The sequence below is a fragment of the Abrus precatorius genome, unplaced genomic scaffold, assembly GCF_003935025.1.
Source record: "Abrus precatorius isolate BTA unplaced genomic scaffold, Abrus_2018 Scaffold7, whole genome shotgun sequence".
In the NCBI taxonomy this organism is placed as follows: domain Eukaryota; kingdom Viridiplantae; phylum Streptophyta; class Magnoliopsida; order Fabales; family Fabaceae; genus Abrus; species Abrus precatorius.
Genome location: NW_020874417.1, coordinates 7,303,052 through 7,375,140, shown reverse-complemented (window position 1 = coordinate 7,375,140; position 72,089 = coordinate 7,303,052). Strand labels below are relative to the sequence as shown.

At 28.4% G+C, this 72,089-nt stretch overlaps 4 protein-coding genes and 1 non-coding gene across 7 annotated transcripts; 4 read left to right on the top strand and 1 right to left on the bottom strand.

The window, feature by feature from the left end:
- Positions 1-21,878: 21,878 nt before the first annotated feature.
- Positions 21,879-24,157, top strand: LOC113871398 (homeobox-leucine zipper protein HOX11-like). Its single transcript, XM_027508493.1, has 4 exons — positions 21,879-22,143; positions 22,646-22,956; positions 23,616-23,695; positions 23,818-24,157. Exons 1-4 carry the CDS (start codon positions 21,879-21,881, stop codon positions 24,155-24,157), a joined length of 996 nt encoding a protein of 331 aa, XP_027364294.1.
- A 12,696-nt stretch (positions 24,158-36,853) lies between these two features.
- LOC113873447 (protein trichome birefringence-like) lies at positions 36,854-39,814 on the bottom strand. The gene is made up of 5 exons (XM_027511571.1): positions 38,798-39,814; positions 38,351-38,543; positions 38,072-38,265; positions 37,769-37,927; positions 36,854-37,591 (listed from the first exon to the last, which is right to left on the bottom strand). Exons 1-5 carry the CDS (start codon positions 39,694-39,696, stop codon positions 37,237-37,239), a joined length of 1,800 nt encoding a protein of 599 aa, XP_027367372.1. The 5' UTR covers positions 39,697-39,814; the 3' UTR covers positions 36,854-37,236.
- A 7,754-nt stretch (positions 39,815-47,568) lies between these two features.
- Positions 47,569-47,650, top strand: TRNAS-GCU. Its single transcript has one exon. It is a non-coding gene; the product is annotated as a tRNA-Ser (tRNA).
- An 8,480-nt stretch (positions 47,651-56,130) lies between these two features.
- LOC113870909 (E3 ubiquitin-protein ligase SINAT2-like) lies at positions 56,131-60,805 on the top strand. Its single transcript, XM_027507455.1, has 4 exons — positions 56,131-56,299; positions 57,731-58,042; positions 58,919-59,305; positions 60,244-60,805. Exons 2-4 carry the CDS (start codon positions 57,821-57,823, stop codon positions 60,562-60,564), a joined length of 930 nt encoding a protein of 309 aa, XP_027363256.1. The 5' UTR covers positions 56,131-56,299; positions 57,731-57,820; the 3' UTR covers positions 60,565-60,805.
- A 2,782-nt stretch (positions 60,806-63,587) lies between these two features.
- Positions 63,588-66,853, top strand: LOC113870908 (probable protein kinase At2g41970). Of its 3 annotated transcripts, none has more exons than XM_027507454.1 (7): positions 63,588-63,675; positions 64,539-64,792; positions 65,102-65,228; positions 65,317-65,590; positions 66,043-66,175; positions 66,301-66,387; positions 66,728-66,853. In XM_027507454.1, the coding sequence occupies exons 1-7, from the start codon at positions 63,588-63,590 to the stop codon at positions 66,851-66,853; spliced, it is 1,089 nt and encodes a 362-aa protein (XP_027363255.1). The 3 variants fall into 3 exon arrangements, with proteins under 3 accessions (XP_027363255.1, XP_027363253.1, XP_027363252.1); XM_027507452.1 differs by having other exon boundaries at positions 63,588-63,681; XM_027507451.1 differs by having other exon boundaries at positions 63,588-63,687.
- The last annotated feature ends 5,236 nt before the right edge of the window (positions 66,854-72,089 follow it).

Here is a 72,089-nt window from a genome sequence, read left to right as displayed (position 1 = left end):
TGTTGGTAACAGTCATTGTTATGTCTATTTTGTATGTTTTGATCCATCCAAATATGAAGTCCATGCCATGTCAGAAAGAAGTAGAAAGTAGATTGATAGGGCATGATTGGACACACGGGTGATCGAGTATGTATGAAGGCATCTTAGCTCATGTTTCTATTGTTTGCAGTCAAAAACACTTTGAAACCATCATCATCGTTCCAAACTACATCTTTTTTTATGCCCAAATGTTTCTATAATGAAAACCAATATATTCCAATTTCCCCTGTCATCATTGTTCTTTTGGACAAACTTACATTATTGTCATAACCTTCATAATTATAATCATTATATACTCATCCTTCTGAAAACTCAAGCATGCATGCCCAAAAATTGGTCAAATTGATAACAACAAATTGAATTTCATTTAGCGAGTTGGTAAATTTTGAAATGTTTCAAGAAGAAAAGTAATTTTCTCACTGACCATCTTGTCCCCCAAGGACTTTCGAATGTGACAGAACAACATAAGCATGAAAAATATGAGTGGAATGTTATATTGTCGACCAGCTGGTGCTACTCCTTGTTCTTATGAATGCCACCATTACTAACCCACCAACTAGTCTTTTTCTTTCAGAGACTGTATAAAGCCGGTAGGGTTATATATATACGGGTAAGATTCAAAACTCTCGATTTAAATTTTTTATTTAATTTATATTTAATGAATTATAAGATATAAATTAAATGAAAAATTTAAAAATAATATAAGATATTTTAAACTTTTATTAAAACAATATATTATATTAACAAATACTTATTTAGTATACGATATTAATACATACTACCAGTACACAAACGTTAATACGGTGCTATTATTTTAGTGAAATATGTAATAGTTTAAGCATATTATGAAGTACATTAAATTAAAATTACTTAAAATTTATGTAATAACTTCATATATTATTTTTAATATTTTATTAACATAATTTTTAAAAGTTGAGTTTAAATATATAAAAGTAATAAATTATTATTAAAAAACATTTATTGCATGAAAGTTATGAAAATAAGCCAAGTAATATAAAATAAAAAATGCTACTTTTAATTTCTTAAACTTGAAGTTAACATTTTTTTTAAGAAAATGTTAAATATATGTACTTAATCTGGCTATGATTAATCTATAATGGTTAAAGAAGTCCCACTACATCTTTCAACTGATATATGGTTAGTATTAATCTTTATTATTGATCTTAAATATTAAAATTAATAATTAATTTATAAATTATTATATATATTAAAGTATAAAAATAAATAGATTTATTTTTAATAGAATATTTTTAAAAATACTAAAAATTAAATATAAAGATAAATGTAAATAGTAGTTATACTTTAATAATAACTTAATATCTGCAAATATCAATCTCGGTAGTCCCTTATAATTTGTTTTTCATTGAACTAGCATTGGGCCACCACCTCCTTGCGATGTTTTGATACTGCAATAATTTCCTATAATCACAGAATAAAGTTTTTAAAAAGCTAAATTTGAAAAGGAAATGTTAATGTTACTATTAGGATTGATTTGAAGTGATTAAAAATAATATATTTTAATGAAAATATTTGAAATTAATATTAAAAATGAAAGATAATAAAATTGATTTAAAATAAAGGAAAAAGATATCCTAATTAGCGGGTGATGAATGATGGACATTGGACAATGGCATCAAACAGTGACACCAAAGTGCAAATATTTTAGGGTGAGTTGTCTGGTGCTTTACCAACATAACGCAGCATCCCAGGTTGGAGAAGTTGAAGATTACGATGGTAATGATTATAATCATCATAATTAATGAAAGGAAAAGAGCGTGTCAAACGTTTCATAATGATGTGTCACCAAAGGAACGAACTTTCATACAAAGGATTGCATGCCGAGCTCTCCTCCTATTTTCTCTTAATATATTTCTAAAATTTATCAATATAGTCATATATTATTAATTTATATTTACTATAAATATGTCTAAAAGAGTATTTATTTTGTATATTTAAGATTAAAATATTTCTAAATAGAATTAAAAATAATATTATTTATTCTTTCAAATTCATTTTATAAAAACTTTACAATTATTTTACATTTAATATATTTTTTTATAAAATTATATGAGTATTTTTTTTATTTGTTCATATATTTCTCTTTTATTAAACGATTTTATTAATTTTAATTTTTAAAATTGAATTAAGCCTTTAAGATCATATTAGAATAATAAATACTTATCATATTAAAGAAAAATATGATAACTATTTTTCTAATACAAAATTATTACTTTTAAATATTTAAACTCAATTTCAAATGTTGAAATTAATTAAAAAATTTATCAATAAATATTTTTTACTTCTCAATAATTAATATAATTATAAAATTTAAGTTTAGTCGAGGATAACTTAAAGTGTTAAATTTATTTTTTTTAAATTAATATATAAATTATTTTTATTAATTTGTCTTAATTTAATAATTTAATGAAATATTTTTAATATATATAGATATATTATTCAATTTATTTACATAAAAAATACTTTTACTTACTTATCTACGAAGGCACGCATGTATATCCTTAAGTTGAAGTAAGGAATGTTATTGACAGTAATTATATATAATTTTTAAGAGTGCCTCTAATATTTATGCTAATAGAGTTTTTTAAGCTTAAAAAATTATAATTTAACTACTTTTTTCTCTGTATTTTATAGTTATTTTAATTCAGTTTTTATATGGACAAATTTGTAAAATAGTTTCTATAAAAACTTATATTCATTTTAAAACATAAAAATAAACCAAAAAAACAATTAGATAAATTAAAATAAAATAATATATTTTAAGAAATTAAAAATATATTCAACTCAAAGTAATTTAATATTTAATTTTTTAAATAATTAGAATTTTTATCTTTCTTAACCCTTGTCATCCTCTAGTTACACATATGCATATTTATGTGTATGCATTATTGATCAAATTATGTAAATGTATCAATTATTTCAAATAATAAAAGAAGAATATAATACCATTTTCACGAGTACTTAAGATTAAATTATTAAATTTTTAACATTGTTACTATTGAAATGAAAAATTAGATAAAAATAATGATTTTTACAAAAAAGTAAAATTTACCGTATTTGAATAAATTAGTAAATATAATAAATTAAGCAATTACATCAAACAAAATTTATAAAGCAATAGTTTTTAAGGTTTAACATTTGAATAATTTATTATTATTATTATTATGTAATTAAATTTTTTCTCTCAATTTAAGTCATAAATATCTTATTTGTAAAAAAATTTAATTTTAATATTTTTTGGTAAATGTATTGTAAATTAAGTTTCTAAAATATTATTTCACGGATATTGTTTTTAACTAATGAGAATAGCATAATTGAAATGTTTGAGCCAAAACTATGTGTAATAAAATAAAATAAAAAATTAATGAAAGATTTGAACTAAATAGAGTAATTAAAAGAGAAAAGAACACAAGGTAACTTTTTATCAGAAAACTCTTCAAAATAAATATAAGACACGCGATTTCATTTTTATACCCTTTTAAGTTTACTTTATTCTAGCTCAATCTCAATTTTTTTATGATTGTCAAACATTCATGCTAAAATTACTAATACTTAATGGTTATATAATGTCAATACTTTTTCTCTAAACTATTATCCTCAATGGTCATGTAAAGAAGAAAGAGAGAAAAAACATAAAGATTGAAAGAAAGAAAAAAACTTAATTCACTTAATTTATTTGTCTCATTTTATCATATATATATATATATATATATTCATTAACTACATACAATATAGTTGCTTACAATACAATCAATTGTGAGATGTTAAGAGTGATCAATTTTCAACAAACAAAAATACACACAAAGAACAAAAATCAATCATTAAAAGAAACAACAATAGTCATTTAAATAGAAAATTCACAAAATGTATAAAGGATCAACTATAACCCTAATTATGAATTTAGCTACTCATAATGAAATAGAAAAAGAAAATAATTGTAACGAAATTCATATTCATTCAAAAAGAAAATATAAACTAAAGGTATCGCATTGAAAAAGAGATTAAGAGAGTTTTTATTTTCAAAAAGCGTTCTCAACCACTTGCTTAGTTAAAGGATGATGTGCGTAAACATATATTGAAGATCATCATCATTACTTATTAGAATTGTTGTATGTTGCATGAAACTGCCAAAATTTGAAATTGGACACTTATAGATAATTCTATCAACTATTTTTTTAGTCTCAACTTCAATATTTTTACTAACTTAAGACTTTAATTCTCTAAATAAAATATTGTATAAGATATCCATAAATGTTAGCTTTTCACATATAAATGTCACTCATTCATTTGTGTTTGTAATAATTTCACCATTAAATTATATTATAATACTTACATTCATTTTGGACATTTAAAACAAAGAAAGTGAAAAATAGATGAAAAACTTACAATTTACTACAAATAAAAATAAAATATTTATATATATTAAAAGTTATAACTTGTCATTAATAATTTTTCTTTCTAAAAAATGTTATTGACAATTTTTTTTATTGCTAAAAGATGTCAATAGCAATTTTTGACAGGTCAATATAACTTTTTAGATTTTAACAATTGTCAATCACTTTTTTTTTTCAGTAAGAATAATTTTTTTCCTATAACTCATTAAAGGTAATTTTTATGTAAATAATTTTTTTAAAAATCTTTAAAACTCACTAATGACAATTTTGTTTTGCAATTAATTTCTAACAATAAAAATTCAAAAATTGTATTGTCATAACCATTTTTAGGTACTTTGGTAAGAATCAAGCTATATTAAAATAAATTAGCCCCAATAGCAAGACAATTTAAGCTATGTTATTTACTTATATTTGAATTCATATGCCATACGATGAAATACAATAATGGCGATGAATTATTAATTAGTACATAAATTATGTAAAAAATTAAAATTTGATCTACTTTATTCTAACTGTGACTTAAAAGATTGCATTCATAAAATCAACTTTTCATAAAATATGTTTTCTATAAAATATTATTAAAAGTATTTTTATACTAAATTACACAGTTGGCATATTGCTGTGCATTCACGTAATGTTATAATCTTTTCCTACTGTGAAACTATAAGTTACAGTTGATATTAATTTTTGAAATAAGGGTCAATATTTTTAATGTTTATCTTTTTTTTCCCTATTCTTTAATGTTTATCTTTTATATTAAATCTATTGATTAATGAAATAAAAAAAACAGTAAAAAACTTTAATCAGCCTAAATATGACTAGCCCAACATGGATAGAAGGTGAGACTAATACAATACAATATACCTGAAAAATATAATAATAATAATAATAGTAATAATAATAATAAAAAGTATGCTTATAAAAGATAGTGTGCTTAATGTTAATAATAAGATAATAGCATAGGGATGAAATCTTTATAACTTAATACAGTGATGTTAATAACAAGATAATTGTATAGGACTAATTTTCTAAGATAAGTGTGATGGGTGTTGGACTTGCATGTATTGATTTTGATGTGAAAGTCAAATTTCATATTTAATGTGTTTATATAGTTGATAATTATAGGATAATTATCTTTAAATTTTAGATTTTATTTAATTAATTTAAAACATTTATTATATTAAAAATATCAAAATTATTTATACTTATTTATTTATGTAAGTCCTTAAAAAATATGTTCAATATATGAATCCATGTAAATAGTATAACAGATAAAAAATTGTTTTTAAAAAACTAACACTATATTTAAATTTTTTAAGTAATTTTGAAGCTTTGCTCTCACAAATTAAAATTTTAAGAAATTTAACAGTTTCTAACTTATAAATATATTTAAGAATAAAATACCGTTTAACTCATAATATCTTAATGAATCTTTCTTCTTCTTCTTTTTATCTTTGCTAATAAAGTTGACAATTTATTCAACTGAGTAAGTTTTTCATACTTTGCTTTATATTCTTCTTTTTTTCATTGACAAATAATGATGTCTAGATCTTTTTCCTATTTAATAGTATTTAATTAAGGTTAAAGTGGACTATCCGATTAGGTTAACATACCATACAAACTATATTTTTAATGAGACATAAAATTAGTTTTACTTTGTGATAAAAAAAATTCAATTTTTTTTTGAAAATGTCAGACCTGTGTATGTGTGGGTATGTGTGTTTGATATGACTAATAGTAAGGATTTTGATTGAATATTAAGTGTTTTATGTGTGTTTTAATGTAAGAGTATAGCAGAGCCTTTTTATTGCAAAACCATCATTGTTTTCCCTTCATTCTAGGAGAAATAGGAGTTTTAGGTGTAGGGTTTATTACTCAAGCGAGGTATTTTTCGTCAAGTGAAACTAAGTCGTGTTGAATTGGGTGTTCTGAAACATCTCGCTCAAGTGAGATTAGTCTCGTTCAAGCGAAACAGGATAAGACTGCCCCAACCGTCTTTGCTTAGGCGAGATGTTGCTCTCACTCAAGCGAGAATAGTAGAAATTTGGGTAAATGTCATTGTTTGGTTATCTCGCCTAGGCGAGAACAATGCTCGTGGGTAGATACCACTATCTGGTTATCTCACCCTAGCGAGAATAAGGCTCGCTCAAGTAAGAACGCGCAGATTTAGAGGAGTATTTAAGGGACTTTAGTGCAAAAAATATTCATTTATCACCAAACAACCTTCCTCTCTCGTTTCCTCTCTGTTCTCTTACTTTCTCCCCTTAAAGAAAACTTTCTCGAAGCTAAACTTCTTTTCGATCTAAGTGGAAATGTCTATTTTATACGGATTTAGGTGAATTTTCGGCACTTGGTTCTCAAACTCCACTCCTTATTATTTGATTTCTCTTCTCAAGGGTTTTTATTTTGTAATAATAAAGAGTTTCGAAGTTCTTGAGCATTGATTCTTTCTTTGGAACTCATAAGGAGTGAGATCTAAGAAAGCCTAATTCCAAGTAATGGGAACTTACCTTAGATAGCCTTTGTTATTCACTCAAGTGTTGTGATATTTGTATATAATCTTGTTTTAGCTGAGAATGAGTTGATGTATGAATAAATCTTAGGATATAACCCAGAGTATCTCTGGCTGAGTGGATTTTCTATTGTTTTGTGGATGATATAAAGTTGGTTGTGTGTGGAAGAAATGTTTGAAATGTTATAATATGATATGCTGAAAACGTCACACACCCACACACACACATATGTATATATATATATATATATATATATATATATATATATATATATATATATCACAGTTATTATGCTGAAGTCGGCTAATAAGTGCTATAATTCTACACAAGTTGTAGAAAATGAGGAAATGTTAAAAATATATGTGTATATATGGTTGTGCCGCATCATGCCAGTTTTATCATTCTAAAGCCGAGTTACATGTTTAAGTGGTTAGACATGTAATGATAGAAAAAATGGTGAGTTGTATTGTGCTATGTCTGGATCAAGATATGAAGATGGGTCACTCTCAGATCAAAAAATTGTATGTTTCTTCTGGATTATCTGAACTGTAAAACTAGTTAGAAATGAGTTGTTACATTTGCATTAGATAGGTTGGGAGTGGGTTGAACATATTGCATTAACCTTGCTGAAAATTATAGATATATATTAAGCTGCATAAATAATTATGCTATATTTTTGTATTTTATTATTTGTCGCAAAAGCTCACCATTGCATTGCATTTGTCTGTGCTGGTGTGTCCACTTCCCATGTTGGAGAGTCTGGATGAAGAGGGACTCGAGTATGACATTTTTGTGATCTATAGTTCTAGTTTGCTAGTCTAGGTTTTAGTTGTGAGTCAAGACTATTTAGCTACAGATTTGGTTATAGAATATAAATGTTTGTTTTTAACTTTGTATTTTTTTGAACTCGATGTTAAGCAACACTTGTAAATATTGTTGAAGGATAATTATATATATATATATATATATATATATAATTTTATGATGATGTAATGAGATTCTATATTTATTGTTGAAATATGAGTTTTATTTTTTGTTAATCGTTCGGAGTTAAATTTCAATCCTTTTAAATGCTTAAAATTTATACAATTTTTAAGTGAAAAGTATGTCATAGAAATATTAAAAAAAAGGTTGGAACATTAAATATAATAATAAATTAGTATTAATTTTTAATAAAAAAATTATAACAAAAAATATTTTTATTTTAGATTCACAGATTATTGTGTGGTTTAAACTGATCTATAAAATAATGTAAAATCGTTTATTGTACTATAACATGCTAATTTTATCTTAAAAATATATGTAATTTTTTTTTTCATTCTTATGATATAAATTATTAATTCATTAATATTAATAAAAAATAATCATATATCATTATTTTATTATATAAAAGAGTCATGTTAATCTTTTGACGACTAATATAAAATTTATCAATATATATATATATATATATATATATATATATATCACTTCTACCATTTTTATTATATAAAATATTAAATAACAAAATCAATGATTTAGATATTAAATAAATAATGAATAAATATTGTATGAATATAAATTCCTAAATCTCACAATAATAAATATAAAATATTAACAATTTATACGTATAAAAATATATATTTATTTCTTGTAATCAAGACATGGTAAATATCTTTTCAACAAAAAAAACTGAAAATGTATATAGATAATTTTATATTATATTATATTTTTATTTTTACTTATTAAATAAAGAAAACATTAACTATTCTATAATTTTTAAATTATATAATTTTTATAAAGTGTCATGAAATTTTACTTGCAAGAACATAAGAAGGTATAATATTGGTTATGGAATATATTTTTTATTATTGATTTATTTATTTAAGAAAACAAGACATAAGTTATGAAATTTAATTAATTTTACATTTAATTTGAAAATTTTAACTATTAACATGAATTTTATTGTTATTATTTATAGCAAGTACATACAATATTTAAGATCTGATATAAATTAAAAAATAATTATTAAAAGGACAAACAAGATAAATAAATAAGTACAGTTAATATTAAAAGAAATGAAAAGAAAAAGAAAAACGATGAGAGAGAGTAGTATTGTACGAGTGTGGTATATATGATTGGGAATTGGTGAACAGTTTGATAGGGTTGGCGCATGGCATAATGGCATGGATCATGGTGACAGGAACATTGGTAGTCATGATTACAAAAAGATTAGAAAGAAGAGATTGACCATATCCTCATTGGGTTCCCTCTTCCCTGCACGTAGATCTAGGACATGGACAAAGGTACTTCCCTATTCCTACTAATTTATATGCTTTCTTCCAACCCCACCATTTGCAAACTGCAGGGACACAACGCAACCTATTAAGCTTCGAATAATTACCATGCTCTGTTCACCAACCAACCCTTTCTTGTTGGATTCCATTGTGAGTGACTTTTCATATATCTTTTAATAATTATTTTAAGTTTTGTTATTAGTTAAATCGAGCATTGGAAAAAGTTTGTGGTGTTGTGGGAACCAATATACATCTCAGATACGTGAAAGCATGACGACAAGAAAAAACAGATACACAAAAGCTTGCCGAAGAATTGATAACTTTGTCTTGGAAAAGGAGAAAATTACTGCCGGAGATTACAAGATATGCTATGGACACACCACCCAACCTTCAATATTTTTAGCTTTTGTTTTGCAGTTAATTCTCTGAGGAGAAAAAGAATTTTAATTACGTCATGGTAATTCTTTTAGGCGATGTCAATTTTTATAAATTTATATTTTCAAGATAGAATGTTTATCTCTCTATTCTTATTTTTATTTTAAAAAATAATGTAAAATATCATTATTATTAATATAATTACAAAAAAGTAGAATAAAATATAGGTGCGATAGTAGATACATTCTTTTAACGATTTAATATAAAGAAATAGCTCCTATAGAAGCAAATGTATATATATTTTTCTTTATAACATTTTCTCGCAATCAAATTCTTAAGAATATTCTTTAAATAACGATTCATCAGTTATTCAATAAATCTTCCAATATTAAAAATAAGTATCAAAGAGCAATCAATATATTGAGATTGGTTTTTAGTAACACAGTACACTAGTGAATTTCACTTAATCTAAATTTAAAGATTACTTTTCAGCTAAATTTTGGATCCTAAATTAAGATATTGTCAACTAAAATAGAATCAAGCATTAGAATTTTAATGAAATCACCAACATTTATAAAAATAAAAAAACTATATATAAATCATTAAGATATATCTGAGTTGAAGGTTACATACAATCTCAAAGAAAATTTAGCTACTCATGATAGCCATTGTAACAAAAGAGAAAGATAAAAGTGGTTAAAAATTGATGCCCTAATGCTTCTCCACTAGATGTCTTATCTTTCTCTTCTAGTTTTTTTTTTCACACTTTGTTTCCTTTTTTCTCTTTCTTTAAGAAGAGACTTAAGGAATTTTTGCTCAAGTAAAAATATTGTCGCTCAATATAAAAAGGTAATTCCGTTCAATCAAAGATTTATCATTTGAGTTAAAATTAGGAAGTGACTAATTTTTATTTTTTGTATTTTTGCTCAAGTAGAAATCTTTCACTTGATCGAAAATTGAGCATATTTACTTTCTTTATTTCTTCCTTGCCTTCCTTCTACCTAAATTCCTATAAAACAAAAATTTCAACAAAAAAAAAGAACTGGAAAAATCTCATCTCTGTTTTTTAGTCCAAATATGATCGTTATATGTAAATTAAATGAAAGATTTAGATCGAATGTAAGAGGTTTTAGATTTACATTATTGTCATAAGATCCTTATATATATATATATATATATATATATATATATATATATATATATATATATATATATATGGGTATGAGACGAGGTAAGTACTTAGATACCCATATTTAGACCTATCTCCATTAAATTTTGCTAGTATTTCTTCGTATCTATACCCATACTCGTGTAACAAGTAATACTCTACCCGTTATGGATAAATTTTGTGTGTATCTATTAGGTACTTTACTAATTGTTATCTCTATACTTAGATGAACACAACCATGCTCATAGTTGACATGTCCTTTCTTCACTAAAAATAATTTTTGATATGATTGTTTGACAACGAGCATGACCATAGTTCTTATTAACACAAATGTTCTTCTTTAATGCTTAAAATACAATAAAATTATGCTAAGTTTAGTATAATCATGCTAGATGTGAAGCAAATTAGCACTCTTATGCTCGTTATTGAACATAACATACTAAACTTTGAATTTAAAATTTTAAACTAAAGTTTGACTGAATTAGACGAAAGTCTATTTAAAAGAGAAAATATATTTTATCTATCTTATTATCTTTACAAGTTATCTTATCTCTAGTTACTTTATCACTACCCATTCGGAATCTTAGAAGGCAACCTCTACTCTGATTTCTCATCTTACTAAGCTTGAGAAAGATTTGAAATTTCTAAATTATGACTACTTACTTCATGAAAAGCATAGGAATATAGAAATTTTACTTTCGAGATAGAATTATGAATTATTTTCAGTATTTGATTTGGTTTTCTCCTTCTATTAGTATGAATAGTTACATTTATAGCTATAAAATTATGGTTCATCCTATGATATAACTAATTTTTAACTATTTTTTTTTCTTAATGAATGTATGTCTTTTCTTCAATTAAGTTTATCTTATTAATTTCATTATTAAGAGCTTATCAATCATGATAAATTTAGTTAATTAGTTGAGAGACTATTACAAAATTTATAAGATAAATTGAATCTAAGATTTTAGAGGATTAAGTGAAATCATTGGTTTCTATTTAATTATTTAATTAACCAACTTATTAAATTTTTATTTTTTTTCTATTAACTATCTTACATTCATTGGGAGTAGTAATAGGAGAAAAATAATACTATTATTACATAATTAATGTGTAATAGTATAATAACAATCAAATAAACTAAAGCATAATTCATAAGAGAATTAAGAGAAGAAATATGGTGAGTTCAAACGTGAAACAACAGCTTTAGACCATTCATAATTATTCTTGTAAATTGTGATTTAATTAATCATTTTGTTAATTTTAACGATGGTGAATTTGATAGATTTAATATTTGTTGAAGTAATTTTTATAGGACAATACAAAATATTTTAAATACTTATTTTTACTATATCGGATAAATATACTTTCTTAGAGGAAAAATCATACAACACTTAATTTGTTAGGGATTACATCCTAATAATTGTTTAGTAAATAATTCTAAATACAACTATTTTTATAAAGACTAAAAATTCATTTAATTGTTTTAAAAGTATTTTAAAATAATTTGTGTTGATTAGAATACGAGACTACCTCATATTTAATATGCAATAACATTAAATTGAAACTCTATTAGTCAATCTAATACTTAGGAGACAAAAGTTAATGACAATGACTAATTTTTTATAAAATAAATTCTAAAGAAAAAATAAAAACTAATCTCAAATAAGACTGACTACTTTTTAGAGACTAAAAATCGATTTGAAACTTATAAAGTACTACTACTTTTTGGCGATAAATATAAAATTCTTTTAGATATCTAACAAGAACTGATAAACGTAGTTAACTTTATTAATAATATTAAATTTATCAGTTATTCATATGCTTTTTAAAAATTTCTCTTCTACTTATTGAAATCCATTATTTTAATTAATTATTTTGTCTCTAATAAAGGTATTTTTGTCAAAACATAATTAATATAAGAAACAATTTGCAAAAAATATTATAAAACAACCATGATACACCCTAACAATTTATATTAGTGAAATGATTTTTTATATTGATCTAACAAAATTATTATTATTTTGATATTTTTGGATTTTTATTATGTTTTGTAATTTTGTTTTTTAATATAATTTAGTTGTATAATTTACTTATATATATATATATAATAGTAATAATAATAATTTTATTTCAATTTTGAAAAATTGATCAAGTAAAATAAATAAGATAGAGTTTCGCATTTGAATTATCACTTTTTCTTGAGTGAATTAGATGTAAGTTTTTGATAAATAAACACATAATTAAGCTTGGAATGGAAGTGAGATAAGAAAAGAAGAAGGAGAAGAAAGATGGGAGAGTACAGTGGAAAGAGCTAACGTACAAGTTACAGAGGATTGAGCAAATTGAAATCAATCAGGTTCCAATAATTGTCGAATTGGGACCCGAAATAATATAAATAATTTGGCATTAATTAATTAATTAAAAAAAAGTGTTTAGATTTGTATGTGAAAAGAAGATGATTGGCGATGAGATGCAGAGAAGAGAAGGCAACATTGGAGGATGAATTAGAGGGAAAGCCTTAAAAGATCCGACGTACAAATGATTGCTGCTGCGGAGATTGTCTCCTTCAGACCTTGCAGAAGCTCTCTATCACTGGGCCCTCTATTTCCATTCAATAATATCATAATATTTGAGAGGTGAGATACTCACATAAGCAAAGGAGCATGCATTTAAGACGCAGTGGGCTGTGGGCTATGGGCTATGGGCTATGGGCTACGGGCTATGGAGAGTGTAACAGACCCATAATTGTATGACTATGACCTGTCCCTCTTCTATCACGTCATTCCTCTCTTTCTTACACCTAACCTCATCATTACACACTCACCTCTTTCTCACGTGACTTCCCATCTATGCACTGTTTACTTTTCTTTGTTTAAATCTGAATTTTATTACTTTCAAAATCTTAAGAATTATGTTCTCTATTCTTGTTATTTATATTTCTAAATTTTGTGATTAAAATAATCAGCATGAATATAATATTTAGATATCAAATTGTATAAACAAAAAAGAAATCGAGGTGGAGCTTCTCCAAACAATGAAACAAACGCATACATTCTTCGACGCTCAGAGGTACACTTTTACATTTGAAAGTTACTAACAACATTAATTATTATATAAGTAGTATATACAAAAGTAAGTATTATTTTAAGGGATTTGAAAATTAAATATTAATTAAGGAACTTATGATTGTTGAAATCTAACTTTAAAATGAGACATTTTTATTGTAATTATTGAAAATACAAAACATCATAAAAGAAAATCAATGGAAAGGAATGATTCATTGTACAAATGATACCTAAGTAACCTTAATCCTCCCTCAAAGTTGGAGCATTTCTCACAAGAATATCCTCCGTTGAGCTGATTAGAACACTCAAGAGATCACCAACAACCTTTGTCAATTGTCACTACTTATGAACCACCGGTGTCAAGTGTTCTGGCCGCTCAACACTCATGTATTGACCATTTAGATTGTAATTCCTATCTCTTAACAAGAGAATTTAACATCAATTAATCATAGTGTTAAAGGAATTAAAACAAGAAATTAAAGATAAAAAAAAATTACATCTATGTCAATTTGAAGCTCTTCAATGTTATTTTGAAGAGCTAAACATTTGTTTAAGAGTTGATTTTTAAGAAAAAATGGAGGAAAGAGAAAGAATTATTTGATAGTTCTTGTTTGGAAGTTTTTAAATGAGATGATAAACTCTTAAAACTCTTGTGAACTCATGGTTTTAAGTTATTCTAAATTAAATTTTTTTTTTGTTAAACATCTTCCTTCTCCACTCTTTTAGTTAGTTTTTGAAAGAAAAGAAAAAATTTATAGAATTGATTATTTTTATAAGGATTTTCAGACAAGAAGAGAAGGGTTTATATACTCTCCAAAAACTCCTATAATCTCATATTTTGAAGTTTTTGAAAAGTTTTATACACATTTTTTTTTTTATTTTCTTCCAAATTTCCAAATAAAGTTTTAGAAAGGAATTCCTCTTCGTCTAAGTTCTCAACTCCAAAATTGCATGCTTAGGCCATAGTTATAGTACATTTTGGCTGTAGAATAGCATGCAGTTCTAAGGACATGTAATTAATTAACAAGGATTTTACGAACTAGTATCCTAATTGTAATATTTAAAGAATTAATAAATAATAAAATATTAAAATCTATAAACAATTATTAAACTAAGTATCTTTTTACATTTTTAATTAAACTTTTACTTTTAATTTTTAATTACTCTCCTAAAAACTGTACCTATTTTTGGACATAATTCTATAGAAGTCTAACAATTAACTATATATTTGATATTTCTTATTCATCTGGAACGACGAGTTATACTTAAAATGACATTTTGAAAAATAATTTTATACATTTCCAAAATTAATAAATTCATATACAATACATTTATACAATACATTTTATATATATATTCTCTAATTAATAATTATTTATAAGTTATGATTAAAACGTCTTCAAGAAGTATATCTAGATATGAACTTATTAATTTGAGGGAAATCTCGCATCCTTAACTGATTTAAATTTTATACCTTCAAAAATTAAATGGTTTAATCTTGCTTATAACAAATAAAACGTGGTTTCATGAGTTTCAAATCACTGTAACGTACTTTTTTTTAAAAGGAAAATCTTATTTTCTGAAAATGGAGTTTACAACACAAACAAATAGACTCTTAGTTTTCTAAAGCAGATTGCACATAAGTGAGTAATGTGCATATTAAATTTGATTAAAATATTAAAAATTCAAGCTTCCATCGAACAAATTTATAAAATTATTGTGTAAAAAACCTAAATTAACAATCAGAATATAAAAGTAATAATTTTACTTTTATTTTCGATTACCTGTTTGCCTATCAATCAAAACGACATAAAATCTAAATTAAGCCTTTTTGCATGACAATTGTTCCTTTATTAATTTCCATTCGAGATAATTTACCTTTTATAATTGGATAATTATCTTTGGTTCTTTTACTAAGTACACAATCGCCATGCCTGTATGTTTTCGGTAAAAATTAAACATATGAAACTTTCATGGAAATTTTTCAAATATTCATGTGATTCTTTGCGTGGATAAAGACATTTCTAATTCTTGTTCAGAAACAGTTTAAATAAAAAATAAAACTTAAATAAAATATTGCATTATTGGTATTATGTTAATCAAAATTAATATTTTATTTTCATAACTTTTTTTTATTTTAATTAAAAATAACATCTTTTTATATACGATCGCAAAGAGTTATATTGCATTTTGTCATTGTAGGAAACATTTTGTGCTGAAAAAATTTCTTAAAACTTCCTAGTATAAAAAAAAAATATTATGCTACATTTTTCTAGTTCATGACTAAAAATACACAATAAAAAATTGTATAAATTTTTTTATTAGAAATTATAAAACTTAATATATTAATAATATTAAATATTTTAATTTTAAAAAAAATTATTTATTAGGTATTTATTATGTGCTTTTATAAGGAAAAATATATATGTTTACGATTTTAGCATAAAAAAATTGGGTTGTTTAAATTAATCAGTTTCTTTGGTATTAATTATGCCATTGAGGTAGGTATGTGTAATGTTCCTTCCAATTTAAGAGAAGACGAGGTAATATCTAGAGCATCAGCGTGAGCATTAAATACCCGAGACCTTTACTCAGTAAACATGACAAGTGGTGTTCACACGTGAAAGATTTAGGTCATCACATCAATTTTCTTAAGCCCTGTTGCTATTATATGAATGCCCATGTGGCTCTCTAAACATCCTTTGGGTCCTTAATTTATTAATTTATCTGTTTCTTTTCTTTCCACTTACAGAATAATCCACTTAATCTTGTGTTGCTTCTAGTTCTCTGTTCTTATCTTTTTGCTAGCTTAAACTTGACCATGCTATGGGCTGCATTATACGGTATTATAAATTAATCTGGAAAAAGAAATATATAATCTATTCACACTTATAAAGTATGCATGTAGAAAATGACATATATTCACGTCTTAACCCACTTGAAGACCTGACTATTGACGGGTATTGCAAAAATATTAATATACAAATTAATTGGTCTTATATGACAGCAAACGCATAACCAGCAACATTATTTTGAACTATCTATATATACTATGTAGTTTCATTTCAAAGTCAACAAAGAAGAACGTGACCTTGATCAGGAATTTTTTTTGGTCTAATAAACACCTTTAATCAGACAACAATGCCATTTATTTAATGTTGAACTGGTATATTCACTTATCCACTTCCTACGTACAACTACAAGTAGCTTATTTATATTTGATCATACACTAATCAAAGAACTTGGATTTAATTAAACTCTATGATTGATACATAGGTAGGTTGAGAATAATTAAGATAATAATCAAGCCACCAATCTCGATCCTCTCCATGCAGCGTGGTTTTGAAAGTCAAACCCAAAATATATATTTTCACCCCAAGATTGATTCGTTAGTATCTAGTAGATTGAAACGTACCAATTTGATTTCTTGGGTGGAGATTGTTTCGTTGTTTGACCAGGTCACTGGGTCTGGCAGTGACACTAGAAAATAAAATTTGATAAAATAGTAATGAAATTAAAGAAAAAGCAATTTAATTCTTAAAGACATGAATTAATATACTAAGATCCAAATATAGAAGGAGAGAATCTAATGCATGATTGAGGAAGAATGAGGAGAGAGAGAGAGAGAGAGAGAGAGAGAGAGAGAGAGAGAGAGAGAGAGAGGGAGAAGGGTATGATAATTGATATGTTCACGGTTGGAGGTGGGGGAGTGTGGGTATTTTCACATTCGATTTCCATGGAGAATTATTACATGAGGATCACTTTATGGCATGGTTCGTTTTCTGAAAGGAGGGTCCCATCCAATAATTCACGCATCTCTCTCTCTGCAGCTTATCATTAAAGCCTGCATGACTTCAATTATTGCAATGATCCCAAAAGCATGACATATCTGACCCTCCCTCATTTCCTCTGTGTGCCTATTTTTAATTACGACTTCTATCTAAAGCTAACCCACGCGCGAGGGACCACCACCCCCTTTCAATATCCAAAACTTCTCTTCTTCCACCCATTCTTCTTCTTTCATTTTTATCTAAGTTTTTCTTTAATCACTAAATCATTCTCTTTTTAATATATTATTCAATTTCAGTAATTTTTTCATTTTAAAAATTTATGATTTTAAATTACAATTAGTTTATATATTGTTTTTAATTGCTTGTTAATCCATGAATGCATGACTTTTTACTGTTAAAGATTCATTCTCTTCATAAAAAAGAGGAGGTAGGACCAATAAAGATTGATTTTTCGATTCATCCCTGGAGTTGAATACCTCATTCAAAAATGGTTTTTGATCCAATCCGGAGGAATCAATAGAAAAAGTCAATTCCCTATGATACACCAGATCCGGCTCGGTTATTGATAGAGTGAATAGATCTGCCATTTCTTGAAATATCTCTTCTGATTCAAAATCGTGGTGTAACGTGTATCCCCCCCTGTTCCGGTCATGGAATAGATGAAATAAACCAAAAAACGGATTTTTGTTCAAGAATGAAATCTTATTGGAACTGTCCAGTTCATCCTTCGGAACCATATCACATCCCGGATCTGATGAAATAGGATGAATTGAGACGGTATTTTGTAAGTACATAATTATCTTGAATACCTCATTCAAAAATGGTTTTTGATCCAATCCGGAGGAATCAATAGAAAAAGTCAATTCCCTATGATACACCAGATCCGGCTCGGTTATTGATAGAGTGAATAGATTATAACAAATGAAATATATATATATATATTATTTATATTCTATAGAGAATATAAATGAAATATATATATATATATAATGAAATAAGAAAATAGAAAAAAAAACAAAAAACAGAGTGTTCTTATTCAAAACGTCCTGTGATTTTCAACCAATTCTGTGCTTCAATATAATTACCAGGGGTAAGGGCTATAGCTTGTTTCCAATATTCAGCGGCTTGATTAAACCAAGACTCCGCAATTTCAGAGTCTCCCTGTCGAATGGCCTGTTCTCCTCGGTCGGAATAGGTGAGTAAATTCCTTCCCTTAGAACCGTACTTGAGAGTTTCCTGGCTCATACGGCTCAACAGTAAATTCTTTTGGTGTTCCATTATTTTGTTTTGGAGTTAACCAAAAGAAAAAAAAAAAAGAAGTTAATTACATAAGTTTTAAACTTGAATTTTGACTAATAAAGAATTTCAAAGAATTTCATCTTTTTTTTCTAGTTTTATCTTTTCTCCTACTTTCAGAAACACTCGCTTTGGTTTAAATTTATAATAGATTCATTCTCAAATTTTAATATATATTTTAATTTTTTTTATAAAAAATAATATAATTTTTTTACTTAAATTCTTAAAATTAAATGTAAATATTAAAATATAAAATAATTATTATATAAAAATATAATAAATATTTTTTATAAAATTTTATTATTATTAAATATTTAAACTTAATTCTAATAATTAAATTAGTAAAACTAGAATTTTTAATATAATATTCATCTAAAATAAAATTATCCACCTTTAACAAATTGAATTCAACAAAAAGTTAATAAAAATAAGGAAAAATTTAGTGTATTTTTCAAATTGATTGTACATACTCCATTCGACCTTCATTTTAAAGATTTTTTGTCATTAGATATCAATTTTTTTCTTTTTTTTAACCATCTATTTAATCTATTTTTACATGTTAATCATAGAGCTGGTAATGCTTCAAAAGATATAAAAGAACTTTTAAATCTCTTTTTCATAAATCATGCAACTCATCTACTTACTTAAACCAACGCAAATTAAGATTGAAAGCAGAAAACTTTCATAAAAATAGTAAAATTTAGTTGGTTTATCTATTTAATGAATGCATTATAATAATTAGAATAATATTTATAATTTCACGTTAATTATCTCATTTATCTTTTTTCTTATTTTTTTTTTAGTTATCACCTTAAATAAATATGCCACTGCTGACCGATCGGCATTAACAGAATATAAAAAAATATCTTTATTTAATCAAACATGTTTTAGCAGCCTACAGCATGTTAGTGATGGAGATAACTTAAATAACTAAGAAGATCAAAATATATGATATATTTATCTAAACTTCTAGTATTCATTTTAATCTTAATGTTATGAAATATTAATTTATTTTTATATTTATAATATATTTTTGCTAAGATTAAGAATTAAAATAAATGATGTTTTGCACAATAAAAATTAAAGAGAGAAATTTATAAAATTAAGAATCAAAATATTTAGATCACTTTTTTTAGAGGAATACTATAATTTTAAAATATTCTTTCAATAAATCAATTATAATAAATATGTTGAAGTGTATACGGTTTATTTTATCTTAAAATAATTAAGAATAAACTAGTAAATGTTTTGATATACTTTTAAAAAATCTTGTCCCTTACAAATAATAGCATTGTTTCACAGCTAGCAGAAAAATCTTGAGCTCGAAGCTAATCAGGCATTGAAAAATATATGTCTGTTTTCACAAATTTTTGGGCTTATTATTAATTCATAGGAGAGCAAAATTAAACGGCAAAAGAAAACACTGAAACAGTACCGTTTAACTGTTTATGCCTTAATAGATATAGCCCACATGATTCTGTATTGGGTACCAAAGACAAATAATCATTCTTATCATATTGTCATGCATAATGAGAATGAGAATAAGCATGATGGCGACGATAGATGAGAGGCCAACATACATACTGGCTAATCAATAAGACAACAGGAGCAGGTTTATAATCCCAGACATGTCTCTCAGATGATATATCATTTTCTCCTTGTCATCATGACGCTATTTGGACCCTGTTTGGTTTGGTGCAGCCTCTTAAATTTGTGTCAATTTTGGTTAGTAGGAAAACGCATCCGCATTCAATTAGAGCGCAAACGGAGGCTCTCTTTTGCTTAAACTGATTTGAAAATTGACTACACATTTTTTTATACCACTTTTCCTGCATGAGTCACACACAATGTACGTAGCCATAAAATGACACTAGAATAGAATTTCCTTAAACATTTTATTTTATGTTTTAGTATATAGTATGTACCTTGTGCTTATTGATACACATCAGCTATTCAGCTTCACCAAACCATGAATAAAAACATATAAATTGAGGCTAATCAGATTGTATCCAAAATAGTACTTGAAAATAACTAATAGAATCTGCAGCTGTTATTCTCTGACCAGTGTGATTATTTTTCTTCATTCTACATTCTCTACAAAGTTTATATTATCATTTCTAAAATCTAAATGCAGAAAAATACTATAATAATAAATACTATATAAGAAGCATTTGATTTTCTTCAAGCATATTATGCAAGGCTATGAATATAATGGACACGGTAAGCATAATTTAATAAAATAGGAGTAAATATTAAATGGTGCAAATAGATTTCTCTTAAAATAAAAAAATAAAAATAAAAGTTCGTTATGCTATAGTACTTAATTTTTAACTTTACTTTTTTCATCCTTTCCACAAAAAATAATAACATTTTTTTATAAAAAAATTCATATGAAAAATAACATTATTGAATGTTAAATATATATAAAGAAAACGCTTACATTTCAAAATTTCCCTCTACTTTATACATCTTATTTCATTCTTTCTTTTTCATGGCATTATTGATTTTATAACTATATATATCACATACTATCTTTACTGTTCACACCTATTAACCTTTGGTATAATAAGTGAAGGAATGTAATTTGATATAATAAGAAAATTCTGAGGTCTTGGTAGTGTGTGGTGGTGGGGGAGGGTGAAGGCATGAGAAGGGTTGAATATTTAAATAGATTCACGTGGCTTTGTCAACCTGTGTTTGTCGGTCAAAATCTTTACTCCCACAAAGGCAAAGGTAGCGAGCCCAAATAAAAAGGCGTTGTTGTTGTCGTCTTTGGGGTAAGAAAGAAAGAAGAAGGGGAGAGGGTTTCTGCAACAACAAGCGAATCTCCACTTTCTTTGTTCTCCTTTGAAAAACACCCACTGTCGGTACATATATAACACACACAGCTTTGTACCTTTCATTCTTGTTGTTTTGAAGATGGAGTTGGCTTTGAGCTTAGGAGACACGTCAAAGGCTTTCACTTTTCTTGATAAGGCAACAAATTTAGGGTCCAAAGACCCACCTGGGTTCTGCATAGCACCCAGTTTCACTGCAGGGAAAGCCTCAGAAGACAAAAGAAGCGATGATGAAAGAAGGGGTTCCTCAGATCCACCTGTTCAACTCAACCTTCTTCCTTTCACTCCCGTTCTAAGATCCCAACCTTCTTCCTCTCACCTTCCCATTCCTTGGCTCACTCAAGCATGTAATTTTTCTCTCCCTTTCTCCCTCTTCATGCTCACAAAAATCATGTTTAAAGTAAATTAAAGCTTACTTCTTTTTTTCTGTATAAATACTTAAATATTAGAACCATGTTGAAAGTAAATTGCATTTTTATCAACCTTTGTTTTTAAAATTATTTTAAATACGATGATATTTTATTAAAAGAATAAACTTTTAATGTATTATTTTAAATTCTTAAAAATTTTATTAATGATATGAATATTTTATATAATTTTTTAAAAATAAAAGTGATAGTAAAAACATCAAAATGACAGTAAGCTCTGCCATCAACTGTACATCAAGGTTAACATTTTATAACAACTTAAAACTAAACATTTATTGAAATAATATTTTTTTTATAAAGTTATCTTGAAAAACTGATAAAAAGGATTTTTTATTTTTCAAAATAAGATTTTGATGCTTCCTGCCTGATTATTTGGTTTTGATTTGAAACGAGAGTAAGTCGTTGGTATTTTTCATAATAGGCGGGTCGGCGAGGGTGTTGGACGTGAACCTTTTTCCGGGGGCCGGGGCGGCGGAAGACGGCGACGAGGGGACGTCGCTGTCGTCACCTAACAGTGCGGTGTCACCGTTTCAGATGGATTTCAGTATGAGGAATGGTAATGTGGAGTTTGGAGGGAGAAACAGGAGAGAGCAAGAGGGTGAGGGCGAGAGAGCGAGTTCTAGAGCGAGTGATGACGACGAGAACGCTTCAACTCGCAAGAAACTCAGACTCTCAAAAGAACAATCAGCTTTTCTCGAAGAAAGCTTCAAAGAACACACCACTCTCAATCCCGTAAGTCCAAATGAACTTTTTTTTTTCAATTTTAACTAGAAACATGAAATATTGGTTTGACACTCTTATATATGATGTATACGCTATTGAAAATAAGAAAAATATACAAGGGAAAAATAAATATATTTTTGTTTATATAGTTTTTAATGCATTTTGTTGTTATTTTTAATAAAAAATTATTATTTCTTAACTTTTAACTAATATTCTTAAGACACTAATAGCATGTTTAAACATATTTATATTTATTTCAACACAGTTAATTTTTCCCATAAGTTTACATTTAAATTTAATATAAATAGTTTATAAATTTTTAATATCATTTTCTAATAACAAATTATTATATAAATAAGAATTGTTAATTTTTTGATAATTAATGTAAAATTTATATCTATTATAAATTTTATTTTGGATTTAACTCTCTACGTTAACTGTACACTCTAAATTTTTAACATATTTCCAAACATTATAAAGTTAAATGGGATGAGATTCTCTCTTCATTTTTTCATGACATACTATAATAAACACGGTACAATTAAATTAAATGTTAGCTGTATAGGCATTAGTAAATTTTTGTATGTGACGTTAACATGACGAGTTAAATCCTTCCATGTCTTAACGTTGATTGTTTATTTATTTATTGTAATTTAAATTGCCTGCAGAAGCAGAAACTTGCTTTGGCGAAGCAATTGAATCTTCGTCCTCGTCAAGTGGAAGTATGGTTTCAGAACAGAAGGGCAAGGTGAGAAGAATTGTCATTACCTTATTGGTGGATATTATTTTTTGGAAAAGCAAATGAAGGAAAACTTGTGTGTTGTGAGCAATATGTTGTGATTAATTTTGGAATGCGATTATTAATTGCAGGACAAAGTTGAAGCAAACGGAAGTGGATTGTGAGTATTTAAAGCGATGCTGTGAGACCCTGACAGAAGAGAATAGGAGGTTGCAGAAGGAACTACAAGAATTAAGAGCCTTAAAAACTTCTCAGCCATTCTACATGCAGCTTCCAGCTACCACACTCACCATGTGTCCCTCTTGTGAAAGGGTGGCCACTAATTCCTGCACTGCAACCACAACCACCACCGTTAACAATGGTTCTCAAATCCCGACAGAGTTATCTCTTAGTAAGCCCAGAACATTGCCCTTCTCTAATGGCCAGGCCCAAGTACATCAGGCCCAGGCCCATCACATGGCCTCTTCATGATCTCATGATGTGGGGATGGATGGGTCTTTTCACATTTAATATATTCAACATTATATCATAGGAGGACAAAGACAAAAGTATTCACTTTCCCTATTTACCGTTTGTTGTACATAGTTTAGGCTTTCTTTATCTTTCTTTCATTTTTCTGGTTTTATTACTTTGGGTTGAAAGAATGATCCTTTTTGTGGATCGGTTAGAATGCACCAAACTTTTTTGTGGGGAAATTGTGAAATGAAAGGCCTTTTTAAGCCTTATTTTCATTTCTTTATTATCATTTTCCATAATGACAAAGTGTGAACTTTTAATTAATGATCACAATCACAGCTTTAAATGTCCTTCTTCCTACCCTTAACATACTGATAATTATTATTATTATAATTTTGCTGTTAACGGCCAGACGTCATTCCTGGTCCCATGAGGATGCTAAAGTACTTGAGAGATTGAAAATCAAACCATCCATTAACCCAATCATTTTGAAAGAAAAAAAATAAATTTCTTTTGTCTACCTTTTGCATATCCCTCTAAAGATATCATGCTCACTTTAAACCACAGTTTCATTCAATCATAGTTAGGATGGTGACAGTAAAATTTGAAAGGGTTCCCTTAAATATGTGATTAAGCTGAGTCCATTAGGATATATATCGTAAGATTGATACCTTCTGGCCAAGGCCATTAATTATTACTTAGCTGGGTTTTAAATGAGTTTTCGACTAGAACAATAGTCAATGTAGACACATCTCACCGAGGAACATGTTTTTAACACCCTTTTTAATATATATTTATTTAGGTTAAAATTTATTAAAAATTATCCAAGTGAGAATAAAAATACTTAATTAAAAGTCTAACCTATGTAATTATTGTAAATTTTAATAAAAACTGTGTTGAAAAAAATTATGTTAAAAAGTGATTAATTATTAGTGGAATAAAACAATATTAGTGTATACGGGGAGGATGTGAAGCTTATTTACTGGATCATATTGTATAAGGTTATTTTTCATGTTTTGCACTGGAGACATTTGTATTCGTTCTGGTATATCTAATGTTAGGAATAAATATACTTTAATATTATATTAAGAAAACAGACACGCTAAGTACCTTGATTTTTCATTTTAGTTTTCTAGGAATCGGTTGTCGTGAGTTTCTAAAAAGGACAGGATGTCCTGGCGAAAAAAGCTAGTGGGCATAAATATGATAATGGCCATAGATTTAATAAAAAAGATTAAATAATAAAATATAAATCAAAATTTGACAAATAGGGTAGTTGGGTGGGATCGGAGTATACAAGAATCTGTCATGATACACAGATGACAAATGTGGCAAGCAAAGCAAAACTCATGAGCATGGGTTCAATTTGCAAGCCAATCAAAGCTCATGCTCCTTTCTCTCTCAATGTAGTCAAAGATGCGATCCCAACCTTGACAGGTAAATTTATGGATACATTGAACCACATTGTTATCGAATCCTTTGTGATGAGAACCCCCCTAAAACGAGATCGTAGAAGAATCGTACAGTCTCTGCACAATAATGTGCAAGACCGAAAAGATCGCTCAAGTACTCAAGTTATTGATTAGCATATATACAGTAAAAAGAGTAGCAATAACCAAATGTTAATTAATAACAATATGCCACTTTACACTTTTAATGTTTTTGTTATTGAGTAAAATTAAGTCTCTCACTACTAAATAATATAGGTTTAAGAGTGCATAATTAATGCGTGCTCCTGGAAAAGAAAAAAAGTGCGTTATTGCGACATTCTTCTGTACTAATATACCAATTTGAAGATGAGTATCTTTGTACATATACATTATTATCTTCAGGAAGAATATTACCACAATTATTTGTATTGATCCATGTGTTCAACTTGACTGATATATGATAGTCCTCATATAATCCTCAATCATTCTACCATTTGCTTTTCAAGCAGCTAGCTTGTTACCTTCAAACGCAAACGAAAATGATGCATACAGTTGCGGAGAAAAAACCAAACAGATCATTTGCCACGCGTTGTGCTAATAATATGGAGATGAATAAATGAAGGGTCCTGCTTACATAATTATAGTATATCCACGTACAGTGTATATTGATAGTTTTATCACCCGGAAAAGAGTAGCGTTAAATTTCTGTAGTTCATATATTATTTACGTAAATTTTATATATACTGCAATATTTAAGTCTTACTTACATATTACCAGTAGCATTAAACCATAACTCGTTGATTTCTAGATTAGAGGTATCACCTGAGCATCGTCTAATTCCAAAGGCAAGTTTGCTTTTGTGGTTCTCTATGGTTAGTTGCGTAAGGTGAGAACAACTACTTTTCAGTAAATCATAATGGTTGAATTGACAAAGCAGCGCTAAAGCAGTATTCAGCTGTTCCGTTTGCAAGGTCGAGGTCTAATTAAAGGATTACTTTGTTTTAGACCTTAAGGGATGGAGGGGCCCTTAATGGCAACCAAATATGGAAAAATTATTTGATTTTTTGAGATCACACTTGATATGATTTCGGTCAATTATCATATATATAATAATATATGGCCATCTTTTTAATAATAAAAAATGTTAAAAAGTTCTAACATGTTACATAATAATTGATTGAAATCATAATACCTAATAGCTTTTAATTGAAACCATAGTTACAAGAAAAACACAGCATCTTCAGTAGATCTTTCTGCAGGCCTAGGATGTGAGCTATGTTATCTATCTTAGATTCACCCTCCTGGGTGCTACCTATACATTAGAGGACGTTAAACCAATCACTTTATCGCTTATGCCCACCACCCTAAATATCAACCTTTACTTTCCCTCGCGTTCAGCTAAGAGCTAAGCTTCATCTTCTTTTAGATCAGATCAAAAGACTGAAAAGATAAAATAAAAATAAAGATGTTAAATAAATATTAATTTATTCTGTTTGAATATTTTCAAATAAAAAATAGATCATAATCACCCTATCATTTATTCTGTTTAAATCATATTGACAAACAAAAAATATATAAAATTTTATATATGTTGGAAAAGCATATCCATGTAACTTAAGTGAGCAAATAAAAAAAATAAAAATTAAATTTACTATTTAAAAAGTTTAGTCCAACAATGTTGACACCTTCCTGAAATTTAGCTTGTATATATATAAAATTGATGCTTATATTATTTTTGTAATTATATATATATATATATATATATATATTAAATTTTATATGATTTAAATTTCTATAGATATATTATTCAACCGTTGATGTTTATTTATATTTTAATAACATAACAACATAATGTTGCCTATATATATATAATAACTATACTTGGCCCATTCAAGCCAGGCTACACCAAAATAACATAACAGCTTGATGGGTGAAAAGGTTTTTAATCCTACGCCAAGTCCAGCCCAAGTCATGTAATACTTTATTTATCATATATATATATATATATATATATATATATATATATAATAACATAACAGCTTGATGGGTGAAAAGGTTTTTAATCCTACGCCAAGTCCAGCCCAAGTCATGTAATACTTTATTTATCATATATATATATATATATATATATAATAACATAACAGCTTGATGGGTGAAAAGGTTTTTAATCCTACGCCAAGTCCAGCCCAAGTCATGTAATACTTTATTTATCATATATATATATATATATATATATATATATATATATATATAAAATATTGGAAGCATCAAACTTTAGTTATTTCCATTTTCTTATGCAAGGTTGATTTAAATATATAGATTTTCCCAAATTTTATTCACTTTATTTTTAGAGCAGATACACCTTCCTTTTTACACCTCAAACATTTTTACTTTAAAAAGGCCATTACACATACAACCAGTTGTTTTCTCTAACTTTATCAATACGGATTGTCTAACGAAAAAAATAAAATAAAATAAAATATATTAAGAGTATTTATTTATTTATTTATGTGTATACAAACTAAAAATAGTAATTATTTTGTTATAAATATTTAATGAACCTTTTAATATAACCTTTACTTATAGTTGCTTTTTTATTTTTGAATTATTCAACAATTATAAATACTTTATTTATTATACTTAAAGTTTTTATATAAGCAATAAAATATTAATAAAATCATAATAATAAATATTATGCACAGATAAAGAAGAATAAATTTTATCTTCTCTCTTTTGACAGACAAATAAAAATAGAGGAAGTAAAATATAACGATTTCTTATACTAAAAAATCATTTGCCAATATATATGACACATCAATTATTTTTAAGAGATTAAAATTTTTTTATTTAAAATTAAATTGTATTATTAATTTGTTTGTTTAATTATTTTAGAAGTATATGTAATATTATATAATTAAACAATTAGTAAAAATTATTTTTTTATAAGTAAAATATATTATTATAAAGAGTTTAAGGAGAACTCAAAACTCATATATATATATATATATATATATATATATATATAGAAAAAACTAATACTTACTTAAAAAAAAAAAAAGCAAAAACTAATACCATATTTAGACCACAAAAAAGTTTAAATAGCTATAAATACACAGAATGCACTGAATAACAACATGAAGAATTTACTCTCCACACCCATTTATCTTCTTGTAATACTTCAATAGAAACTCCATCCACAAACTCTAACATAAAATTAAAGCTTGAGATCTCATGTTGAAATAGTCCTCTTTGCCAACTAACATCCCAAACCCACCTAGTGCCATCATGAAAATCATTCTCCAATACACAAGATTCAACATTTCTTGCCACTGCAAACAATCGCGAAAATGCCTCACACAATCGCACCCCACCTACGTACTTATCTCTAAAAAAAAAAGTGTCCAAACCTGCACCCACACTCCTATCCAACTTCTCATTCAGCCATGAATTCCCTTGATGAATAACTTCCAGCAAATTGCGCCACCACAAAGAACTTTTGTTGTGGACTGATGGACGATGAATAGAAGAAGCTAATCTGTCGTACCTAGTTTCCAACACCCGACCCACAATGAACTAGAACAATTAACAACTCGCCACAACCATTTACCAAGAAGCGCCCAGTTAAACCACTGTTTCCCATTTCACCCAAGGGATTTTAGATCCTTCCTTAACACCCTTCCATAAAAAATTTCGTTGGATAGAGATAATCTCTTTTATCACTGACTTCGGCACCTTAAAAAAAGATAATGAGTGTAATAATATAGAATTAAGAGCAACATTGATCAAAGTCACCCTGCCTCCAATTGATAAATACCTATGCTTCCATGATGCCAACCTCTCTTTAAGAGCCTCTAACACACCCTTCAATGCACTGGATTTCCTCAGGTTAATACCCAATTGTAACCCAAGATATTTTAATAGGAAACTACCAATCTTACAATATAGGAATTCCGCACCCAAGTTTTCAAACTCATCGCCAATATTAATCCCCAATACACAACTTTTATAAAAGTTAATTTTCATACCTGACATTAATTCAAAGCTACGCAATACTGCTTTCAAAGTCCACAAGTTCTGAACTGAAGTCTCTCCCATAATCAATGTGTCATTCATAAACTGCAGCAAAGAAATATCTGGTCCCCCTACCCCAATCGTCACACCAGAGAATAACCCACAAGCCACTGCCTTCCGCATAAGAATTCCTAACCCTTCCGCTATCACCAGAAAAAGAAAAGGGGCGAGAGGATCCCCCTGTTTTAGGCCCCGCCCAATATGAACCTCCAATGTACGACAACCATTAATCAAAGCTGATAGGCTATCCCCACACACACAAGGTTCCATCCAACTGACCCATTTTTCTAAAAATTTAAAGTTACGTAACATAAATAAAAGATATCTCCACTCCACCGAATCATAAGCTTTCTCATAATCAAGCTTTAACACAAAACACCTGTTATTATGCCTCCGCACATAATTAACTGCCTCATTAGCCACAAGCACACTATCTAATATGTTTCTTCTTGGAATAAAGGCTGATTGTTATTCTGAAATTATTGAATTCAGAACCCCTTTCAACCTATTTGCCAAAAGCTTGGAAACAATCTTATAAAGGCAACCTAGCAATGAGATAGGTAGAAAATCAGATATCTGTTGTGGACAAGATACTTTTGGCACAAGTGTTACAAAGTAGGATAATAATTAACCTAAGTAGTTTCCCATTTCTAAAAAATTCAGTAAGCATACCCATCACTTCTTCCTTGATCACTCTCTAAAACCTCTTAAGGAACACAAAATTAAAACCATCAGGCCCAGACTTTTATCCCTCTCACACTCCAAAATCATCCTCCACACTTCCTATTCCGAGAAAGCATTAACAAGTCTCTCATTCTGTAAAACAGAGACTCTCGATAAATCATTAACATCAATAGTAGGTCGAAGCCAGCCTCTACTACTAAAATGATCCGCAAAATAAGACACTACACTTGCTTTAATCTCATCAACATCTTCAACATATCTCTTTCCAATTGGAAGTACATGTATATTATTTCGTCGTCTCCGCCCATTAACAGACAAATGAAAAAACTTTGTATTTAAATCACCTTTCTTCTCCCATTGTACACGAGCTTTTTGGGCTATGAGACTCCCTATTCTTCCTAGCCTTCCAAATATCACCTACCAATTTCTGTTAACGTTAGTTCTTCACATCAGAAAGTTTCATCACAGAATTTTATCATCAATCAAGCTCAACTCAGTTGTCAAATCAAAAATTACCTTGTCAACATTTCCAAACATCTCAATATTCCATTTTTTTCAATGCAATTTTAACATTCTTCAACCTCTGGCTAGCTCTTTGGGCAGCCCATAGAAGGGTAATATCTTTATTCCACACTTCCTCCACCACCTCCACAACTCCCTTATGAGTCAACCAACAATTGTTAAATCAAAACGGCTTCGGACCCCAATTAACCACTTTGTGTTTTAGAATAATGGGACAATGGTCAAACACATCTCTGCTTAGAATCTGAATAAAACCATCTCCCCAGTAATTGAACCAGGAACCAGAAACAAGGACTTTATCCAACTTGCTCATCATAGAAGCATCTCCCCTAATTCATATAAATTTCTTAGTTACAAGTGGAAGATACACAAGTTCCATTTCTTGAATGAAAGAATTGAAGCCATCTATTTCAGAGATACCATGATTTGCCTGACAACCCTTCCTCTCATTCAGCTGCCTCACAGCATTAAAGTCACCCAATATACACCACATAAATTTGCCAAAACCCTTTCTTGTCATGAGCAAATCATCCTATAACTTTCTCTTTTCACTTAATCTAAATGATACATAGACATTCACCACAACACATAGATTCCAGTAGCTAATACCTACAAGCAAACACCCAAGAATCCAGTACCAGAAAAGGAGAAAAGTATTTTACTTTTGGAAGTATCTCAAAGTGAAAGCATACCCCTGCTTCTACCAACGGAGGGCAAGGCAATCCAATCAAAATCTACCGAACCCCACAGACGAGCACATAAGTTACGATTACATGTCTCAAGTTTTGTTTCCTGAATTGCCAAAAACTCCAGACCTTCAGAGTGAACAATCTCACACACCTTCTTTTGCTTCACCTCGCTCTCTAGCCCTCGACAATTAAATGAGCCAATCTTCATTTAGAATCAAAGTGAACTGTCACGACCCCTTTTTGTAAGGAACCGAGAACATTGTTTGTACATCACATACTTATTTAAGATAAATAAATAATAGAGAATATAAGTATAAAATTCACTTCTCATTCAAAATAAAACAAAGTTTCTTACAACAAATATCCAATAAAACAACACAATATTACATTTAGTTCATAATATTCAAAATACCCAAAATTATACTACGTAGCTCCCTCTACATGAGGTCTCAAAATATAAGGAAAAAGGACTTAGATGCAATATTACTCGACTTTAGCTTCTAACATTTCTCCACTGGACCCTCAGCCTGTGAAGTAGATGCAACACCTGCTACATCTGCTCACGTACCACCGTACGATCATCGCAGTACACACGCACACAACGACATAGAAAGAAATGTAAGGGTGAGCTTACAAAAATAAAATAAAATCATATATATAGAGCAAAATATTTCTCACAGCAATAACTCCATGCATTTCCAGCTCATCTAATGCACAACATGAAAACGGTTTCCAACTGGTTTCACAGCCTAAGTAATCCAGAAGGAACCGAGCCGGTCCAGGAGCGACCCATTCCAGTATCTAGATCTAGACAGCACAGCACAATAGCTCAGCATGAACTTACCATTACACGTCTACCCACTTAAACATGTAACTCAGCTCTATAATGATGTAAAACATATATCTTAGCATGATGCACACTGCTAAAATTATTTTAACAGCTCAGCTAAGGCAAGTTTAAGATAGATCAGCCAAAACCTCAGCATTTTAAATTAATTAACAGCAGTTACAGCTTAGAAAATAGCTTTTATTCAAAAGATCTAACAAAATTCATATCAAAACTTCTTGTAATAATATATCAATCGTCCAAAACATAGATTATAGGCTAAAGTAAACTTCCCTTACCTCAGAACGATGATTTACACTAGATGTACCGAATATTACTTGATTTATAGCAAGATTCACCTAAAATTTGGCTTTAGAACGGAGTTTCTCCTAAGAACACCATGAATTTCTATGAGAAAGTGAAGAAGAAGAAGAGAAACGAACGGTAAATCTTGCTTCAAACTTAAAGAAACTTACTTCAAATCCCTCAGAATAGACGTAGAATCTCAGATCTGACGAGAAAATTAAGTTTATGAGGGTTTATTATGAGAAAAAATGGTAGTATATAGCCTTAAAATCTTTGAGAACCTTGGATAGGAATGAAGAAATGAAAATTTTGTGTGAAGCCCCTTTTTTATAGAAAATTTTTGAAAATTACTGTTCACTGCCGGAAACACTGTTCAGGGCACTATTCATGCCAGAAAATACTGTGTACGCGTATGTGACGTCAGTCATGACATCATAATGATGTCACTGATGACGTCAGCAGTCACTGTACATACGCGATTTTTACTGTTCATACACGGTTTGTACGCAGTTTACACTGTTCATAGGCGGTTTTACTTTTCATTCGGTACTGTTCATACGGTATTGTTCACTTTTTTTTTAAAATAAATAATTCCAAACTCCATCTAAATTTATTCCAATACCAAATAATCCTTCAATTAACATTGAACAAGTATAAAATGTTATAAATTACTCAATAATAAATCACAAGCCTAACATGAACCCCATGTTCTTTCGCAGTTGTTCTATCGCGTACCTCTATCTCAATCAATTTCTCTTGAACCTGCTCATCATTCTCATGTACAATCATACCAACCTTGTTGCCAATGTCTAGTAACCTCGACTCCATGACCTCATCATCACAATATGTAGTAGCCATTCGCTCCTCCACTTCCACTGAAGGATCAGAAGGATGTGAGTTGTAGGAGCCCTCAAAAGCATTAGCCGATATTTCATCAGCTAGCGATCCCTGGCTTATAAGTTGCGACGATATTGATGCGTCTCTACTATTATCCCTAAGGTTTTTTTGAGGTGGTTCTATGGAAACTATGCTTTTCTGTCTCTTCCCTCCTTCATCAACTCGTTTACCTTTCACAGAGCGTGCTTTCCGAAGGGATTCACGCACATTGACCCTCTCTTTCCCAATACCAGATTTGAATTGAAAGGGGTCAACTTGCGCTATCCCAATTGTCTCCTTATCCCTTTACTCTGGATTTTCCCAGATCAATGCGTCTAATCTAAATGGATCTGATAAATTCAATCGAGCTCTTGCTATTGGGATTTCTTTCTCCACATTTTTAGAAGGCTCATGCACAACATCACAGATAAGCACCGTCGGATTCATAGCATCTACACCACCAGCCTCTAAACCCTCATTCACCAAACACCCTTTTGCTGATACTGACACTTCACTCCTAAACATAGAATCAACCAAATGACACCCTTACCTCCGATATCACCTTGCAGCACACCCTCCTCCTCACTAGAATAGTTATCCAATGCTTTCAACTCTATTGAACCAATCTCAGAAGACTCATTGCCATCCTCAGAAAAGTTAGCCACACCTTCTTCTATTGCAGCTCTAACATTACAGGCATGCTCTTCAAGCATGACTATTGAATAAAAACAATCATTGACTTTCACTATAATGTTTTGCTTGATAAGCTCAGCAATGGTAGTACCTAATTGTATCCTTCTATAATCCAATCGCCTTATCATATAATTAATCATTGTAATGTAAGACATTTTAAAAGATCATATAAATGATAAAATAAAGTCAAAGTTCCATTTAAAAATAAAAATTGATTTTAAAAACAAATCTACTCAAATAAAAAAAAAATACTAATTAGAACTTTTTAAATCACAGATACATTAGAACATGAAAAATTGACTATAATCAAAGAACTTCTATTGAGAATAATAATATTATATTTATTTATGAAAAACAAAATCATTTTTTTATTCATCTTTGTGATTTATACTAAATTAACAAAAAGACAAATGATAGAAAGTATTTTAAAATAAAAAAAAGTTTGTTCGTCTATGAGAATATTTTTTTGGTAGAGAAGTTCATTAAGTCTAATAAACATATTATAGTGTATAATATAAATTTTGAGTAAATTTATTATAAATTGAAAATAATTCCATACAAAAAGTAAGTTAGTGTAAGAACATAAAAAAAAGCAAAAACATTCATCAAATATATATATTTGAAGAGTGTTTGCTTGGGCAGTTACATATAAAAAATACTTAAATTTTTATTTGAACTGAAAATACTTAGATGATGAGATATTTGTGTATAAATATAAGAAATAGTGAAAAATTCGGTTAAGATAAAAGACTAGACATAAAAGAAAACTAGTATAAACACTATATTTATGTTTCTTACTCTAATCTTTTATATGTTCTAAGAAAATTACCTTTAAAAAGTTTGCAAATTATTTTAAAAACAGATTCGACTCCTCATCTTTTGTTTTCAACTCTTCTACTTCGTTAATGTTCATACTAATAGTTTTATTATTGTTAAATAAAATTTGCGTTAACATGAATAAACCTAACAGCGAATAGTTGAAATGATTCTTTCTAAATAGTGAGTTATCCATATTATCGTATAAAAATCTATGAAATTCTCACTCACGTATATTACATAATAAGTGTAAAATAATTGTAGAAAGAACATTGAACTTTTAGTCTTATCATTTAATAGCATTCAATACTTTGATATCATCTGTATAATACGAAACTGCGAACATGTTTTAAAATGTTATCAAATATGATAATTTCAAAGGTTAAGTAAAAATTTATGTATTTTGCCAATGCAAGGCAAGCTGAACCTTTTTCAGTAATATATGAGTTGGATCGTTATACCCTTTCTTTTTTTTTAAAAACAAATACTTATAAAAATTGATATTTTTCAAATATAAACATTTTAATTTTATTAATTATCTTTTCATTTTACGTCTTTGCTGATGTTGAGATAAACAATAACATTATACAGTAAACATGAATAAAAATCACTTTTATTCATAAAAGTATCACTTTAAAAAATAAATTATTCTATCATTATTATAGGTTTTTATAGGAATGTTTGGACGTTGAAAAAGCTAAAAATCCATAAATGTTAAAAGGCTTAAATATGGTTTTAATTTTCACTTTTTAGTAATTTTTTTGTTTAGTTTCTTTAAATATATATTTTTCATTTATAGTCTTTATTTTTTTTCAAAAATTATTGTTTTTAATTGTTATTACTAATTTGGTCTTTTTGGTTAGACAACTAGAAACACATAATTAAAACAATAATTTACTAAAACTTAAGGACCGAAACCAAAAATTCATTAAAATATAGGAATTACAAACGCAATTAAATTAGTTATAATACGTGAGCTAATTCGAATAGGTATGAATTATGAATGAATCAAACTAGTAAGATTTTAATCTACAAATATTTTAATTTTCTTAAACTTAACTCATTTAACTTATTAGATAAGTTGAATAAATTAGTGGTAAATTGTGTGAATTTACCAGTTAGTTAGTTTATTTATTTTATTTGTAATTATTTATCTTTATTAGTAAATGGTAGTCACAAGTTTTTATCAATACTTCAAAAAAAAACAATATTTTTTACATTTTGTTATATTTTGTGTTTATTTTATTTATTAACCGTACTGTTCCCTCTTTTAAGTGTTAACCCAGAGTTCGAATCTGAATTATTGAAGATTGAAACCAAGAACCCAATCCTGTAGTAGTCGAATATAATATGACAACAGAACGTTAGGGTGATGAATAGACGCTTTGCAATAGTCAAACGCTTCATGTGACAATGAAGAAAAAGTTTCAGACCCATTTTAAATTTTTTATAGACATAAAAGAATAAAAGAACTATTTTTGGTTTAAACAACAAAGCCCGATAAAATCAAGTGATTGTTTTCAACTTGAAAACAATTAAAAAATGAACCAAAAAGATGCTCTAAAAATGGAGGGGGAACCTCACAGAAGAACCAAACAAACATAATTTATGACCACAAGAGCTCATGTTTTGAATGCTTGATCATCACCCCATATGCTTCCAAATCAATATAAAATTAGTTATTCTCCCTCTCACCAACCTTAGATTGTAGATATATTATCCCTCTATTTTTAGAAAACTATAAACATTTCTCTTTGGGGAATGCAGCTATAAATAATTTCATCAAACTAAATTTTAACCTTCAATTGTTCACCACTACATATTTATTGAGATGGCTCCAGGAATTGGTTACATTAATAGAACTGAGCCTTTACAAACAAAAATAAATTGAAAGGGAGAGGATGGTTTACAATGACAAACTAAACCAGCCATTATATTCTATTTTTCCCTAGTTCTGAACAACTTGTATCATTTATATAAACAAATATATTGTATAGTTTCAAGGAACTTCTCTCATATCATGTTTCACTAAACATAAACCTTATGAATCTTTACAAAAATCAGAAAAACTTGTCTTGTATGGTTGTTTCTTTCCTTATCCTTATATGGAAGAGCCAAAAATGGTTTATTGCACCTAATTAAACTCATTCAATATAAGTAGCCTAAAGTTTTGTACTTTTCCTATGGTCTATTCTGCTGATGCTGATTCTGAAAGTGTCTCAATAGAAGCTCAGCATATAGAATCTCATTCCATGCATCAGGAACACCAGGGAGGCACCAGTGGCTGCAATCCTGGTACCTCAATGGTGATTTTCTTTCCTCTGGTGAAAGGTTTTGCTTCCCATATATGGAGGGATGACCATCCTTCCGAAAATCGGTCATTTTAGAGACATTTAAGTATGTGACATGTGTTTTCATATACTTTAGAACATTCTCCAATACCCTCATCTTAGGTGGGTATTCCTTCAAGTATTTTTCATTCTTGATAGGCACAGTTTCACTGTCACATTGTCCACCTGAATTCCATTGCCCACCACTATAGTATGATGAAATTATAAACACAAAAGTTTGTGTTAGTTATTTTGTTCTATGGTATAATAATTTGGTTAAAGGAAATAAAATGTCATTGTGAGTGATACTGAAAGTGAAGCCCAAACACAACGTAGTGTGAGACCAAGATTAGTACAATAATCACCAATTCATTAGTACTAACCTGAAATGTGAAGCAGAATATCCTCTGAATAAGATCATAGACTTGGATGGATTAATGTTGGCATCAACCCATCTGCTCCAAGTTGTTATAGCCCTTCTAAACGCCTCCAAAACATTCAATTCATCATAGACATGGCTACCCTCTTGGTAATAGTCCTTCCTTGAATTTTTGTTGGGCAAGTTAGTTAATTAACAATGTCTTGAGTGTTGCATTGTAATCTTAGAAAACATAATTAGGATAAGAAGATTGAAAATAAAAAGCTAGAATAGCAATCACATCTAAGAGAAATTGTAATGCATTTACCCTTTAGAAGTTTTATCATGAGTCCACCAATGGCCTGTGTTGAAGATGATTATGTCTGCATTTTTATATTGATCTGAAGATTTACCAACTAAATCAAGACGAAGAGTTTGCTTCTTCGTTCCATTCTTGACCTGAATTTCCCACTCCTGAACTAAGAATGGGGATACAAAAAGCTCCACCGAGAAGTTGTAATCCTACCGTGCATTTAGTATTAAAAAAAAAAAACAAAAAACCATGAAAGGAAAAATTAACTAAAACACAGAAGAAATCAATACTTACTTTGAATATGAAAGAGTAAGAGGCTTCCCCTCTGAAATGAACTCTTCCACTTGCTTCATAAACTTTGCTTTTGTCTTTCACAGCGTTTCTCAGAATGCAAATTAGAGATTCCCACATATTCCTATTGAGGGAATCACCAACAAACACAAGCCTCTTGCCTCTCAACAATTCTAGCATTCGGTGTCCATCCAACCTATTAGCAATTGCATGCACAAATATTAGCAAATCAACCAAACTGAGATCCAAAGACATCAATTAAAAATCATCATGAATCAAACAAAACAAAATAGTGTCAAATTTGGACAAAATACAAGCACTCATCAAATGGGTAAACCTTAAAAATTAAAACCTAGTGCTAACTATACCTTGAACCTTAAAATTAAAAGTCTAGAGCTAACAATACACCAACCACCTATAGAACATAAGAGATTCACCAGATTCTCATACCTAGGGAGGTTGCATCCCTTTGGCTTCCACTTATATTTCTGATAGTCTTTATCAGGCCTTCCATTTTGGATACAGTTAAACTGTTCATCAGTCAAAGTGCAAGAACCAGGTTCATAGAGAGGATAAGAATCATCCTTAACCCATTCCCCATCAAAAAAATCACACTTGATCAAAGCCTCCACTTTTTCATCCTTCACCTGCGAATCCTTGTTCCTATCGTTCTGTTTCCTCGCAAGGGAAGCCGTGTAATTATTATGCGCAACACCCTTTTCTGTGTTCCCTCCCTTCACCGAAAAACTCAAATTCTGATTGGGACTTGGCCCTGAAACTTTGGGTGGAGAGGCAGCACCATTTGAAGTTCTAGAAACTTGAGTACGATTGTTAACACTTGATGGTACCTTCGCTGTGTGATTACTTGCCACCGCAGAACTTGGGGTGGGCATTGATGTCTTATTTGTAGTTGGAACGGCATGTTGAGATGATTTGAGAGCATTTTGAGTTCGGTTTTCAAAAGGGGTGGCTTTTAATGTTTTTGTACTAGTTGTGTTAGGAGATTGAATAGTCTTATTGGTGGATCTAGAAGTGTTGCTATGAAGGGTGGGAGAAGATGAAGATGAAGATGAAGTGGTGTTGTGGAAGAAGAATGAGGAAATGGAAGAAAGTTGGGATTTGTACGAGGTAGTAGTGGAGCTGAATATGTTGGGGAAGAAGGGAGAGGAAATGTTTGGAGAAGGGAAAAAGGCTAAAAAAACAGTGAAAGCAACAAAGGCAAGCATAAAGGCATAGGCAAACGCGAGTGTTTTTCTTGTTTTGAGAATGGGAAAGAAGCTTTTAACTTTGAAGTCTGAGTTGAAGTTCCCTCCAACGCCTATGGGAAGGTACTTGGTGGCATCAGCCATGGATGTTGTTGAATCTTTGTCTGAGTTCCTATTTTGGAGAGTGAGAAAGACTTGGAGAAAGAGCAGAGACAAGTCAAGTTGTTATACGACTTTGATACAGTACAAGGATGTTGCAAGTGTGAAAGGGAGGGTGAGATAGTGGTCTTATAACTGGCAAAGGACGGTGACTCAACTTCAAAAGACAAAAGAGGAAACAATGGTTTAGTTTCTGAATTGAGTGGGATACCCGCGATTTTTGTGATAACTGGCAATGACATGATCTATGATGCTTGAAAAATGTATTATTTGTACCAAAATTTGTATAAGCAATACGTAGACATAAATCATAAATCAGCATGACGAGAAACGGTGGCCATGTATTGTTTAGTATATATTTTTTAATATATTCTTAATTATTAATTAAAATTTATTAAAAGCTAAACATATATTTTAAAAAAATGTTTGAGAGAGTATATTAAATTAACTGCAAAACTGCCCCTTTTGGCACAGACAGTGTTCAATTGTTCATGGTGGAGTTGATAAGTTCACAAGATTATCGCTAACAGCCTAACACAGTTTAATCACTTTTTTTTAATCTCTTTTTTTTCTCTTTAAAGACGTATGCATTTCATACAGTGTTAAAATGATATTTTCTTATTCAAATATACAATTTTTTACATGATAGAAGTAAATTTAGTAGAAAGTTCGTATAATCGAGCATCTAATTTAGTTAACAGGTTTTTATACTATCAGATGATTTTTAAATTAAATTAAGTAAAGTCATATGTACATTATTATGAAGTTAAGTAAAGTATCCATTTAATTAAAATTTAATCACTTAACTATGAATTATTTTATTAACAAGAATAATCAATTTTTATAACAATTAAATTAGAAATTATATTTATTGTATATTCTAATTACGTTGAAAATGTAAAAAATAATTATACAAAACAATATTTTCAAATTTTTTAAAATAAATTCATAAAATACGTAAGCCTTAATTATATATTTAATCCATATAAAAGGAACGTTATTTCGGATAAGTTTTAAATTTTTTTTTTGTTATAATTTAATCTCTAACTTATTTAAAACGTTATGATTTAACCATTACTGTTAACTTCTTTATAATTACATTCATCTTGTCATTGTCACATTATTTGTAAACAAGTCTTTCGAACTTTAATCCCTTTCTTTTTTTCATAGGTTATGAATTATATTTCTTTCTCTTCTTTCACTGCATCCTTAAAGATAGGAGGATCCACAATGAGAAAAGAAACTCAATAACAAAGGAAAATAGAAACTTTGAATGTGAACAAAGATTAATTTCAAAATTTTCATGGATGATATTAGCTAGTAAGAATACACCCAACAATGAAAGCATTCTAAGATAACATATCTCTCTCTTACATTTCATTAAACAACTTCACAACATTATTAACATCCTTAACTCTCACATACCTAAAAACCATAACACTAAAGACAATATTTTTTTTAGATATTTTATCAAACACAATTTTTTACACTTTCTAAACCACCAAAAATCCTCGAGTAAGAGTTAATAAGAGTTGTTTGCATAACTATGTATTGCTTAAAATCAAATTTTAATATTTAGGTATGCACCAAATTAGTGGAACATGAGTCTGAACAAGTTTTGAGGATTGGGGGTAGATGAAGTGGCTAAGGCAAGGGGTAAAAAAAGAGAGAATGCGGCAGATGAGGGAAAAAAGTAGAAAGGGGAGGATAATGGAGAGTTTAATCATAAATGATATTATTGCCTTTTATATCTTTTATTTATATTTTTTCTAAAAAATATAAAAAATTAAATATTTTTTTTAAAATTAATATTATTAGAATTAATATTTTTTTATAATTTTTTTTAAAAAATCTCACTTTAAAAACTAATATATTTTGAAAAATAAAATAAAATCTCAATTGTAACATAGCACGAGAGAGTAAAAGAGTAAAAATTCTCTCCCTCCATTATCCCCCTCTCAATATTAAATATTTAAAGCAAGAGAGATCAGAGATGATTAACTGTCTTTATCCTCTTCTCCTTCTCCATTCAAATCCTTTTTTTTCCTTCTCCCTCTAAACATTCAAACAAAGCCTAAAAAAATAAGAAGTCAAGCTTGATCCATGTCCTTTGTTGGTAAGAAGGGGTTTGGCAAAATCAAGAAATAAGAGAGTGAGGTTAAGAAGGACTAAAGGGAGAAGGAGATGGAGAAGGAAGAGAAAGGGATTAAGGTTTTAGGAGCTGGTTTACAAAATATTTAAAATATGTTCAAAAACTTATTTTTAAATTTTAATTTTAAATAATAAAAATTTTAAAAAAATTAAATGACATGATAATGATGAGTTAAATTTTCGTTATCTAACTTATCACTTAATAGAAATGAGTTAACAATATAGACTAAATCATAACATTTTAAATAAGTCAAAAATTGAATCATAACAACTTTTTTTTAAAGACTTATCATAAAGAATATTACTTTCATATAGATCAAAAACATAATTAAATCAATATATTATCACATATTTTTTAGAAAAAAAACATAATTGGGTCACATAATTCAATAAATTTACTTTAACAAAGTGTATGCATCAAATTTCATTTGTAAGAATGATAATTTATGTTATTTTTAAAAAGATGTTAAAATTGATTTTACGATTTATATTAACATTTAAATTGACAAAACTTTCTAATATATTTTTTATACTTAAAATTAATTTATAGTTTTTAAATGCCTATGTTAAGAAAATTATATTTGCAATTTTAAAATTTTGTTCAATCATTCTTGCACCGAATTACTAGGCAACCTTTATACATAAAGCAATTTATGATGTGATTAAACTTAATGATGACAATTGTGACTTGTCCCTCTTCTAGAAAAGAGAAAAACACTTGCATTAACCTTTTATTTTTTATTTTTTTTTAGACTTAAACATTTGATTGGTCAATGTAGATATAATATATTTTACGATAAGTTTTTATAATTTTTTTTTATATTTAGTCCTTAAAATGTTAAGAAGATATAATTATCTCTGTCATCAACTACCTTATGTTAAGTACTAAGTTAATTTACAAAAAGTTAGCTCAACATTCTTACGTGACATGTCACATCATTTAATTTTATTATTTAAAATTAATATTTACAAATAAGTTTCTAAATATGTTTTATATATTTGCACATAAGTCCCTCACCTTTTTCTTTTTTTTGCTACCTACCCCACTCCTTCCCTTCCTCCCTATCCACTCCACACCTCCACACCTCCAATCTCACCCCTTCCCTCAACCCTCCCTTTCCCCATTACCCACCTCAACCCCCAACTCCAACTCTGCATGTTGTCACAGAAAAATAAAGAAACAAACTTTTTTTTAATTATATTCATCATGCATCCAAATAGGTTATAAAATGGTCGATAACCTGATATAGGCAACGACACATTAATCAAATTATGGTAGACCTAAGTTTACATTGTGAAAAGAGTAGTTCACTTTTCTTCGATGTGAAGTTTTAAGAAGCATTATATATATATATATATATATATATATATATATATATATATATATATATTTAAGCTATTTTGAGGTAAGTTTCCTAAGTACCAATTTTAGTTACTAGTTTCTCAAGCCATGTAATCAATAGGTTTACCTTGGGTGATTCTTACAAGAACCTTATGAAGTAATGTGAAAGTAGGTGGGACAATTTACAAAAAACCTTCTAATGTTCTTTAGTAATGTGACTTATCCTTTATAAGCTTATTTCCATGTTTTTTGTAACTTCCCTTGTCTTTGCCACCTACAAATAAACAAAGCTTCACAAAGACTATTGCAAGGAGGGAGATGGGTTGGGATTGGGGATGTGGGTGTAGGTAGAAAGGAGGGGTGGGGATGAGTAGCGTGTGCGGGGAAAGGAAAATGGAAGCAGAAGCAGAAAAGGAGGGGACTTATTATAAATATATTTATGAATTTATTTGTAAATATTAATTTAAATATTTTAAAAAATTAAAATTAAATGACGTGACATGTCATATGAGAGTAATAGAAGGAAGTTGACTGTATAAACTAAATCTTAAGAAAATTTTTTATAAGAACTTATCGCAAAATATACTATATTTATATGGACCAATTACAATTTTAAGCCTTTATTTTATTTGTTAAAATCATTTTTCTTTAATATTATTATTATCTTTCAATTTATTTATGATAAATAATTATTAATATTTTTAATTAAATAACATAAGGACCTAAACATTCTCTTAAACGAAGGTATTCGTGCGTGGATGGTTACTCAAGATTAACCTCATGAAAATCTTACATTCCTTGAGGATATTCTACCATGTAAAAACAATCTTTAATGGAATTTTAGCTATAATTGATCATGACCAAGACACTACTAGTTTCACTTGATGGATTGAGTATGTCTAACTTATCAATTTATTTGGTAAACTACTTGAGTCTATATTATTATGAATGAGTCCTTACGTGATCAAACATACCTGTATTAACATATTTAAATACTTATAGAAAAAATTGTCAATCTCACCTTTTCACTATTGAGTATTCTTACTTATTATAAAATTTATTTCTTCTTTTTTTTTTCTATAAATATGATTATTCCACTATTATTAACTACTATTGCTAAAAATTTAGAACAAACGTTAATTCTTTTTTTCAAAATAATTTACTAAAAGATAAAAGTGATATTCCAAGTGTTTGTGTCAATTTTTTTTTGTTGATATAGGGGGTATTTTCAAGGTTTATTGAATATATTATTTTCTATTTATTATATTTTTATATATTGTAATATTTGTATATAAAAATAGTTATTATTTATCATTTATGAAAATAAATATATTAATTTTATAGTAATTTATTATTTATATATTTTATTTAAAAATTATTAAATTAAATATATTCATTTTAAATAAAAATAATAATATTTTATTTTTCATTAAATAATTTTAAAACATAAATTTGACCACTTAATGTTATAAATATTTCTGAAATAAAATATAAATTTATGATATATAATTTTTTATTAATATTAATAAATTAAGTATTTATTTTTATTAATGAGATAAAATATAATACACTATAAAAAATAATTTTAAAAATAAAAAATAAAAAATATTTTAAGTGATAAAATTTAGGTCTAACTTTTTAAGTAATTTTATTTTTAATAAATAAAATTTTAAATTTATTTTAAGAATCTATAATAACTTTAACTATAAATATTTAATTAATATAAAACTTAAATTTTACTAAATAAATGTTAAAAATACGTAGAGAATTACATTTAAATATAATTATATTATAAAAGGTGTGGTGTTTCTGGTTTGGTCAACAAATGCCTGCTTGTATTGGGGTTTCGGTGCCGTCGGTGACGCGTTGCGGTTGGATTGGCGTTGTCACGGTCAACAGACAACACCACAGCTGCACATGGCGCTAAATGTCTTTTGCAACTCTAAATCTATCTTTTATATATTTGAAACTTATTTAAGGATACACCTGTATAAGAAAAATACATAAATTATAAATTTAGAATACTATATTTGATATATTTTTTAATTTTATTTCTAAATAAAAATTATAATTTAATTTTTACACCAGTAAATATTTATATTTTTGTTATTTATAACCTTGTTGTGTTAGACGAAAGAGATCACAACATACTTTTTTTTTTGTAAAGACTAAAATATAAATTTTTATTATAAAAATAATTTGTAAATAAATATTAACTACAAAAATTAAATATATATTGTAATTTTAAAAAATAAAAAAAATATAAAACTTAATTAAAAAAAATTATATAAATCAAGAAAAATGTTAGTAATACACTTTTATTATTAATTAAAATTTATTAAAAATTAAAAAAAAATATGAGCCTCATTATTTTTTAATTTTAATATTTTTATGATTTTTAATGAATTTTAACTAATAATTATAAACATATTAAAATAAGTATGTTAGAAATATATTTTTAGCACTCTTCTATAACTTAATTTTGTCTTTAGAATACAATTAAATTTTTAATTAATATTTTTTATTTTATTTAATATAATTTTGTTAACTTCAATTTTTAGGATATAATTTAAACATCCAAAAATAAGAATTTTTTACTGAAAAAAATTATTATATTAAAGTTAAAAAATATAATAAATATGTTTTTTAATAATTTTTTGTAATTAGTTGCTTAAGGCAAAAGTTAACATTTTTTATTTTATATTTTTATCCTCTATCGTATAAAGAAATGGATAAAGTATTAATGTTAATTATTTTTATAATAATTTTTATTTTATACTTTGTTTATAAAATCTTTGAAAAAATATATTTTTCTTTATAAGAAAGAAAAATTTTACTATCTTTGTGATATAAAATTATATAGATATAAGGTTTTACTTCTTAAAAATTTTGTGATTTTAATTTTTTAATTTTTAAAAATAAATTTATCATTATTTTTATTTTTAATTAGAACATACATTTATTCCGTATAATTTATATTTATTTACAAATTAACTCCTGTTTTACATCTTAATCTTTGTGTGATTTTTTTTTTACATTTTAGTTTCTTTTATTTAGGATTGTCAACAAGTTGATAAACAATAAGGATTTAAAAATATTTATTATTGTAAGAACTAAATTACAAAAGCATGTATATGGATTAAATTTATAATTTAACTTAAAATTTTTAAAAAATAAAATAATAATATAGAGTATTTATATATAATATTGAAGAAAAGAAGTATTCATAAGTTTTTTTTTTTATAAAGGATTAGATATCACAAGATGTCTTTAAAATTAAAGAATCCAAGACGCTTGTGATTATGGTTGACTAAAGAGAATTTTGCATGTGGTAGGTTCAAACATAAAACTTTACACATATGAAAGATGAGACTAAGCTTACTCTTAGTATTCATGTTTAAGATATAAAGACATGTAGCTTCATCTTTATTTTGGTTTTATTAATATTAACTTTAAAATTAGTTTTAAATATATAAAAAAAATTATTCTATTTTTAATATAATAATCATTCAATAAAATTTTATCACTTTAAATATTTAAAATTTAATATTAATATTGCTCTTATATCATAGTTTGAACCATCACGACATCTAAAATATGACATATGCTTTTTTTTTTGGAAGTATAGTTTATTGTCATTTTCACGTGTCCATGATTATTTCTATTTATTTAGTTTTATGTGAAATGCACCTATTATGAATATAGTTACAAGAGAATAAAAGAATAATAATCTCTCTCTATAAAGGAAGTTAAATGTCTCGAGCCTTCAATTTGTTTATCTAACTACGTTGGTATTATTCCATGAGATTTATATAAGTAGCTGTGTCCACTTGAACTTGCTTGTGCCCCCAAAATGATTGAGTTGCAATCTGATAAATTAATCTAATACATAGACAATTAAGTAAGGCTAAAATAAGATTTAATGAAGTTTAACATAATGATTGATATAAGTAGAAAACTAGAAAGCATAAAAGGACTCTTAAGACGATGTCAAACTCCCTAATTTATTTATTGAAAAAGAACCATAATGAGTTGGACTTCTCAAAAGAATAGTGCGGTGGTGAGAGATGCAATAAGCTGAAGTGAATTATGGTCACAATTACAGACCATTAATACTCAGTCACTTGCTAATGCATACATAGCAAATGCTCATATTTGTGAACCAAGTCAATGAATGTTGCTTCGTGGGACTGCGTAAAGTTAATGGGGCTGCTAGTGCCGTGGTTATGATAAAACTATAATGCCCAAGTTAGATATCATAATACCATGAGTTAAATTTGAATATTTATATCATTAAATAATAGTTTATAGAAGATTATTCTTCGATGTTAAATGAAGATTTAAGTTTGTGTCCTAACAACAGAGTCGCTTTGGCCGAGTGGTTAAGGCGTGTGCCTGCTAAGTACATGGGGTTTCCCCGCGAGAGTTCGAATCTCTCAGGCGACGTTTATAAATAGGATTTTTGAGTTTTTAAAAATTCTAGTTTTTGGTTTATTTTTATAAAATTAAATATTTTTCGTCTTTCCTATTAATGTAGCGTAATAAAAAATGAATATGTGATACGTCACAACTTCTTAATTAATAATATCATTAATAGGGATGATAAATATCAAATTCAGAAAAATTAAGAACTGAATCTTATTTTTGAAAAATTAAAATTAAATTTTTTAATGAAAACATAATACTTAAGCTTTTAAATTTTAATATATGTAAGTGCTGTTTCACCTTATTCCACAAAGCATGCTGAAATAGCTTACGCATTTTGTGGTGGTTGCCGCAAAACACACGATTGATCTGAATAAAGTACCGAACACGAATCATCCGATTTACAACGGATTTCTCACGACTTCTATTTTCTTTTTACTTCTGTTTTAGTTACTTAGTTCAATAATAGCTATCAATGAAACGAAATGATCGATGAATATAGATAGCATTAGTGAATTCCATAATATGCAGTTTGGATATTTTTCTTACAAATTAGAAATAATTTATCATTTTAATTTTAGAAAATATAAATAAGAGAATTATTCATTTTTTATATTAATTTTTTTCTTATGAGAAATTTTTCAGAAGTTTATCGAAATATAATTTTTATATTAAAATATATATCTAACTATAAAAAAAAGATTAATTTTAAGGTTATTCAAATAATCACTAATAATATAGCTGGTTGAAAAATCATTCTAAAATACATGTCACATGTTATAAAATTTAGTAATTAACATACTAGTAAACATTAAAATTAAATATATTTTTAAGATGCATCAAATAAATTCAATTGACTTTTTTTTTTCTCACAAACTAAATTAATTTGATTAATTTACTTATTAAGCAGAAATTTTATAGTTTGTTGTGCTTAAATGTTAAGTTGCATAAGGGATGCTTGGGAGAGAGAGTGTTTAAAGATAACAATTGTGTGATGAATTTTTATAAAAGAAAAAGGCCATTGATAATATTCACCAAATTAAAATAATTTTGATAAAAAAATTCAAGTTTATTGATTTAGGGTTGGAAAATAAAATAAAAATTTACAATGCTTAATATAGTTTCAAATCGTAATTATAGAGCATGATCAATTCAACTCAAGAATTCTACTTTGTGCCAAGCCTACTGGTAACACACAATAAAATTAATACTCCTTCCCAATAATAGCTCATTGATCTATCACTACGAACAGTACTAATTTTTTTATAGAATTTTCTAGTGAATTATTTTTACAAGAATTTCTTGCATTTTTTTTCTTACAATACGAGTTTGAAAATATTTATTATTTTTTATAAATTTAAATTTATAAGGAAATATGTAAACAATTTTTTTTTGAATTTTCTTTCAAATATAAATCAATAAGAAAAAATTTCTTTCTTGCAATTTTTTAGGCAATAAAACTATAGGAAAGGTATTTAAAAAATCTATAAAAATTATAATTTTTTGAAAGATTATTTATGGCTCAAAATAGTAAGAATTTTATGATGAAAAGTTTGTAGTCAAAATTGTAAAAAACTTGCAAGAAATTTATTTATTTTTATAACTTTTCTATGGATGAAATTGGAAAAGGATTTTAAATCTTGCATATAATTTCTTTTATCATCACATTTGCCTGAAAAGTTTGTGGAAAAATTGATAAACAATGATAATATTTCATGTGAATTTTTTTATGGATAAAAATAGTAAAAAAAGTTATTACTTGCATTGCTATATAAAGTAGATGCACGGAGAATCACTTTTTAAAATACAAATAACTGAAAATTTAAAATTTGATAAATCTTCTCTTATAAATTTTTTTGTTATAAACCAAAATTATTTATTGTTATGTTTAAACTTCACTTTTTACATTTGAAATTTAAATTTTTTTAAAACCTTTTATTACAAACTAAAATCAATTCTTTGTTTTATTTCTTGTTAAAACTCAAATTTGTATATTTTGTTAACCAAACTCAAATGAACAAAATACTAATAAATAGAAAAAGAGATCAAAGTAATAGAAAATTTCATATTAATAGAGAGAGAAAAAAAAAGAATTGAGAAAAAAGTGTGAGAAAGATACTTGAAGTTATGGAAAAGACAAACTTTATTAATATAGAAAAGACGAATAAGAGGAATAAAAAGAAGAAGAGATTTGTGAAACAGCTATGAGTTTAACAACACTTTCCTTAAGTGCATTTATAGGTTTAGGGTTTAGAGTTTAGGAATAAAATCTCATATTTGGATTCAAAATTATGTGGTTCTCACAAATCTATAATGCTCTCCTCAAATAACTTTAAAGAACGATTAATACACAACTGTTCTCCAAAAGTATTACCAGATAAGTAGTGCACAATTAGTTAGTCAACTTATACAGCTTGAATGTTACACTTATCGCTCTTATATTAGTTTTCTCTTAACAAATTCTGTCACAGGGTGCCTGACCTCTGATAAATATGTGAGACAACACGTCATTGTTAATCAAGAAATAAAATCATAATACATTATTCTTCTTCTATTCTTTCTTAATTTTCTTTGTTGCTTATCTTTCATCACTCTTAGAGCTCTAGTTCTTATCTTCTTGCTTTCATTGTCTCCTTCATACTTTCATCAAACAAATGAAGAACTAGAGCTATTTGAATTTTTCTACAAATCCATCTGATCCCTATTATCTTCACCCAAGTGAGAACCCTTCCTTGGTGCTTGCAAATAATTCAAGTCCAGAAGGCATCACCAAAAACATTCCTCAAGTAATTTTGTCCAAAACTGATATTGATATTTTTCCAACACTAGCCCTTCTTTCTCCTACACCCGCCACAAAGGTGTATCATGACTACTCATTTGGTACCAAATTTTGCACTTACTATTATTGCAGAAACATTCCATCGCCCACATATCTGACAATCTAGCAGAATAAGATATAAACGAAGTTACCTTGAGGACTATTATTGTAGCCTTACTATAGTTAGCTCTATTACATCATCCTCAAGTGCTATTCCTTACCCTTTTTCATCTGTAGTTTCTAATAATAATTGTTCCTCTGCCTATAAACATTTTTGTTTATTTATCTCTTCTATTACTGAACCAACAAGCTATCATCAAGCCTCCAAATTGGACTGTTGACAGAGGGCTATGTAGGCTAAATTACAAGCTCTTGAGCAAAATCACACCTGATCCATAATGGATCTCCTTCTTGGCAAAATTTTTATTAGTTGTATATGAGTTTGTAAAATGAAGAGACATGCAAATAGTAATGTTAAGAGGTATAAAACCCGTCTAATTGCCAAGGTTACACATAACTGGAAGGTTACTTTGATACATTTTCTCCTAGTCCATAGTGGATCTCTTTCTTGGCAAAATTCCCATTGGTTGTAAATGGGCTTATAAAATCAAGAGACATGCAAATGGTAGTGTTGAGAGACATAAAACTCGTCTAGTTGCTAAGCGTTACACATAACTAGAAGGTGTTGATTACTTTGATACATTTTCTGTGGCAAAGTTAACTATAGTTCAGATTCTAGTGGCCTTAGCTGCTATTAAAGGATGGTACTTGGAGCAGTTAGATGTCAATAATGCCTTCTTACATGGATATCTCTATGAAGAAATGTACATGGTTCTCCCCTTGTTCTTCCTTGCCCTGATCCTTCCAAAGTATGCAAGTTAATCTTAATGATTGTTTCCAATCTTAATTTAATTGTTTAAACTTAAAGGATGTGAAATTAAATAACACATGGATTAAATATAAAATTAATTAAAAAGAAATAAAAAATAACACAACCTTTGATAATAAACTAATCGAGAATAACTTAGTACATATGATTTCACCTTTACACTTTTTTATGTTCATTTTTAAATTAATTCTAATTTTAGTTTTCTTATGATTATCAACCACTTATACTAAATCTATTAATACCCAATGATCATGCAATGTTAACACTTTTTTCTAAACTATTACCCTCAATAGTCATGTAAGGTAAAAAGAAGAGAAAATATGAAGAGTATATGAGTTGTTAATCTAATAACAATTAAAAGAGAAGAACTAAGCTTAATCCATCTCATCTTTTGTCTCATTTTACCTTATATATCCATTAACTATATGTGGTATGATCACCTACAATATAATTAATTATGGTATATTTAAGAGTTGTCAATTTCAACATACAAATATAGCGCAATAGGATAAATATTAATTAAGAATAGAAACATGAAATTATTATAAATCATAAAAATCTCATAAAGTTATGCAAACTAAAACTAGACATAATATAAAAGAAAACTAAAACAATAGTAAACAAGTCTATAGTTATTCAAAAAGTAAATGCAAACTAGAGGAGTCTACGATAGAGAAGAGATGAAGAAAGTTCTTGATCCCAAGATGTGTTTCCAAAGCTCCAATAGTTGTTAGCGACTGGCCAATACCAAGATTGAAGATGTAAAGATGTAAGAGATGTGAAAAGGTGTGAAAAGAGATATGAAAAAGATAATAAGTTGTTGCCCCTAAGGTTCCTTTAATAGAGTTTCAAAATCTATTATTTCCTTATAGTTAGACTTCTTGCAGGTAAGCACAGCCGTGCAAGACTATAAATACATTTGTGCATGTAGCTTGAAGCATATTTGTACTAGCTGTTAAGGTGTGGGCGTGTTGGCTCTTGTGAAGTCCTATTTTTCATCTAATTTGGACCTAAAATGCACAAAAAAAAATTCAATTATGTCTTTTAATGTTAAACTGCACAATTAATATATAAATTAGAGTAAAACTCACATAAAATAATAACTATACATAAATATATAGGCTATAAAAGCATGTCAAAATACAAACTTATCAAATACCTTAAATTAACACTAGCTAAGGGGTTATTTTTCCAAAGTTCTTATGCTTTTAAACTTTTAGCATTTGCAAATTCTGAAGGCATGTTGTTTAGACACCAAGAAATTCATTATTGTTTATTGTGTCTTTATTATGTCTTCTCTTATATCTTGAAAATTCAAGAAGCAAAGCACAATTTCTAGATCTTTTTTTGAAGCTAAGTATCAGGCTCTAATGAGTCTCAGCTGTGAAATCTAGTGGATCCATTATCTTTTGGTAGATTTACAAATCTCTCTTTAGCACCCTGTTGTGTTGTATTTTGTGATAATAAATATGCAATTTACTTGGCTCATAATCTAACTTTTCATGAGAGAATCAAACATATCGAAATAGATTGCCATATCATTAGGGAGAAGGTTAAATTTGGTCTCATTCACTTGATATCAATCAAGTTCTTTCTAAGTTGAACTTGTTTGACATCCATGCCCCAACTTGTGTGTGTGTGAGGAGGGGGGCAAGAAAGGAGAGGATATTAATGGATAAATAGTATATAATTAGTTAATCACCTTATATAGCTAGAATGTTACATCTATCTTTATTAGATTATTTTTCTCTTAACAGATTTTATTAAAGGTGCGTGACCTTTAATAAATAAATATGTGAGATAACACGTTATTATTAATAAAAAACTGAAATTATAATACATTATTTTTTTCTATTCTTTCTTAATTTTTTTATGCATATCTTTCATCACTTTTAGAGTATCAAAGAAAAGGTAACTTTTGAAAGCAATTAGTATATAATTATTTTGTAAAAATATTTTTAAGAAACAATTGTGTTATTTTATCGTGAAAGTGTCCATTTTAATTAAGAGATCTAAAATGATGTAATAAAAAAATAATTCAAAATACTTACTTAATTATTTTTAAATATGGTCTTGACTTCAAGATTTGTGTAGGAAAATTAACTTCAATATACGGTAAAATATTTTAGTTTTAAGACAAAATTGCTTTCATGTATAATACTTTTAATCCCCTAAAAAACCAAACTAGGGAGAAAGGGTGCTGATTTAGGTAACAAACGTGCAAAGGTCTTGCCAAAACTTAAAAAAGAGTTAAATTACTTTCCAAAATCAATTGTTTCATCATCAAGGAACTAATCTTGTCATACCCACTTTTTTTTAATAACAATAATATATGCTAAATAATTCTAATAAATACAAGTACGACTAATTGTCAATATCGTATCTTTTCTCATTCTTAGCTGGTTGTTGAACCTATTTTTGTTTGTTTGCTATCATTTTATTTGAGCAACAATTAATAAATCTTATGTTTCTCTATATTTTTCTTTAGTTTTCATTTCCAAATGAACAAATCAACCTACCTTAACTACACGCCAAAATTGTTATTTTGTAATAATTTTCTTATGGGATTGTTCTCATCAGAGTTTTGATTGGTACCAAACAATAAATAACATGTTTGGATATAAAGGTCGATTTCTTCATATTTTTGTTTCACAATAAACAAGATGAAAAACACAGCAAGAAATTACAGAAGTAAAAGTTTTAACCTTTATCTAATCAATGTTGCTTTGATTAACGGCATAATCATGGAATAACAAGAAGATCAATTGTGTTAATTGCAGAGAAAACATCGAATGTACGAAGTTCACATTTTAATTTCTTCACATGCCCAATCTCACTACTTATTTGGAGCAAATGCTATGCATGGCTTGAATCGAGTATGGTGATGCCAGTGTGAAAATAATGGCACATCTTGAATGTTGGTAATAAGAGAGTGAATCGAGAAATAGCTGTGTAATTCAGAAATTGTGTTTTTACCATACTTAATCAATAAGGTGATATATATAGTAATGCTATTTATACACAATCAGAAGAGTAAATAACTATTGAAGGTTCCTATTACGATCAACTAATAACAGAAAAACTGATACAACTGGAACATGTCACGGAATTGTAAATATCACTTCCTAACACATTCGGATCTATATTTGAACAAGAAAGCAACACAGACCTGGTTCTCAATTTCGTTTGCTTTTATTTGGTCTACTTGAAATCATAGGAATGGTATTAATTTTAGACATGAGAGTTTTGAGAAAAAAACACTTATGGACTTAATTAAAATAAGATTTTGGAGTTGGATAAAAGTAAAAGTAGATGGATGCTCCTTTTCCTATATGGTTGGTTCAATAACCCCTTAATATGTTTGTCAATGTGAAATTTCATGATCTAGATGGGTTGGAACTTGGAACACCCCTTGTGCTCCCTTTTAAGATTGTGTGTTGATAAAAAAATATGCTTTCATCAATGGCACAACAATAATAGGCTAAAAGATATTCATGGGGAAGCGTGGCCAATGTTCACTAAAGCATGTAGATAAAAGATCATCATAGCATCATTTATTCACATATCTAATATTTTTCATTACCAAACACAACAAATATATTTTTTCACGTTTCTTTAATCCTTTTAACATTTATATGAGTAGAAATCATAAGTGCTAGTAATCAATGTTTCACTTATACTTTACAGATAGTTAGATTATTTGTATAGAATAATTTTTTTAAAAACTTTCTATTAGAATATTTATCCTATTTAAGGCACGGAAAAGGTGAAAAATGCAAGTGTTTCTCTTAACAAAGATTCCAAACATCTAATTGTTAAAATGCATGGATTTTTTTAAACAAAATTATATAATAAATGCAAGTGTTCTAAGTGTTTCTCACTAATGAATAATTTTTATCAGTTTGTTCACAAATTCATTCTCTCACTTTCACGACACTACTATTTTTATGGACATAGTCGCAAATTTTTCACAATTTGTTTTCACTCATGCCCCAAATAATATTTTGCTATTATTACGGTCGAAAACTTACTTGATAAGTAACTACCTGGCCACTCATACATTCCTTATTAATTAAGGACCTTCCCAAGTATTTGTTTTAAGCATGTCTTTTTCATATCATCTCTATCTCCTAGTCCTACGTATTTATTTTGCATGAGTGGATAACATATAATTACAATATTTTAATATATCTTAAAAAAGTATTAATAACAACATTTCAAGTAATAATTTGGATCAAACTTAACAAATCTCTTACAGATCTTATATCTCTCTTACATTTCTCTCTTATTCACCGCATCCATTTAATTTTCACGTGTTGTAATATTTAATTACCCGACGTAGATACAAAAACATCTATTATCAATTTTTACTAACTAAACACCAAATTAAATAATATATAACTAAGAATTATGAGTTTAAATATTTAATATTTTTTAAACAAACAAGCTATTTAAATATGTTTTATCAAGAATTTTTTAATAATAATAAGAAAACTAAAATTAAGTTGAATGACGAATAATTATTTAAAAATAAAAACAAAGAGAAAGGTTGTTTGTTATGGCGAGGTGGCGTGCGAATAGGATCACTGCTTCACCGTTGTAAGGAAGAATAATTCTAAATCTTAATGGTGTCCTATAAATTATCTTGATTACTAAATAAAAAAAAAATTAATTAAGAACTTAAGAGCATCGGCGAGACAGACAAAGCCAAAATATTTTTATTTTCGAAAACTCAAAAATAAAAATAAAAAAGGTTGTCAGAAATAAATAAAATTTACAAGTAAATAATTAAATAACCAAAAACAGAGCACAATACGAGGAACGAAAATAAATCCTGCGATTTCGAAGAACGCAGAAGAAGAAGACAACAAAGCCTTGATGGTCAGCACCCATACCAAAAACCAGCACTTTTTTCTTCAATCTCCGTAACTGTGCTTGATTTCCGCAACTTCAGGAGCTCCTGGTGCGAAATTTTTATCGGTTATTGTTACATTTGCATTTTTAATCTTTTTTTTTTTTTTTTTTTGCTTTATTTTTTATTGTGCACCCACCCAGATGTTCTAGTTTGCATTGTTTGTGATGCAGACACACTTAGGGGTTGGTATTCAAAAATGGGTATCTGATTATTTATTAAATTTAAAAAATTGGCTTTGTTTTTTCCTCTGTTGGTAATGCTTTTAGATGCTTGTTTTTGGTTTTTGTCTTCATTTTTCGTTTCTGGTTTTTATTGCATTGTGTTGGTATATATTGTCATGGGTTGCTTGGTGCTGTTGGTGAATATGCAGTGTCACATTGTTTGTGATGAATTGTTAAATTTGAAGATTTGTTGTGGCTTCTTATTGCTTTTATTGAGTTGGATAAAGGTAGTGTTTTTGGCAAAGCCAAACCAGAACTATGTTGCTTGATTCTGAATTGTTGTTTTCTTTTTGTAACGGTCTCTTTCATGTTGATTGGTTTGATATATATAGCATAAGATGGGGAGAGAAGGGAAAGGGTGGTCTCTGGCTTAAATTGGTTGCTTATAAAAATGAAAGCACAGGTTCAATGAGATGCTGGGTTGTGAAATTGCCAGGCGAAGAAGGACAACTAAAATGTTTTTGGTTAGGAATGAGTTTCTGAATATTGTTGACTTGGGTGGGTTTTTCTTTTGTGGGGGGGGGGGGGGGGAATTCTAGGATGACATTGTTTGTTCACTTTGATGAAATTTTGTTTGACCTGTGTTATTTCTTCTCTTTTCTGTCCTTTGAAGTAGTTTGAAACTTTGAATAGCAATTTTAACAATTTTGTGGTGATTTAGTAGTTGAAATGGCATACCATATGTTATGAAACAGTTGTTATTCTTATTACTTAAGAAGCTGATAGAAATCCAACCAACTTACCTAAAGACCCTTTTCTAGGAATTGGGGGTACAATGACTATTTTGTTTGATACATGCAAAACTCAATCTTTTTGTTTGATATTTTATACTGATTTACTTTTCAAATTTACATAAAATGTGAAAATTTCCATTTAATGAGTGATTTATCCTTGTCTTGGTAGTGAGAGGTTCACATTAAAAATAACATTTTGGGGAACTACGTTGAAGTTGGTTTCATGAAAAATTTCCTTTTTTGAAATTCATGCATTTCAGAGAGTGCTGTTGTGAACCAGAAACACTTGAAGCAGTCAAATTTGAACTTAGTGTAATATTGCATGTAAATGTATTTTGGTGTGTTATACCACCTTTAAATTAGCCAAGGCAATAAGGTCATTCTACTAACTGGAAAGAAATCTTACTATTACTTGCTAGTGTTTTTATTCTTCAAATATTTTCCACTCAAAAGAATTTAAAAATATGAATATAGTACATTTTCTGTGTAAGTTTTAACGTGTTGACCTCTTTGCTGTTTTACAGTCAACAGATATATCATGCTATGGGAAATTATTGAAACAGAACTCTGAGCCCTAGTCATTGAGAAAGAAACACTATACATCTGGATTTGCAATGGCTCCTGGAGGAAGTTCTTTCAAAGAAGCTCTTGAAACTCCCCTGATGTTTTCCAATTATGATACCGCTAAGGCAAAATCTGAGGTCAATGGAAATAAAACATTCACAAAATCTAGGATCGGGTTGAGTGGGAAGAGTGGAATTAATTCAAAGAATGCTGTCTGTGACTTACTTGAGTGCACTGTTTGCAAGAATATGATGTATCCCCCAATTCATCAGGTGCAATACTTGCATGGTCATTTCAAATTGAAATCCAGCTTTTGTTGTTTCTTCTTCTTCTTCTTGTTTAATATCAGTATGTGCGTGCATGTTTGAAAAGCTCATTTTTCTTATTTCATGATGCAAACTTGAAATGGATATAGGGAACTGTTAATCTTTATTTCCATTTTCCCTACAGGTTAATATAATACTTTGTTTACTTATTCCTCTGCTGCAAAGTCTGAACCATTAGTTCAATGCTGATGCATATTAGACTTCAATTTAATACACTAATAAATTGCTGAACTATATGGAAATAGCTTAGTTATTGATCTTAAATGAGAGTATGGAAAGAGCATGAGAACAAATTTAATGGCTTCAATCCTTGGAATTCCATAAAGTTATTGTCCTTCAACTGTTCAGTTTATTTGTAAAGTGGATTTATATGGTAGGTTTTTTTACCTTTAAGAAATTTGTTGCAACCTCCTATTCATTTTTTCTGCTACATAAATGAATAGGAGGTTGCAACCTCGTATAAAAACTTTATTTTACAAGTTGTCTGCCTCTTTCTATTGTGATTTCATTATGATATGCACATCCTGCAAAAGCAAGGTCAGCAATGAAATGCGTGGATTTTGAGCCTACAATTATATCTGTTGATAGAGCTCCCATGTGGAATTGGATGACTTATGCTAAGGAGAGTGATTTTTAACAGAAACCTACTCACAAATGGGGTAGAAAGGAACAGTTAAAGAAATTAAAAATGATTATTGTTTTGAGTTTAAGTGTTGCTAGTTGCATAGATGACTAATATTGTCATTACAGCATCACTAAGTTTCTTTCTAATCATTCCTCTAAACTTAAATGTTTTTCTTGACGACTCATTATGTGTTTCAGTGCCCAAATGGCCACACGTTATGTTCAAATTGTAAGGCTGCAGTGCGTAACAGTTGTCCAACATGTAGCCACGATCTTGGAAATATAAGGTGTTTGGCTCTGGAGAAAGTGGCCGAATCCTTGGAGCTTCCTTGCAGATATCAAAATCTAGGTTGTCATGATATATTTCCATACTACACTAAACCTAAGCATGAGAAAAATTGTCGATTTCGTCCATACCATTGCCCCTATGCTGGATCAGAGTGCTGTGTAACGGGTGATGTTCCAACACTTATTGTGCATCTCAAGGATGATCACAAGGTTGACATGCATGACGGATGCACCTTCAACCATCGATATGTCAAAACAAATCCACATGAAGTTGAAAATGCCACATGGATGCTAACCGTAAGTCATTTTATGAATTGCAAGAGCCAATTTGTTTTGATTATTTGATTTACTATTTCTTGTAGGTTGGCATTTTTATTATTATTTTTTTGCATTTATTCTGAGTAAATAATTTGCATCTCTAAATTGTTTGTCATATTTTTTATACCTAAATTTTTGTTGTTATGCTCACATTTCCATGCTTGATTCCATTTGAAAAATGAAAAATAGAATGCAGTGTACTCTTAAATTTTCTAGTGGAATAGTCTTATTTTCTGCTAAGCTGCCACAAACTATTGCTTCATGGGTCACATGCTGATAATTAATTTAGGGTGTGCTTGGGTAAATAACAAGTGTTAATTTAATAAATTCTTGTTACTACTTGAGGGTTTAGGTTATACATTTGACAACGAAACTTATTAGAATTAGTTAAAAAAAAAACTTAATTTTGATGAAATATGTAAAATAACTTACTAAAATATTACGTCTGGTTCTTTTTTGTAAAAGATAACTAACCAATTCATCAAGATCAATAAAAAGTAATTATACTCATAAATTCATATTGTATTCTAGAAATATTCATAATATTAAATGGTCAAATTAGTGGCTTATATATTGAATGAACCAATATATTCACTCAAATAATGAGTGAGCACCTTGTTCACACAAACTTTACAATAAATAAGGATATAAAACACTTAGCTATTAATGCATCTCAAAATAGTGTCTGTTTCTTATAAAATAGACTGAAAGTAGTAAGTCAAAAAGAGTTTATGAGAATCATAAACTCTCCAGAAGTTCTTCAAACGCTCCCGGTCAAAATGATTTCAATTGTACCATGGAATTTTTCTGCCTAGAATGTTGTCAAAACATTTCTCCAAGCTAACATGCAAGTTCACGACATGTAATCATTCCAATCTATACCTAACATATATTAAATTCCACCAATTACTTAGCAGGTTTTCAGGTGTTTTGGGAGGCATTTCTGCTTGCACTTTGAGGCGTTTCTGCTAGGCACAGCTCCAGTTTTCATGGCGTTCTTACGGTTTTTGGGCAACGAGGAGGAGGCAAAGAAGTTCAGATACAGCTTGGAGGTTGGTGCAAATAGCCGAAAACTTACATGGCAAGGAATTCCAAGGAGCATTCGTGACAGTCATAGTAAAGTTCGTGACAGTCAAGATGGACTTATCATTCAGAGGAACCTTGCTCTTTATTTTTCTGGTGGCGACAGACAACAGTTGAAGTTGAGGATCACTGGTCGTATTTGGAAAGAAGATTGACAAAATGTATATATGTTAGGGATCTCAAACTCACTGTACAGACCCACCAACTATGCCATTTTCACATTTTGGTCTCAAGCTTTTATTGTATCCATTGCTTATTGCTTGTCCCTCGCACTCCAAGACTTGAGAGTTAGTTACATTTCAGCTGGTCTTAAGTTCTCTTTCCTTTTCTTCTATAATAATCCTAAGAAGAAGAACCAACAACAATTAAGAAGGTTTAAATATATTTTTAGTTTTTACGATTTTGTAAATTTTTTTTTTTGGGTGTTTTTATCCCTAAAAGTTTTAAAATTTAACATTTTTTTGTCTCTTTCATTGATTTGATGTGATCTCATTGATATGACACAAATTTGATACATGATAATTTCTTATTTAGTTACATTTGATATAGTTATATGTATAATCTTTAAATTTTCTAAATTTGACATTTTTAATCTTCAATTGATTATTAAATAATGATACAAATGTAACTAATTTAGAAATTATCATGTGTCATATCAATTTTACTATAATTGAAACTAAGAGATGTATAGTTTCACATATTTTAGCTTATGATATAGTATGATGGTAATTATGGAGATATTTATCCATTGAATGAGTCTAAGAATGTGTGTCTATATATATAATATAATTCAAAATTAAAAAGTTTTAAACAATTATTTTTGAATATTTTTAATTAAGTTACATTATGTTTTAGATTTGTTTTTTTTATTATCTTTAATATTATTATTATGATCCATGTTTCATTAATTTGTTAAACAATTATAATATAAAATAGGAGATTATATATAAGTTAACCAAAATACGAATAATAAGTTGGGGTAAAATACAAGTTTGTTTGTTTTTAATTTTTTGTAAACTTCAGGTACGAGATAAACATTATAATACCCTAGACAAACCTTATTTATTCTTATTCCAATTATTTATTGCGGACAAATTTTATAAGTATTCATTGAGTTTGAGTTCAATTCATTCTCGATGGAAATAAATAAACATGAACATTTAACTTCAGAGTAAATTGCACTCCTTCTCCTTGAGAAATACTTATTTTACACTGCCCTTTATCTACTTGTCTACATTACACTCTCCTTCATTAATATGTTAATATATGTGTACAATTTAGTCGTTAATAAACCTTTTAGAGTTAATTGTTTTTTCTTTTTTCTTTTTGTATGACCCCCAACATTAAACACAGCTAAGTTTGAATAAAACTTTGAGGAATTTGAAAATGAAATAGTTTTCAAGTGAAATTTCAAAGTCAATCATCTGAGTGTTCTCCAAACATTTTGTCAGTCATTAACGTTTGAAAATCGATAAGAAAACTATTAAAAGTAATTGTTGGTGATCTAAGAAGTTAAAACGAAAAGATAAAATACTTTTTCAGATGTTTGTTTTATAGGTATTCACACCCACCATTAACAAAGTCATTTATATTAAAATATATTAAAGTGTAAAATATATTGATCTCTTAAGAAATAAGAGTATAATTTTTTAAATAAGAAGATGAGATAATGTAATTTAAGTATCTCTTGAAAAAAGAATGTGTTTTGCTATTAATTTTAACATACTGACTGTATAAGAAAAAAAAATAGTAATCGCATGACACCAAAATTGGCAAGCAAGGAGACGTTGTGGAAAAGGGTATAAGGGTGTTTCTATAATAAATTTTGTTATTTAAGCATTTAAAATTTGATATTATATGTAATATTATATACATTTATCTATATTTTTTCTTTTTCCTTTTTTTAATTTTCATTGTATGGATGCATTCAAAAATATTTTTCCAACACTAAGACCCAATATTTTCATTGTATGTACACAAAACATTTTCATTTTATACCATCTCTCTGTCTTCATTCTTCGCCTACAAATTTTTCAAAAACAAATTGATGAACTCACTCAACTAGAACATATTTTATAGTTTAAAATACACCTACTATGCATAAAGTATTTATTACTTTTCGAAAAGAAAAAGAAAGAAACAGTAGAATAAAAACGTTGACCTACCTAAGAGAAAGGAAAGATAATTATAAATATAATTTTTTTTCTTAATTTTGACATATCTTGGCCGGTGGACTTTGACCTACAAAAGAAAAAGGGACGTAAAATAGGTATGGTACATGCAAGTGCACCTGTCACCATTTGACGTGCAGTATGATGAGAAATACCAAATGATATGATTGAAAAATAAAATAGTAAAGAGCAAAGTACGTGCATCGTGGTGGCACGTACACGACCCTCGGAATGTTAATTAAGGTTGGGACAACACTCGGTTTATGTTATGGTTTTTCTCTGTTAAGAACCGAATTTCCCGGGAAACACACCAACATGTGCCTTTTGTCCCAAACGGTGCTTCATTTGATTAGGAAGGAGTTAGAAGAAAAACGACCAATTATGTGTTCTTCTTCTTCCTCCTCCTCCTCCTCTTTGTTCCGTAAATTTTTGTACATATTTTTCTCTTTATAATCCTTCATCATCGTTCATATATTGTCTCCTTGAGATTTCTGGCTTGTTTAGGAGCAGGTCAGAGGTAATTGTACATTTCGATCGACCCTTTTAATGTTTTCTGCTAAGTTGCTTGTGTGATGTCAACAATGCCAAACCAAATTCGTAACCATGCAATTTCTCCATCTTTTTTTTGAATTGTTTGTAATTGGAAAGCATGTTTTCGTCATTTAGGACTTTTTAATCCATGGTTTTTATCAGAACATAAACAGGGAACTTAATTCTCAATAAGTTGAAAGAATGGAGGAACAGATTGAGGGGCTACATCTGTAATCCTTGCACAAACATTTTTATTTTCATTGTTTATTGTCTATTTTACCATTTTCAAATGCAAAATGAGGGTGGCTTGAATTTTTGAATTTCAAAGACCAGTTTTGTTCTTTTAATCGTGTCAATAAGCTATTTGGTATAAAAGTAAATAATTTGAGCCATGCAAAACTTTCAGGTCTTCATTGGATATCGTTTATTCTGAATGGCTTATTGAGACAACTGCTTCTACTAGAAAATTTTGAACTATGTTGTGCTGCGGAGGTGCAGAAGAGGATATTAGTGGTCCACCTGCAAACCAATACAGTGCATCACCTCAAGGGGGTAATACATACGGTGGTGGTGGAGGTACCATACTCATCTTTCACCCTAGTGCATGATTGGTAACTAATTGCTTATTTTTCAAAAGCTTTCCTGAAATGTGTCAAAAACAAATAATTGTTTCTTTAAAATAAGTTTAACTAAATGTTGCTTAGAATTTCTTTTGAAGAGTTCACAAACAACTTATATATATAATTTATAATTCTTATAAGTTTTTTTATTCTAATAAAATTTCTAGTATAATTTATCAAAATAAGTTATTTTTAACTGATTAAGATAAATTTTATTATTAAAGTTATGGTATAAGTGATGTAAAAATAATTTATTGAATAGACGCTTGATTTTCCATCACTTCTTGCTTCCTTTTCTTCCTTTTATAGTTGATCACAACATGTTTCTACTTTCTGCTGCTCTTGCTCTACCTAGCAGAATAAATTTATGCTTGCTACTGTGATTGGAAAGGGTCAAAAGTGCCACGTTACCCTGTATCAGAAACAGGACCTTGTGCGAAGAATGGAAATAAGGAGAATATCTAAGTTCTAGGAAAATCAATCTACCTGAAAAGAGTCAAATTTAACATATAACAGTTCCTAAACCATAAAAATCTCCCTAAAATACCACTCGAACACAAATTAGTAATGGGTTACTATGTAATTTAAAATTTGATCATTTCATTCCTCTCATCCATGTCATAAGAATGTAGGACAAAATGATAAATTATTTGGCACAATTTACATAGTATTATAATATATCCTAATTGTGGAATTAGTATTCATCTAGATGGAACAGTCACATAATGTTTGTTGTTTGCACATGTTCATAAACCTCTGGTGAAGTACGTTATGAGTGAAACAATTGACATTAACCTTTGAATACAGGCGGAGACAGAGGAGAGCCAAGGGGCAATGGTGTGAAGAGTGGTGCTCCACAAAAAATATTACCAATTGAAATACCAGCAATTTCATTGGATGAATTAAATCGGTTAACAGACAACTTTGGTACAAATGCCTTAATTGGAGAAGGTTCCTATGGAAGGGTTTTCCGTGCTAAGTTGAGCGATGGCATGGATGCTGCAATTAAGAAGCTTGATACTAGTTCTTCACCAGAACCTGACTCTGATTTTGCAGCACAGGTAGTTTATTATTATTATTATGAAAAATGTTAATATCAAGTCTTATGATTATAAGCAACAATAACTACAAGTAATAAGTTTTTATAAGAAAAATATTTATTATATTTTTACTCTGCATTAGAATTCAAAGAAGGAGATGCAAGAATATCAATTTTTAATACATCTTTTTCACCTTTGATTTCTTAAGGTCCCAAGGGCATGGGTTAGCATTTAGCTTATTATTAATATTTTGAGATTTTAGATTCATTTAGGCAATGTTAATTTAGCGAGATTGTCTCAGTTTGAATGATGTCTTTGTTGATCATGCAGTTATCAGTTGTTTCAAGACTGAAGCATGATAATTTTGTGGAGTTGATGGGATATTGTCTGGAGGCAAATAACAGAATTTTGGTTTATCAATATGCAAGTCTGGGTTCTTTGCATGACATATTACATGGTAGGCCTAACAATTAATACTAATGAAATTTTATATTAAGGAAATACTTTTTGTTCTTTAATTAAACACTACGCTTTTGATGTTTCAGGAAGGAAAGGAGTGCAAGGGGCTGAACCTGGTCCAGTTTTAAACTGGAACCAGAGAGTAAAAATTGCATTTGGTGCAGCAAAAGGGCTTGAATATCTTCATGAGAAGGTTCAGCCTTCTATAGTTCATCGCGATGTTAGATCCAGCAATGTCTTACTCTTCAATGACTATGATGCCAAGATTGCAGATTTCAACTTGACAAATCAGTCTTCTGACACTGCAGCTAGGCTACATTCAACAAGAGTCTTGGGAACATTTGGTTACCATGCTCCAGAGTATGCTTCAGCTCTCTACCTTAGCCTTAGTTTGGGCATCCACTTGTGTTCAATCATGTATGCTTAATGCTTTCTTTGAGAATAGGAGGATTTTTTGATATATAATTACACAACTATACATAGCCATGTTTTACTCCTATTAGAATTTGAGTTTTTGATCCGATAGTGTGAAAGAGGGTTCACTTAAACTTGAGTGATCTGTTTATTTAAAAAGTCTTGATTATCCTTTAATTTATTGTTAATCCACCAACATAAAACTTTTATTATTTAACAAATCCCATAAAGAATATTACAAATTTTTTATGTAGACAGCAAAGAATGAGTAGAAAACACGCCTTCAGCAGAAGATTCAAGCCACTTTACCAATCTTTTGTTTCCTATCTCAAGTGAACAACATATTGTGTCAAAAAATAAGTTGATGTTTTTCAAAATTGATTTACTTTCATCTTCAGGTATGCCATGACTGGTCAGATAACCCAGAAAAGCGATGTTTATAGTTTTGGAGTTGTGCTTTTGGAACTCCTGACAGGAAGAAAGCCAGTGGACCATACAATGCCTAAAGGGCAACAAAGTCTTGTGACATGGGTATGTTTGGATCATCAGCATAAAGTCTTGGTTTGAATGAATCTACCCCAAATTTAATTTTTCTATGGCCTTGGTTTTTGTTTTCATTGTTGTCCACATATTTTCTAATGCGATTCCTACTACAGGCAACTCCAAGACTGAGTGAGGACAAAGTGAAACAATGTGTGGATCCTAAGCTAAACAATGAGTACCCGCCAAAGGCAATTGCTAAGGTTAGCTCCTGTGTTCTTTCTCTTAACTTGATCAATATTTCATTGATAACGGGAGAATTTGAAAGAGCTTATTTGAGAATATATAATAGCCCATTTGAATTCACATTTAAACTTATATCTCAGTATAAGTTTGACAACGTATTTCCAAATACACGCCAAGTGATTTATGACTTTTTAATAAGTATTTTTTAAGCTTGTTTTTATAAGTTTCAAGAAGAAATCTATCAAAATAAGTTTCTTCAACTTAAAAGCTTCACAATTAAGCTTATAAATAAGATTCTATTTTAAAAGGATTTGTTAAATAAATATTTAATTAAGGTGGGTTTGTGTGGTGATGTAGTTAGCAGCGGTTGCAGCACTTTGTGTTCAGTATGAAGCTGACTTCAGGCCCAACATGACGATTGTTGTCAAAGCTCTACAGCCACTTCTCAATTCAAAACCAGCTGGCCCTGACTCTAATGCTTGACATTTGGACCATGCCTAATTAAGTATGGCTAATCAGATTTTTGTGTAATTTGTTCAACAAAGAAGCTATTCTTAATCTTGTTTTCATTGCTCTAGAGATCGATTATTAAGCTAAGCTAATGTTGATTTAGTCTTCTTGATCTCTCGTGCAGTTGAAAACATATGTATTGTGTGTATAATGATTGAAAAAGACCATAATTTTGTCTATAAGAATCAAAGGTAAAAAGAAGGAAAATTCAAAATCCTTTACACATTAGACAAAATATTCAGAATTCATTTTATGTTCTTTTAGTTTTACATCATCATCATTATTATTAGTAGTAGTACTCCTTGAAATTGATATTGTTTACTTTTGGATCCATGAAAGATTCGTTTTATTACACAATTTGGTCCTAAAATATTTATAACTGGCTTACATTTTTTGGTCCTTTAATAAACTAATTGGTATTGACTAAAAAAAGAACTAATTGATTTGCTGATATATACTGTTTATTTTCTGAATATGTTAATTTTACTTATATTTTAATCCAATTTTTGTTGGAATTTTGTGAAAGAATGACTAAAGTGTGAGCAAATTAACATATTTGAAAACTATGTTGTACAAATAAAAACTTTCAGGAAATAAAGGTAAAAGAATGTCATTTTTGGAGACTAAATTGTATATATTTACTTTTATTATTATTGTTGTTATGATTTTATTTTATTTTCACACTCTTTTACATTTTCCCCCTTCTCTCTGTTTTTGTTTTTCTCTTTTTTCATCCATTTTACACCCCTTTAACAGATGTATTATTATTATTAACTATCTCAAACCAAGTGTGAGGTGTGAATAATCAAGGTTTGATTGATTGATAGAAAATTATCTCTTAATTTTTTTTATTTGGGTCTATGATAATTGATAAATCGTTATCGTTTAGAAAACAGGAGTCCCACACACACTTCACATTGATCTTGATGTTTGAGTCACGACTTTGAGCTTTTAGTGATAATTAAATAAGGTATTCGTTTTGTTTAACAGACAATCCGATAAGATTTGAAATGTTGATAAAAAAAATAAATCGTAGCACCATGATGTCACGTTGTGTAAATATTTACATGAGTAGATGATTTGTCAAGTACATGTATGCTTATTTCACCGTTTAAAATATCATTATCCCTTTGCTAAATGTTTTTATCTTTTTAAAATGAATGCAAAATTTTTATTTTTGATGCAAGCAGATTTAGTAATCACATTCACGTTAAATAAATAGCTCTTAAAATTAATTAGTATTATGTGAAATGGGTATTACACTTATACGTGAAACAACACTGCTAGTTAGTACGAAAAAATTTGGCACAAATAAGAGAGGCGTTATCACCCTTGTTACATTTGTATAAGGTTTTGCGTTTGTTTCCTTTGCAAAATTAATAATAACTCTAATACAAAAATATTGAATTATCCTGATTTTTTTCTTAAAGTTAACAATTATATTTCTTTTTTAGTGATGAAATGCCCTACACTTTAATAATATTAGATATAATTAAATAGTGGAATTATAAGTTTAGTTTCTTTGCTTTATTTTAATTTGTATATATAAAAAAGTATGCATTAGCTCAAAAAAATTATAAATTCGTTCTCCAAGTTTAGGGTAAAAAAAATAAAGGATGTTGAATATGTTTCTCTAAATTATTTTTCGTAAATTAATAAATGAGTTATTTTTCAAAAATAAAAAAAAATTAAATGAAAAATAGTTGAATCAAAGAAAAGAGCACACTTTAAAAGAAGTAAAAATACTCAACAATTTATACCAGTTGTTAAGGATTTGGCTATACCAAGTTTTCAATGTAATATAAAAGGTTGTATCTAAAGGGAATGTGAACATTTAAGCAATTTCAGCTATCCAATTTAAAATCAACAAATTCCTAAATATTCACAAATATGCATCATATTTTGGATTTTTGATATTTTAGTTCATAAAAGATAAGTACAAATGCAAATAAAAGCAAATTAAACTACTATTAAAAGATTAGGAATTAGACTTCATTTATCATCCTCTTCATATTTTAGTTCTAACACACATTAACAATTACTAAAATTTTATGATGCACTCTCATTATATTCACTGGTTAGATTCCTCTCACTAGAGATTTTAAGATATATTTATTGAGTGATAATTCTTTATCTAATCACCAAATAATCTAGTATTATTAGCAAGAGTTATATCGCATATAATAGATTAAAATATATTCCTAGAGTCCCAACCTATTGTATGTATTTACCCCAACTGGGTTGTAAGGTAGTTTTCCAACTCACCTCAGATTCTTGGATCATGAATCATTTCGCGTAAGGTAGAAATAAATATTACAATCAAAATAAACACACTCAACTCATGAAAAATGAACAAACATATATTAAAAATACCAAAACATTCAGAGTATGAAGATTACATTCAATTCCTAAAGTTCTAGCCATTCATGACATATATTACAATAAGAAAATGTAAGGAAAAGAGATTGAAATTAGTTTTCCAAATGGTTCTTGATCACTTTCCCAAGCTCTTCCACTACTTTGCAATGCCAAATTTGGTCACTGTGTACTAGGGCTTTAAAGCCCGCTCTGACTTTCCTCTTTTCAAGCTGAATCTTTTATCTTTGTAGGGCAATAAGTGATTTTTCACTTACGCGAGTCAATTCTCGCTCAAGTGAAAAATAACCCAAGAGCAAAGTATGCTGTAGGATTTCTTGCTCAGGCACCATTTCTCGCCCAGATTCTCACTTAATCAAAAATCAACCAGAGAGCAAAGTTTGTTGTATAATTTCTTTCTCAGATTCTCGCTCAAGCAGCCAGATTCTCGAATGGGCGAGGGCATTCTTGCTCAAGCGAGAAAACTAGCAAAAAATATAATATGAATTTTTCATTTTGTAACTCAAGCGAGGTAATTTTTGCTTGAGCGAGACTTGAAAATCTGGGCGACTTTAGCAAATCTGCCTCATTTTAAAAAATCATAAAAAATAGAAAATAACTTTAAATCTAGCAAATTATATATGCATTTTGAAGCACTGGATGTGTAAAGTCCAATGCAATTGGAATTAGTCAAAAATAATATTTATATAAAAATTTATGGCCAAAAGAGTTGACAGAGGTCAAATTATTTTTATTAATGAGAAATGATAAAAACATTTAAAATAAGGCATATGAAGAGTTTTTTGAAGACACAATAAAGCTTTGAATGTGAACACCTCATGAAGCCTTTCCCCTTAAGAAAATTTACACAAGAAAAGTAAATCAAACATCTTCTATTATTTGACAAAATTAAGGTTAAAATTGTTGAATTTAAATGACATGAACTTAAATGTATTAAAATATAAATTGCATAGAATTTAAGTGCAAACTATGTGAAAAGGAAGAAAATAAGTGTCAAAATATATACTAACAAATACTAAAAAATATGACATTTATCACTAGTTCAACTCAAAATAATAAGGCTACATCAGTCATCTTGTTCAATAATATTTTTAATATTCTATTGAAATTACAAAATTTATTAGTATACTTAAGTATTATTGCACACAAAGAATTTCAAAGTACTTTTATTCAAGTAAAAATACTATTATAAATATTACTTAAGTCTTTTTACGCTTTCTATGTACTTAAAAATACTAAATTTTTTACATGAAAGATAAAGAAGACTTTGAATATTTACTAATATGAAGTTAATATATGTTTGTCTCTTCTTTTTTGCGTGGATATGTGTCTGTGTTATGTAGCCTAAAGATGATAATTTATATTAAACACATCACATTATTTTTTTTTTAAAGCTTTCTAATACATATAGGTCATTTGCTGTGCCAAAAGTATTTTTTATTCTTTCCTCTTTTGTATTTTTCCATTTTGGTGCAAAGTGTGAGGAATAAATGAAAAGACAATTCTATCACATCTAAATAATTATGATTTTGCTTTCCGTGATGAAGACTTTATATAGCCCAAAACATCACAATGAGAACAGAGAGGTCAATATTTCTTTTGCTGCTTAGATTAAAAATGTTCAATAAATGATGGATTGGAAGACTTTACTGCAAAGGTCAAATGATAAAACAAAATAAAAGTATTACTATTTTTTTTTTATGTTTTTCCTCTTTGTATAACAATATTAAAAACCTTGATAAGAGGAATGAATTTCATTAAATGCAATTGACCCAAAATTGAGAAGAAAAAAACTTCATTTAAAACCATTAAAAATGATATAACATGCTTAGTCTATAAATATTCAAGAAAATTTCTTAATTCTCTACATGTACAAACTTCGCATGGGCAAGCACAATTTTGCTTGTAAAAAAGCTTATCCTATTTTTTTTTAGCTTTGTATAATGTTGATTTATTGAATCACTGTCTTAAGTGAGCTTCATGAGTTCTTTTTTTAGTTGAAAAATGTAAGGCCTGTTGATATCTTATCAAATTTTATTAGTAGAATTAGAATGCATAATACTTGTAATAATATCTTTTGAGACAAAATTGAATATACAAGAAATTATAACAATATTGCTTTCAATCCATGCAAAATAAGAGTGATGTGTGTGATATAATTTTGGTAACAATTCACCAATGAAACTAGTTTTGTTCTTAACAAAAAGAGCCATTTGTGTACCATGTCTCCAAGTGTTGTAATTAGATCCAATAAGAGGTTGAGACCAACTAACCTAGGCCATTTAAATGACCCAAAAATAGAGGATTGGAATACTCTTCCATGAGTGGAAATGAAAAATTTGTTTAATAATTGTAGATCATAGAGAATGTAGGAAATGTAATGATAAAAAATGTAAAAGGCAAATTACTACTACTTTGTAGGTTATCAGCGTGTCTTAGTTTATTTTGTTTTATAATGAGTGTCACAGTGCAATTATATTTTGTTGTATTTAGGGAGTATTACCTTTATCTTATTGTGTGCTCACATTTTAGTTTCATGGATTGACCATGATTGACTTTATCTTGGTACTTGATTTTTATGATTATGTGTGTGGTTTTTTATAGTGAAAATAATTTCTATTTTCAAAAGATAAATAATTTTCATAAAAAATATGTTCGTATATTTCAATAAATTTATTATTAATTTGAAAATATTTTAAACTTTAAATTTTTTTATACAAGAGTTGAGAGCTGAAATTAAGCAAAAACTTGTCTCATTGGATCTCTCTCAAAGGAACATAAATCTTTAAACTTGTGTTTCAGAAGCCTCTCATCCTAAAGACTGTATCAGCAC

Bases quoted from the DNA above. Each gene is read 5' to 3' on its own strand.
- LOC113873447 (XM_027511571.1), bottom strand. From the start codon at position 39,696: ATGGCTGATGCCACCAAGTACCTTCCCATAGGCGTTGGAGGGAACTTC. The intron at 38,544-38,797 runs GTATGAGAATCT...AATTGCTAATAG, and splicing joins AAGGGATGCAACCTCCCTAG to GTTGGATGGACACCGAATGC. The intron at 38,266-38,350 runs GTAAGTATTGAT...AATGCACGGTAG, and splicing joins CTTACTCTTTCATATTCAAA to GATTACAACTTCTCGGTGGA.
- LOC113870908 (XM_027507451.1), top strand. From the start codon at position 63,588: ATGTTGTGCTGCGGAGGTGCAGAAGAGGATATTAGTGGTCCACCTGCA. The intron at 64,793-65,101 runs GTAGTTTATTAT...TTGATCATGCAG, and splicing joins ACTCTGATTTTGCAGCACAG to TTATCAGTTGTTTCAAGACT. The intron at 66,388-66,727 runs GTTAGCTCCTGT...GTGGTGATGTAG, and splicing joins CGCCAAAGGCAATTGCTAAG to TTAGCAGCGGTTGCAGCACT.
- LOC113870909 (XM_027507455.1), top strand. From the start codon at position 57,821: ATGGCTCCTGGAGGAAGTTCTTTCAAAGAAGCTCTTGAAACTCCCCTG. The intron at 58,043-58,918 runs GTGCAATACTTG...TATGTGTTTCAG, and splicing joins TGTATCCCCCAATTCATCAG to TGCCCAAATGGCCACACGTT. The intron at 59,306-60,243 runs GTAAGTCATTTT...ATTACTTAGCAG, and splicing joins ATGCCACATGGATGCTAACC to GTTTTCAGGTGTTTTGGGAG.
- LOC113871398 (XM_027508493.1), top strand. From the start codon at position 21,879: ATGGAGTTGGCTTTGAGCTTAGGAGACACGTCAAAGGCTTTCACTTTT. The intron at 22,144-22,645 runs GTAATTTTTCTC...TTTTCATAATAG, and splicing joins TCCTTGGCTCACTCAAGCAT to GCGGGTCGGCGAGGGTGTTG. The intron at 23,696-23,817 runs GTGAGAAGAATT...TATTAATTGCAG, and splicing joins TTTCAGAACAGAAGGGCAAG to GACAAAGTTGAAGCAAACGG.